Source organism: Ranitomeya imitator, chromosome 1 (assembly GCF_032444005.1).
Source record: "Ranitomeya imitator isolate aRanImi1 chromosome 1, aRanImi1.pri, whole genome shotgun sequence".
Lineage (NCBI taxonomy): Eukaryota > Metazoa > Chordata > Amphibia > Anura > Dendrobatidae > Ranitomeya > Ranitomeya imitator.
In genome coordinates, this window is record NC_091282.1 from 122337766 (window position 1) to 122409854 (window position 72089).

The 72089-nt window shown below is 44.0% G+C and overlaps 1 protein-coding gene across 1 annotated transcript; it reads left to right on the forward strand.

Moving 5' to 3' along the window:
• The first annotated feature begins 32419 nt into the window (after window positions 1–32419).
• Window positions 32420–50444, forward strand: ENC1 (ectodermal-neural cortex 1). Its single transcript, XM_069750457.1, has 3 exons — window positions 32420–32948; window positions 40820–42619; window positions 47670–50444. The coding sequence occupies exon 2, from the start codon at window positions 40831–40833 to the stop codon at window positions 42598–42600; it is 1770 nt and encodes a 589-aa protein (XP_069606558.1). The 5' UTR covers window positions 32420–32948; window positions 40820–40830; the 3' UTR covers window positions 42601–42619; window positions 47670–50444.
• Window positions 50445–72089: the final 21645 nt, after the last annotated feature.

Here is a 72089-nt window from a genome sequence, read left to right on the forward strand (position 1 = left end):
ACGGATAAGAAATAAGCCAGGGGCTGATTGAGCAAACTGGCTTAAAACTACTTCAAATGTCTCAATATGTTGTGATTTTGTTTATATGTGTGAGGTGGCCACAGTGGTAGTCATGGCGAGGGGCTGTTGTGTTCCCACACCCTGGCACCCCACAAAGAAAACATAATGTTCTGTCTGATGTGTGGTGTAGGAGTATTGCACAAAACTTGCGTTTGCTGATCCTGCTGATCCCATAGTCCTGTCTCCGGACGATATCTGTTGTGAATTCTGTGGCTGAGTTCACTTCTGTGGTCACAAGTGGTATTGCAGTCTCTGGGCTTCCTCCCTCAGGTGTTTTGGTGAGCTCGTTGGCTGCCTTGCTATTTAGCTCCACCTGAGTCTGTCTTCCTTGCTCCTTGTCAATGTTCCTGTGTTGGATCTGAGCTACTGCATCTTTCCTTGGGCCTGCTGCTCTGCTAGATAAGTGCTTCTAGTTTGTTTTCTGTTTTTTCTGTCCAGCTTGCTATTAACTTTTGCTGGAAGCTCTGAGAAGCAAAGGGGTGTCCGCCGTGCTGTTAGTTCGGCACGGTGGGTCTTTTTGCCCCTTTGCGTGGTTTTCGTTTTAGGGTTTTTTGGTAGACTGCATAGTTCTCTTTGCTATCCTCGCTCTGTCTAGAATATCGGGCCTCACTTTGCTGAATCTATTTCATTCCTACGTTTGTCTTTTCATCTTGCTAACAGTCATTATATGTGGGGGGCTGCCTATTCCTTTGGGGTATTTCTCTGAGGTAAGTCAGGCTTGTATTTCTATCTTCAGGCTAGTCAGCTCCTCAGGCAGTGCCGAGTTGCATAGGTAGTGATAGGCGCAATCCACTGCTGCTTATAGTTGTGTGAGGATAGATCAGGTACTGCAGTCTACAGAGATTCCACGTCTCAGAGCTCGTCCTATTGTTTTTGGTTATTGCCAGATCTCTGTATGTGCGCTGATTACTGCACGCTGTGTTGCCTGATTGCCAGCCATAACAGTACAAGGAGCCCACCAATGATTCCCAATAGAGGGAAAAAAGAAATCCTGACATCATTTTTTTTTCTTAGCTCTGTCTTCAGTCTTTTTTTTCCCCTAGACATTAGAGTGCTTCAGGACACAGCTGTGGACATGGATATTCAGGCTCTGTGCTCCTCAATGGATAATCTCGTTGTAAATGTACAAAAGATTCAAGATACTATTGATCAGAAATCGATGCTAGAACCAAGAATTCCGATTCCTGATTTGTTTTTTGGTGACAGAACTAAGTTCCTGAGCTTCAGAAATAATTGTAAGCTATTTTTGGCCTTGAAACCTCATTCTTCTGGTAATCCTATTCAACAGGTTTTGATTATTATTTCTTTTTTGCGCGGCGACCCACAGGACTGGGCGTTTTCTCTTGCACCAGGAGATTCTGCATTGAGTAATGTTGATGCATTTTTCCAGGCGCTGGGATTGCTTTACGATGAGCCTAATTCAGTGGATCAGGCTGAGAAAAATCTGCTGGCTTTATGCCAGGGTCAGGATGATGTAGAAGTATATTGTCAGAAATTTAGGAAGTGGTCAGTACTCACTCTGTGGAATGAATCTGCACTAGCGGCTTTGTTCAGAAAGGGTCTCTCTGAAGCTCTTAAGGATGTAATGGTGGGATTTCCTATGCCTGCTGGTTTGAATGAGTCTATGTCCTTGGCCATTCAGATCGGTCGTCGCTTGCGCGAGCGTAAATCTGTGCACCATCTGGCGGTATTGTCTGAGAGTAAACCTGAGCCTATGCAGTGCGACAGGACTATGACTAAAGTAGAACGGCAAGAACACAGACGTCTGAACAGACTGTGTTTCTATTGTGGTGATTCTACTCATGCTATTTCTAATTGTCCTAAACGCACTAGGCGGTTCGATAGCTCTGCCGTTATTGGTACTGTACAGTCCAAATTCCTTTTGTCCATTACCTTAAGGTGCTCTTTGTCATCGTATTCTGTCATGGCGTTTGTGGATTCAGGCGCTGCCCTGAATCTGATGGATTTGGATTATGCTAAACGTTGTGGATTTTTCTTGGAGCCTTTGCGGTGTCCTATTCCGTTGAGAGGAATTGATGCTACACCTTTGGCCAAGAATAAGCCTCAGTACTGGGCCCAGCTGACCATGTGCATGGCTCCTGCACATCAGGAAGTTATTCGCTTTCTGGTACTGCATAATTTGCATGATGTGGTCGTGTTGGGGTTGCCATGGCTACAAACCCATAATCCAGTATTGGATTGGAACTCTATGTCGGTAACCAGCTGGGGTTGTCAGGGAGTACATGGTGATGTTCCATTTTTGTCTATTTCGTCATCCATTCCTTCTGACATCCCAGAGTTCTTGTCGGACTTTCAGGATGTATTTGAAGAGTCCAAGTCTGATGCCCTACCTCCGCATAGGAATTGTGATTGTGCTATCGATTTGATTCCTGGTAGTAAATTCCCTAAGGGTCGTTTATTTAATTTGTCCGTACCTGAACACACCGCTATGCGCAGTTATGTGAAGGAGTCCCTGGAGAAGGGACATATTCGCCCATCGTCGTCACCACTGGGAGCAGGGTTCTTTTTTGTAGCCAAGAAGGATGGTTCGCTAAGACCGTGTATTGATTACCGCCTTCTTAATAAGATCACTGTTAAGTTTCAGTATCCCTTGCCATTGATTTCTGACTTGTTTGCTCGGATTAAGGGGGCTAGTTGGTTTACTAAGATTGATCTTCGTGGCGCGTATAATCTGGTGAGAATCAGGCAGGGAGATGAATGGAAAACGGCATTTAATACGCCCGAGGGTCATTTTGAGTATCTGGTGATGCCGTTCGGACTTGCCAATGCTCCATCTGTTTTTCAGTCTTTTATGCATGACATTTTCCGTGAGTATCTGGATAAATTCTTGATTGTTTACTTGGATGACATTTTGATCTTCTCAGATGATTGGGAGTCTCATGTGAAGCAAGTCAGAATGGTTTTCCAGGTACTGCGTGCTAATTCCTTGTTCGTGAAGGGATCAAAGTGTCTCTTCGGTGTGCAGAAAGTTTCATTTTTGGGGTTCATCTTTTCCCCTTCTACTATCGAGATGGATCCGGTTAAGGTTCAGGCCATCCAGGATTGGACTCAGCCGACATCTCTAAAAAGTCTGCAGAAATTCCTGGGCTTTGCTAATTTTTATCGTCGCTTCATCTGTAATTTTTCTAGCATTGCCAGACCATTGACCGATTTGACCAAGAAGGGTGCTGATTTGGTTAATTGGTCTTCTGCTGCCGTGGAAGCTTTTCAGGAGTTGAAGCGTCGTTTTTGCTGTGCCCCTGTGTTGTGTCAACCTGATGTTTCTCTTCCGTTCCAGGTCGAGGTTGATGCTTCTGAGATTGGTGCAGGGGCGGTTTTGTCACAGAGAGGTTCTGGTTGCTCAGTGTTCAAACCATGTGCTTTCTTTTCCAGGAAATTTTCTGCTGCTGAGCGTAATTATGATGTGGGCAACCGAGAGTTGCTGGCCATGAAGTGGGCATTCGAGGAGTGGCGTCATTGGCTTGAGGGTGCTAAGCATCGCGTGGTGGTTTTGACTGATCATAAGAACCTTACTTATCTTGAGTCTGCCAAGCGCTTGAATCCTAGACAGGCCCGTTGGTCGTTATTTTTTGCTCGTTTTGATTTTGTGATTTCATACCTTCCGGGCTCTAAAAATGTGAAGGCGGATGCTCTGTCTAGGAGTTTTGTGCCCGACTCTCCGGGGTTATCTGAGCCGGCGAGTATCCTCAAGGAAGGAGTCATTGTGTCTGCCATCTCCCCTGATTTGCGGAGAGTGTTGCAGAAATTTCAGGCTAATAAACCTGATCGTTGTCCGGCCGAGAAACTGTTCGTCCCTGATAGGTGGACTAGTAAAGTTATCTCTGAACTTCATTGTTCGGTGCTGGCCGGTCATCCAGGAATCTTTGGTACCAGGGAGTTGGTTGCTAGATCCTTCTGGTGGCCGTCTCTGTCACGGGATGTGCGTGCTTTTGTGCAGTCCTGTGGAATTTGTGCTAGGGCTAAGCCCTGCTGTTCACGTGCCAGTGGGTTGCTTTTGCCCTTGCCGGTCCCGAAGAGGCCTTGGACACATATTTCGATGGATTTCATTTCTGACCTTCCCGTTTCTCAAAAAATGTCGGTCATTTGGGTGGTCTGTGATCGCTTTTCTAAAATGGTCCATCTGGTGCCCTTGGTTAAATTGCCTTCCTCCTCTGATTTGGTGCCTTTGTTCTTCCAGCATGTGGTTCATTTACATGGCATTCCTGAGAATATTGTTTCTGACAGAGGTTCCCAGTTTGTCTCGAGGTTCTGGCGAGCCTTTTGTGGTAGGATGGGCATTGACCTATCTTTCTCCTCGGCCTTCCACCCTCAGACTAATGGCCAGACCGAACGAACCAATCAGACCTTGGAAACATATCTGAGATGTTTTGTTTCCGCTGACCAGGATGATTGGGTGTCATTTTTGCCGTTGGCTGAGTTCGCCCTTAATAATCGGGCCAGCTCGGCTACCTTGGTCTCTCCATTTTTCTGCAATTCTGGGTTCCATCCTCGTTTCTCTTCAGGACAGGTTGAGTCTTCGGACTGTCCTGGTGTGGATTCTGTGGTGGACAGGTTGCAGCAGATCTGGACTCAGGTAGTGGACAATTTGACCTTGTCCCAGGAGAAGGCTCAGCTTTTCGCTAATCGCAGACGCCGTGTGGGACCCCGACTTCGTGTTGGGGATCTGGTTTGGTTATCTTCTCGTCATATTCCTATGAAGGTTTCCTCTCCTAAATTTAAACCTCGTTTTATTGGTCCGTATAGGATTTCTGAGATTCTCAATCCGGTGTCTTTTCGTCTGACCCTCCCAGACTCCTTTTCCATACATAATGTATTCCATAGGTCGTTGTTGAGGAGATACGTGGCACCTATGGTTCCATCTGTGGAGCCTCCTGCCCCTGTTTTGGTGGAGGGGGAATTGGAGTATATTGTGGAGAAGATTTTGGATTCTCGTGTCTCTAGACGGAAACTCCAGTATCTGGTCAAATGGAAGGGTTATGCTCAGGAAGATAATTCCTGGGTTTTTGCCTCTGATGTCCATGCCCCAGATCTTGTTCGTGCCTTTCATGTGGCTCATCCTGGTCGGCCTGGGGGTTCTGGTGAGGGTTCGGTGACCCCTCCTCAAGGGGGGGGTACTGTTGTGAATTCTGTGGCTGAGTTCACTTCTGTGGTCACAAGTGGTATTGCAGTCTCTGGGCCTCCTCCCTCAGGTGTTTTGGTGAGCTCGTTGGCTGCCTTGCTATTTAGCTCCACCTGAGTCTGTCTTCCTTGCTCCTTGTCAATGTTCCTGTGTTGGATCTGAGCTACTGCATCTTTCCTTGGGCCTGCTGCTCTGCTAGATAAGTGCTTCTAGTTTGTTTTCTGTTTTTTCTGTCCAGCTTGCTATTAACTTTTGCTGGAAGCTCTGAGAAGCAAAGGGGTGCACCGCCGTGCTGTTAGTTCGGCACGGTGGGTCTTTTTGCCCCTTTGCGTGGTTTTCGTTTTAGGGTTTTTTGGTAGACTGCATAGTTCTCTTTGCTATCCTCGCTCTGTCTAGAATATCGGGCCTCACTTTGCTGAATCTATTTCATTCCTACGTTTGTCTTTTCATCTTGCTAACAGTCATTATATGTGGGGGGCTGCCTATTCCTTTGGGGTATTTCTCTGAGGTAAGTCAGGCTTGTATTTCTATCTTCAGGCTAGTCAGCTCCTCAGGCAGTGCCGAGTTGCATAGGTAGTGATAGGCGCAATCCACTGCTGCTTATAGTTGTGTGAGGATAGATCAGGTACTGCAGTCTACAGAGATTCCACGTCTCAGAGCTCGTCCTATTGTTTTTGGTTATTGCCAGATCTTTGTATGTGCGCTGATTACTGCACGCTGTGTTGCCTGATTGCCAGCCATAACAGATATCACACACTCAGGAACAGACACCATTTTCCGCTTTAACAATGTAACTTTACTTGATAACAAACAGTCCATGGCAGTTTCAGTACAGCACAAGTTCATGTTTTCAGCCAGAGCTTTCCCTCTCAATGCTGGCTCCTCTAGCCTCTGAGATGCTCTTCCTGGCTCTGTGATTCCATATTCAGCCTGAGCTTTCCTTCTCAATGCTGGCACCACTAGCTTCTGAGATGCTAGTCCTGTGGCGTTGGGGGCCACCATATTCCTGCGCCCACTTTCCCATACTGGTTCCCACTCCGGCTCCCCTTCACTGGGAAATGAAAAAGGTTCCTTAGTCCTGATTCGAGCCATAGGCCCCAGATTCTCTAAGGGATACATCGCACTAAGTGGCGGCCGACCGCATTCTGCTTTTCCCAAGCATTCTGTGCCTTTCCGTACTGTGTGGTCTTCTGGCCTGTTCTGCCTTCTCCTTAATTACTCTCCAGCACTTTCTTAATGCTACAACTATAATACACTACTGTACATTGCTCCCACTGACTGACTTAGAATCAGGAAGTGTCCCACTGACAAACTCACTCACTCACTCACTCACTCACTCCTACCTCTCCCAACTTGGAAATCCCCAATTTCCTTAATTATTCCATATGCAAATTGCCTCTTCTGAGAAAAAGAGGACTTAAACTCTATAGCGCCACCTGTTGGAAGTAGCGATCCTACAAGTCACAATCAACCCTTTAACGAGTCGTGCAATATGACTTAGGATAAAAGCCAAATCAGTATCTCAATTCGCAGACACGGTGTTTCGGGCTGTTGGAAGCGTGAGAAACGATACCCCTTAGACCTTAATTATTCCTATACTGGCATCCTAGTTTTCGTGACTCTATTGTGTCCCACTATACTAAACCCAATCCTATCCCCTGTTATAGCTATCCTCTTATCTTATCCTTTACATCTTTCCCTAATCATTATGCATAAATTACATTTAATCACTATATAATAACATTAAGCGAATACAATAATGTTCATAAAATTCTATGCAGCAGCACATAATATATCAGTGACTGTCAGCCCACATTTAATATCGACACTGTTTAGAGATGGAGAGGCACATGACAGCCTCTGTCACACACCCTTACATATGTCTGTGCCAGCAATTTTTGAAAAACGGGAGGAGTTTAGAGGGAGTGCCGTGACCTTGTTCCTATAATTTATACCACAAAAGTGGATGAGAAAAACGGACTATTGAATGACGCCTTTTCCTGTAGTTTTTCTTAGAAAGCAAAATATTTATAGAGCATGTTTTTTTTTATCTACTTTTTGCTGTCACTTTTTTTTCTAATTATTAGCTTTTCTAGTTATGTAGCCTTTTCACTTTCCAGGGTGTTAAGTCTGTCACTTCTATTACAATCAACACATGTATCTGGTAATAAAATAGTAACACAATGAAAAAATAGTGAAGCCACACAGGACATAGAGGCAAAAAATAGAGCCGAACAGAAAGTAAGGTTTTATTTTTTAATATATTATACAATTTACTACTGTAGATGGGTTAAAAGGGAGTGTAACGGCTTATGGTAGTTTATGATGACTTGGTGTTTGTGGGAAGAGATATACCGGTAATTTGAATAACACCATTCCACATAATATATAATATCCATACCACATATATATCCAAACGATAATATATATATATGGTATGGATATGCCATATCCATACCATAATATACTGTATATATTCTTACCCCATAATATACTGAAAAATGAAATAAGATTCCGAGTGGGATGGAATTTAAAAAAGAACAGCAATTCTGTCGTTGATATGGTAATTTTAGATTTACAGAGGTTTTTTTGCTACATAAAAAGCTTGGGAAAAACAGCAACTTGGTTTTACAAACCAAATTCTGAAGGCCATTATTTTTTTTAGGTCAATAGAGTAGTTTAAAGTTTTATTTGAACTCTTTTTATTCCATTTTTTGTAAGGGGACATATTTAAAACACAGCGATTCATCTATTTTAATTGTTCTTCCACTTCAGCATTCATCATAAGAGATAAATATTTTTTTGATTTTATTAGATTGAACAATTTCACTCTGTAACAGTAGTGGCGTACATAGAAATCACGGGAAAAAAAGTCCTAATTCGGCCACCCACCTCTACACGCCCCAGCCCCCCAAAAATGTCAGAGTAAAGGAAGTCATACCTCCTATCTTTTAAAATCAGGGAGAGGGACACGTATTACATCATGTACACAGTAATTATGCGAATAATGAAGCCCCTTAGTGTTGTTACCCACTTTTATACTCCTTTCACGGCCCTTATAGAGTATAATGCCGTAAAAATGACCCCCATACAGCATGATACTCCAACAGTGAATTCCCTCACAGTCTCCCCTCATGCACATTATGATAATGCCACAGTGCTTCCAACAAAGTATGATACCACCACAGTAACACCAACACAGTATAATCCCTCCCACAACATGATGCACCTAAATGCCCCCACAGCGCCCCTACATATAGCATGGAGGCCCACCAGCCCCCTATACACGGTATGATGATCCCCACAACCCCAAACACAGTATGAGTGCTGCCACACACAATATGATATCCCCAACAGATCCCACAGTCGGTGTGAGGGCCGTACTTGTTACACATATTGCATATATACTAATGGGCAGGGAACACTTAGCCCACACATTGTTACTTAGCGTGCATATGTTATGCCCCTGGAAACCTAATGCATCGGGAGGCATGCAGGGCTAGTCTAGGGCATGTTCACATTGGGGTGAGCTGTGGATTGCTCTTGTAAAGGTGGGAGTTATCATAGCTTAGAGCCATATACTGTCATTTAGGGCACAATAAGGCCAGGTCTGGACTCTGCCAGATGGTGGTTCACGGGATGGTAGAAACACTATATGGTCATACAGACCGGATTCTGTGTTAGTTGATCGCCCCGTCAGGGCAGCGGGGTACTCGGTACCGGGTCCTTCGGTTCACAGGGGGATGTCACGGTGGCTGACCCGGTCTGTGGCCGTGGGACGTCCATGTAAAAGGGAAAGGTCTTTAAAGGGATAAAGTTTGTGTTCATGACACCACCTGTGGTATTTGGTCAGAGTGACCGACGCTGCTTTAAGGGGTCTGCCGGGGTGATGTTATGGCAGCTAGATGGTATACCTTCCCACAGGTGAAGTGTATCCCCAGGGCTTCCCGGTGTGTAGATGGTGGATGGTGAGAGGCGCAGAGAAGAACGAGGACACAAGGTTGCAGTCTCTTTACCTTTACTGAAGACTTCAGCATCCACAGTCCAGGGCAACAGATCACAGGGCAGGCAGAGTCCGGCCGGTTTGGAGGCAAGTCCAGAGTCACCTTGTCCAGGTGGAAATCATTAGCCTTCCCTTGCGCTGCAGTGTTGTAGTTCCTTACTGCCTAAGGCTTCACATAAGGTCCTCACAGATGTAATGTCTCTCTCTCTGTCCCCCATATAGGATAGAACAAACCCATATGACTGGTGGCTTGAGGTAGTTTATAGGGACTCTATCATGTCCCAGCCACTAAGGGGTGCCACCATGCCTCCTGGGTGTAGGGTGGACAGGAAACGTGAAATTAGCTGTCCTGCCGGTCTCTGGAGCAAGGCATAAAGGTCATTACTCCCTCGGTGTTCCGGCTACCGGGATTCTGCGCCTCAGAAGGAGGCAGCCTGTGTAGGGCTGGTCCTCTTCTGATATCCACTCCTTTGCTTTGACTTCTTTGCATGCTCGCTGCAATACAGTTCTGCCTTTGATGTCTCTTTCTAGGAGCTGCAGCTCTGAGGGCATGCACAGCTCCGTGTCCTTCTCCTTTGCTCTCTGACAGGATCCAATCCCTGCCACGGACCAACTAACTGAGCGGAGCTCAGCCAGCAACTGACCAACTTTCCCTACAGGCGACCAGTTTTACCAATGTGGGGAGTGACCTAATAAATAGGAGCAAGAGCTCCCCCTGGTGGCCTGGAGTGTGAAATGTGTTGCATGTTTGTGATACCTGGATACAGTTATCCTTCTTTGCCACGTAGCATCACTCTCCCCGAGAGGAAAGCAATACCACTGAGATGACCAGGACCCTGGGGCGCCGCACTCTCCCCCCGTTAAATCCAGTACTCCCTGTTGTGAATTCTGTGGCAGAGCTCCCTCCTGTGGTCACAAGTGGTACTGCGGCTTCTGAGTTTCCTTCCTTAGGTGATGTGGTGAAGTCGTTAGGTGCTGCTCTATTTAACTCCACCTAGTGCTTTGCTCCTGGCCTCCAGTCAATGTTCTAGTATTGGTCTTGCTTCCTCCTGGATCGTTCCTGTGGCCGTCTGCTCTGCATAAGCTAAGTTTTTGCTTGTGTTATTTTTGTTTTGCTATTTTTTCTGTCCAGCTTGCTTAATTGGGTTTTCTTGCTTGCTGGAATCTCTGGGACGCAGAGGGAGCACCTCCGTACCGTTAGTCGGTGCGGAGGGTCTTTTTGCCCCTCTGCGTGGTTGTTTGTAGGATTTTGTGTTGACCGCAAAGCTCTCTTTCCTATCCTCAGTCTATTCAGTAAGTCGGGCCTCACTTTGCTCAATCTATTTCATCTCTGCGTTTGTATTTTCATCTCTACTCACAGTCATTATATGTGGGGGGCTGCCTTTTCCTTTGGGGAATTTCTCTGAGGCAAGGTAGGCTTATTTTTCTATCTTCAGGGCTAGCTAGTTTCTCAGGCTGTGCCCGAGGCGCCTAGGTCTGGTCAGGAGCGCTCCACGGCTACCTCTAGTGTGGTATGATAGGATTAGGGATTGCGGTCAGCAGAGTTCCCACGTCTCAGAGCTTGTCCTATGTCTTTTGGTTATTGTCAGGTCACTTTGTGTGCTCTGAACTTCAAGGTCCATTGTGGTTCTGAATTACCTAATCATAACAGCACTGGAGGCCCAAAGTACTAATGCTTCTCAATAGAGGGAAAAAAGAAGTTCTGAGACCATTTTTTTTTCTTTGCACTGTGTTTTGCCTTTTTTTTCCCCTAGACATTTGGGTAGTTCAGGACACAGGTGTAGTGATGGACATTAAAGGTCTGTCTTCTTGTGTGGATAATCTCACTGCAAGAGTACAAAGTATTCAGGACATTATGGTTCAGAAATCTATGTTAGAACCTAGAATTCCTATTCCTGATTTGTTTTCTGGAGATAGAACTAAGTTTCTCAATTTCAAAAATAATTGCAAACTGTTTCTGGCTTTGAAACCTCGCTCCTCTGGTGACCCAGTTCAACAAGTTAGGATTATTATTTCTTCATTACGTGGCGACCCTCAAGACTGGGCATTTTCCCTTGCGCCAGGAGATCCTGCATTATGTAATATTGATGCGTTTTTCCTGACGCTCGGATTGCTGTACGATGAACCTAATTCGGTGGATCAGGCAGAGAAAAATTTGCTGGCTCTGTGTCAGGGTCAGGATGAGGTAGAGATTTATTGTCAGAAGTTTAGAAAGTGGTCCGTGCTCACTCAATGGAATGAAGGAGCGCTGGCAGCTATTTTCAGAAAGGGTCTCTCTGAAGCCCTTAACCCCTTACCGGCATCGGACGTACTATACCGTCCGATGCCGGCTCCCCTGCTTTGATGCAGGGCTCCGCGGTGAGCCCGCACCAAAGCCGGGACATGTCAGCTGTTTTGAACAGCTGACATGTGCCCGTAATAGGCGCGGGCAGAATCGCGATCTGCCCGCACCTATTAACTAGTTAAATGCCGCTGTCAAACGCAGACAGCGGCATTTAACTACCGCTTCCAGCCGGGTGGCCGGAAATGACGTCATCGCCGACCCCCGTCACATGTCCGGGGGTCGGTGATGCGTCTCCATTGTAGCCATAGAGGTCCTTGAGACCTCTATGGTTACTGATTGCCCGTCGCTGTGAGCGCCACCCTGTGGTCGGCGCTCACAGCACACATGCAATTCTGCTACATAGCAGCGATCAGCAGATCGCTGCTATGTAGCAGAGCCGATCGTGCTGTGCCTGCTTCTAGCCTCCCATGGAGGCTATTGAAGCATGGCAAAAGTTAAAAAAAAAAGTTTAAAAAAATGTGAAAAAAATTAAAAAAACATAAAAGTTTAAATCACCCCCCTTTCGCCCCAATCAAAATAAATCAATAAAAAAAATATCAAATCTACGCATATTTGGTATCGCCGCGCTCAGAATTGCCCGATCTATCAAATAAAAAAAAATATTAACCTGATCGCTAAACAGCGTAGCGGGAAAAAAACTCGAAACGCCAGAAATACGTTTTTTTGGTCGCCGCGACATTGCATTAAAATGCAATAATGGGCGATCAAAAGAACGTATCTGCACCGAAATGCTATCATTAAAAACGTCATCTCGGCACGCAAAAAATAAGCCTTCAACCGACCCCAGATGATGAAAAATGGAGATGCTACGAGTATCGGAAAATGGCACAATTTTTTTTTTTTTTTTTTTAGCAAAGTTTGGAATTTTGTTTCACCACTTAGATAAAAAATAACCTAGTCATGTTTGGTGTCTATGAACTCGTAATGACCTGGAGAATCATAATGGCAGGTCATTTTTAGCATTTAGTGAACCTAGCAAAAAAGCCAAACAAAAAACCAAAGTGGGATTGCACTTTTTTTGCAATTTCACCGCACTTGGAATTTTTTTCCCGTTTTCTAGTACACGACATGCTAAAACCAATTATGTCGTTCAAAAGTACAACTCGTCCCGCAAAAAATAAGCCCTCACATGGCCAAATTGACGGAAAAATAAAAAGTTATGGCTCTGGGAAGGAGGGGAGCGAAAAACGAACACGGAAAAATGAAAAATCCCCCGGTCATGAAGGGGTTAAGGATGTCATGGTGGGATTTCCCATGCCTGCTGGTCTGAATGAGTCTATGTCTTTGGCCATTCAGATCGGTCGACGCTTGCGTGAGCGTAAATCTGTGCACCATTTGGCGGTATTATCCGAGCATAAACCTGAGCCTATGCAGTGCGATAGGACTTTGACCAGAGTTGAACGGCAAGAACACAGACGTCAGAATGGGCTGTGTTTCTACTGTGGTGATTCCACTCATGCTATCTCCGATTGTCCTAAGCGCACTAAGCAGTTCGCTAGGTCTGCCACCATTGGTACGGTACAGTCAAAATTTCTTTAGTCTGTTACTTTGATCTGCTCTTTGTCATCTTATTCTGTCTTGGCATTTGTGGATTCAGGCGCTGCCCTGAATTTGATGGACTTAGAGTATGCTAGGCGTTGTGGGTTTTTCTTGGAGCCCTTGCAGTGTCCTATTCCATTGAGAGGAATTGATGCTACGCCTTTGGCCAAGAATAAGCCTCAGTACTGGACCCAGCTGACCATGTGCATGGCTCCTGCACATCAGGAGGATATTCGCTTTCTGGTGTTGCATAATCTGCATGATGTGGTCGTGTTGGGGTTGCCATGGCTACAAGTCCATAATCCAGTATTAGATTGGAAATCAATGTCTGTGTCCAGCTGGGGTTGTCAGGGGGTACATGGTGATGTCCCATTTCTGTCTATTTCGTCATCCACCCCTTCTGAGGTCCCAGAGTTCTTGTCTGATTACCGGGATGTATTTGATGAGCCCAAGTCTAATGCCCTACCTCCGCATAGGGATTGTGATTGTGCTATCGATTTGATTCCTGGTAGTAAGTTTCCTAAAGGTCGACTGTTTAATTTATCTATGCCTGAGCACGCCGCTATGCGGAGTTACGTGGAGGAGTCCTTGGAGAAGGGTCATATTCGCCCGTCATCGTCGCCATTGGGAGCGGGGTTCTTTTTTGTGGCCAAGAAGGATGGTTCGCTGAGACCTTGTATAGATTACCGCCTTCTCAATAAAATCACGGTCAAATTTCAGTACCCCTTGCCGCTGTTATCTGATTTGTTTGCTCGGATCAAGGGGGCTAGTTGGTTCACCAAGATAGATCTTCGTGGTGCGTATAATCTTGTGCGTATTAAGCGGGGCGATGAATGGAAAACTGCATTTAATACGCCCGAGGGCCATTTTGAGTACCTAGTTATGCCATTCGGACTTGCCAATGCTCCATCGGTGTTTCAGTCCTTTATGCATGACATCTTCCGAGAGTACCTAGATAAATTCCTGATTGTATACTTGGATGATATTTTGGTCTTCTCGGATGATTGGGAGTCTCATGTGAAGCAGGTCAGAATGGTGTTCCAGGTCCTGCGTGCTAATTCTTTGTTTGTGAAGGGATCAAAGTGTCTCTTTGGTGTTCAGAAGGTTTCATTTTTGGGGTTCATTTTTTCCCCTTCTACTATCGAGATGGACCCTGTTAAGGTCCAGGCCATCTATGATTGGACTCAGCCGACATCTCTGAAGAGTCTGCAAAAGTTCCTGGGATTTGCTAATTTTTATCGTCGTTTCATCTGTAATTTTTCTAGTATTGCTAAACCATTGACCGATTTGACCAAGAAGGGTGCTGATGTGGTCAATTGGTCTTCTGCTGCTGTGGAAGCTTTTCAAGAGTTAAAGCGTCGTTTTTTTTCTGCCCCTGTGTTGTGTCAACCAGATGTTTTGCTTCCGTTCCAGGTCGAGGTTGATGCTTCTGAAATTGGAGCGGGGGCTGTTTTGTCGCAAAGAGGTTCTGATTGCTCGGTGATGAAACCATGCGCCTTCTTTTCCAGGAAGTTTTCGCCTGCTGAGCGTAATTATGATGTTGGCAATCGAGAGTTGCTGGCCATGAAGTGGGCATTCGAGGAGTGGCGTCATTGGCTTGAAGGAGCTAAGCATCGCGTGGTGGTCTTGACTGATCACAAGAATTTAACTTATCTCGAGTCTGCCAAACGGTTGAATCCTAGACAGGCTCGTTGGTCGCTGTTTTTCTCCCATTTTGACTTTGTGGTTTCGTACCTTCCGGGCTCTAAAAATGTGAAGGCGGATGCCCTGTCTAGGAGTTTTGTGGCCGACTCTCCGGGTTTGTCTGAGCCGGCGGGTATTCTCAAAGAGGGAGTAATTTTGTCTGCCATCTCCCCTGATTTGCGGCGGGTGCTGCAAAAATTTCAGGCTAATAAACCTGATCGTTGCCCAGCGGAGAAACTGTTTGTCCCTGATAGGTGGACGAATAAAGTTATCTCTGAGGTTCATTGTTCGGTGTTGGCTGGTCATCCTGGAATCTTTGGTACCAGAGAGTTAGTGGCTAGATCCTTTTGGTGGCCATCTCTGTCGCGGGATGTGCGTTCTTTTGTGCAGTCCTGTGGGATTTGTGCTCGGGCTAAGCCCTGCTGTTCTCGTGCCAGTGGGTTGCTTTTGCCCTTGCCGGTCCCGAAGAGGCCTTGGACACATATCTCTATGGATTTTATTTCGGATCTCCCCGTTTCTCAAAAAATGTCGGTCATTTGGGTGGTTTGTGATCGCTTCTCTAAGATGGTCCATTTGGTACCCTTGTCTAAATTACCTTCCTCCTCTGATTTGGTGCCATTGTTCTTCCAGCATGTGGTTCGTTTGCATGGCATTCCAGAGAACATTGTTTCTGACAGAGGTTCCCAGTTTGTTTCGAGGTTTTGGCGAGCCTTTTGTGCTAGGATGGGCATTGATTTGTCTTTTTCCTCGGCTTTCCATCCTCAGACAAATGGCCAGACCGAACGAACCAATCAGACCTTGGAAACATATCTGAGATGCTTTGTTTCTGCTGATCAGGATGATTGGGTGTCCTTCTTGCCTTTGGCGGAGTTCGCCCTTAATAATCGGGCCAGCTCGGCTACCTTGGTTTCGCCATTTTCTGCAACTCTGGGTTCCATCCTCGTTTCTCTTCAGGGCAGGTTGAGTCTTCGGACTGTCCTGGTGTGGATACTGTGGTGGACAGGTTACAGCAGATTTGGACTCATGTAGTGGACAATTTGACCTTGTCCCAGGAGAAGGCTCAACGTTTCACTAATCGCAGACGCTGTGTGGGTCCCCGACTTCGTGTTAGGGATTTGGTTTGGTTGTCATCTCGTCATATTCCTATGAAGGTTTCCTCTCCTAAGTTTAAGCCTCGTTTCATTGGTCCTTATAGGATTTCTGAGGTTCTTAATCCTGTGTCTTTTCGTTTGACCCTTCCAGATTCTTTTTCCATCCATAACGTATTCCATAGGTCATTGTTGCGGAGATACGTGGCACCTATGGTTCCATCTGTTGATCCTCCTGCCCCGGTTTTGGTGGAGGGGGAGTTGGAGTATATTGTAGAGAAGATTTTGGATTCTCGTGTTTCGAGACGGAAACTCCAGTATCTGGTTAAGTGGAAGGGTTATGGTCAGGAGGATAATTCCTGGGTCTTTGCCTCTGATGTTCATGCTGCCGATCTTGTTTGTGCCTTTCATATGGCTCATCCTGGTCGGCCTGGGGGCTCTGATGAGGGTTCGGTGACCCCTCCTCAAGGGGGGGGTACTGTTGTGAATTCTGTGGCAGAGCTCCCTCCTGTGGTCACAAGTGGTACTGCGGCTTCTGAGTTTCCTTCCTCAGGTGATGTGGTGAAGTCGTTAGGTGCTGCTCTATTTAACTCCACCTAGTGCTTTGCTCCTGGCCTCCAGTCAATGTTCTAGTATTGGTCTTGCTTCCTTCTGGATCGTTCCTGTGGCCGTCTGCTCTGCATAAGCTAAGTTTTTGCTTGTGTTATTTTTGTTTTGCTATTTTTTCGGTCCAGCTTGCTTAATTGGGTTTGGTTTTCTTGCTTGCTGGAATCTCTGGGACGCAGAGGGAGCACCTCCGTACCGTTAGTCGGTGCGGAGGGTCTTTTTGCCCCTCTGCGTTGTTGTTTGTAGGATTTTGTGTTGACCGCAAAGCTCTCTTTCCTATCCTCGGTCTATTCAGTAAGTCGGGCCTCACTTTGCTCAATCTATTTCATCTCTGCGTTTGTATTTTCATCTCTACTCACAGTCATTATATGTGGGGGGCTGCCTTTTCCTTTGGGGAATTTCTCTGAGGCAAGGTCGGCTTATTTTTCTATCTTCAGGGCTAGCTAGTTTCTCAGGCTGTGCCCGAGGCGCCTAGGTCTGGTCAGGAGCGCTCCACGGCTACCTCTAGTGTGGTATGATAGGATTAGGGATTGCGGTCAGCAGAGTTCCCACTTCTCAGAGCTTGTCCTATGTCTTTTGGTTATTGTCAGGTCACTTTGTGTGCTCTGAACTTCAAGGTCCATTGTGGTTCTGAATTACCTAATCATAACAACTCCCGGACTGGGAAAAGAAAACAACAGTTACAGGTTAGCAAAAAGACATACAAATTTTTGAAATGCTGTAAAACAAGTCAATATAAACTAATGCTTCCCTTTATGGGAGGTGAGGACTCTTGAACGTTGCATAACAAAAACATATTTACATTGTGGATCCGCTTTTAGACAAGAATGGAGAACAGTTATTAACTATGAAATACGATGACCCTTACAGGTATACTATCTTCAAACTTTAAAGTGCAAATCAAACATTTTTCTTTATTCAGGTGCAGAACAGTCTATCAACCCCTGGAGGATTTCTCCCTCCTGCTTAGCGGTCTCGGGGAACCCCATGAGGTTGGGTCCAGGGTTGACTCAGCGGTACACTGTCTTTTCCGCATACAGTTCACCCGGCAAGGTGGTAGGTTCTATGGGGGCCTTCATAACGCTCTCCATCCCCGTGACCTGGTCCCAAGGTTCAAGATTTTGGAGCCGGCTGGACCCGCAGGGAGGTGGCGCTGCTACGGGGCCTACCAACAGTTCTTCGGTCACCGGGGCAGGGTCGGTGTTCTTACCTGCCACAGCGGTGTCTCTGGTGCTGGTCGGTCCTGTCAGTGGCGGAGTCTGAAGCGGTGCTGGTAGCAGTGCTGGTGGGTCTTCCGCGGGTGCCGCCCGACACATGGCCTTGGCACCCAGCTGCATCTGCAGGAGCTGATCTATGAGCTACTCCACTCCAGCCTGCAGGAAGTCAGGGCCTACGGGTGATGCCTGGCCGTGGTGTCTTTCCAGGTGGCTGGGGGAGTCCTCCGCTTCCACCCCACGCTCTGGTTCCAGGCAGCTGGCCATGGCGTCCTCCTTATGGCTTGCTCTATCCTGGTCTCTTTCTCGCTCTCTCCTCCAGGGGCGGTTTCTTTTTCTTTGTCTCCTCCCGCCATTTAGGATCAGGAGAGGGATTTCGTCTGCTAACGGACACTTCCTCAAGGTACAGAAGTATTTGGACTGGGCGGCCATTATTTTTCGTGCTTCTTAGTTAGTTCACGCCCACACTGGCACACCCTTCTTCTTCTCCGGCACTCCTCGTGGTGCTGTAATGGCGGCGGTTTTGGCGGGAATTTTTGGCGGCAAATCACGGTTCATTAGTCACACAGTCTTTTAGCATAAATCACGGTTAGGCACATGTTACGTGTTACGGAACCACTCAGCACCCAGAATATGTTGTGCAGTTATATGTATGTATAATAGGTTCCATGTGAGATGCATGTCCCTAATGCATCAGCCCAGAGGCTGCACCCCTGGGCAGAAGGGACACGATATTCCCATTTGTCCACCCCCCACCTTTGTAATTCCCACAAGAAAATATCGGCAGGCTACGGCCACCTTCGGCTATTGTAATGTATGTCTAGCCTGCCGCTTTTCTATTGGCCTGCCGTCTGTATCTGTGTGATATATTCTGTGTCCTGTGAGTAAAGTGGGGTCAGACTGGAAATACGTGGAGAAGCAGTGATCTTTTATATGCGCCCATGTAACCAAGCAATTCCAGCCAGCGTCCTTCATTCAGACTCCAGCCAAAGCAGAGCGGACCTCCTGAAACACGGGGTGGTACTGAAAGAGGTACCCCAGCTTGGAAGACCCTGTTACAGCACAGTTCTGGCACAGTCTCTAGGCACACATGACCCAATTTTTCAGGCTTTAGTAGATCCTGTTCGTGACACCAAAATGGATCGCCCCATCAAGCAGCGGTGTACTCGGTACCGGGTCCCTCAGTTCACAGAGGGATGTCATGGTGGCTGACCTGGTCCGTGGCCCTGGGACGTCCATGTAAAAGAGAAAGGTCTTTAAAGGGATAAAGTTTGTGTTCGTGACGCCACCTGTGGTATTCGGTCAGAGTGACTGATGCTGCTTTAAGGGGTCCGCTGGGGTGATGTTATGGCAGCTAGATGGTATACATTCCCACAGGTGAAGTGTATCCCCAGGGCTTCCTGGTGTGTAGATGGTGGATAGTGAGAGGCGCAGAGAAGAATGAGGACACAAGGTTGCAGTCTCTTTACCTTTACTGAAGACTTCAGCATCCACAGTCCAGTGCACCAGAACACAGGGCAGGCAGAGTCTGGCCGGTTTGGAGGCAAGTCCAGAGTCACCTTGTCCAGGTGGAAATCAGTAGCCTTCCCTTGCGCTGCAGTGTTGTAGTTCCTTACTGCCTAAGGCTTCACATAGCGTCCTCACAGATGTAATGTCTCTCTCTCTGTCCCATATAGGATAGGACAAACCCGTATGACTGGTGGCTTGAGGCGGTTTATAGGGACTCTATCATGCCCCAGCCTCTAAGGGGTGCCACCGTGCCTCCTGGGTGTAGGGCGGACAAGTAACGTGAAATTAGCTGTCCTGCCGGTCTCTGGAGCAAGGCATAAAGGTCATTACTCCCTCGGTGTTCTGGCTACCGGGATTCTGCGCCTCAGAAGGAGGCAGCCTTTGTAGGGCTGGTCCCCTTCTGATATCCACTCCTTTGCTACGACTTCTTTGCACGCTCGCTGCAATACAGTTCTGCCTTCGATGTCTCTTTCTAGGAGCTGCAGCTCTGAGGGCATGCACAGCTCCGTGTTCTTTTCCTTTGCTCTCTGACAGGATCCCACCCCTTCCAGGGACCAACTAACTGAGCGGAGCTCAGCCAGCAACTGACCAACTTTCCCTACAGGCGACTAGTTTTACCAATGTGGGGAGTGACCTAATAAATAGGAGCAAGAGCTCTCCCTGGTGGCCTGGAGTGTGAAATGTGTTGCATGTTTGTGATACCTGGATGCAGTTATCCTTCTTTGCCTCCAAACGTAGCATCACTCTCCCAGAGAGGAAAGCAATACCACTGCGACGACCAGGACCCTGGGGCGCTGCATTAGCAGCACCTATCTATTATTATGACCACTGTAATATTAGACTTCTGGTATTGAATTATTTGATAGTCTATTGATACGTTTTGTTCACCATTGTGTTCCCTTTAGAATCAAACAGGTAAATCAGGAACTATTAATGTTTTTTTGATGCATGTGTAACTTTGATTAATGTAAATCAATACTTATTAAAAGTTAAGTATTATTATTGCTGTTACAATACTGACTAAGTGACATATCTGGGAGCTATAAACTGACTTGAGGGCCGGGTGCCTTCATCTGTTGGTGTCCTTCTGCCATTTATTTTTGGCCCTACAAACAGTATAATCTCACAAACAACCCCCCACAAAGTATGACGACCCTCCCATACAACATGATGTCCCCTACAGCCCCAACCTCAGTATGAGGGCCCCCACAAACCTTTACATAGTATGAGGTTCCCTACACACAATATGATGTCCCCCACAGATCTTAAAGGCGGCACTGTGAGGGCCCCAACACATATAATGTCACCCACAGCCCTCACACTAAGTATGAGGGCCCCCACAGCCCAACACACAATATAATGTCCTCTACAGTGCCAACATGAAGTTTAAGTCATCGCACCTGATGTGCTGATGGCCTACTCCTGCCCTATTCTGTTCAAAAATATCTGCATCCCGTGGAAATTGTGACAGCAGGAAGGAGGAGTTAGAAATGGCGGTGCCTCTCGTCTCCGCCCCCCTAGCTCATGGGCCCTGTAGCGGCCTTGTGGTCTGCCGCTATGGTACGCCCTTCGGTGACTCCAATTATTTCTAATTTATTTTATTTTTAGATTTAGCTGTTTTGCATTACAAGAAAAGAGAGTTGATTTAAGCTGTTATATATTTTTTTTCCATATTTCTAAATGTTTCGTTTGTGTTTTATTAGTCCTCTTAGGGAGCTTTACCTGCAATGGCTTGGTCTCCTATATTATACTCTACAGTTGTGTAGATACAGCCTGTGCTTCATAGGAGTAGTAACATGGCAGACATGAGGGCCTTCAGTAGGATTAAGGAAGGGACACTGTTTTCATTGTGAAGCTCAATCTGCCCAGCTTTTACAGACACCTGCATGAAAATGTAGAGCTATGGGATAAATAACTTTCAAAAAATTCTGAGTTAATTAAAGAATATCTTCCATTGAGGACCCTCATCTATCAACCAGAGTTCGGTGAAACTAGTGAGTGTCTCGTGACCTGGAGACCCTGACATTATATGAACAACCCATTACTTTTAATTTGATTCTTGTAATGCTTCATTTACTCTGTGGTGAAGTTGCAGGTAGGATCAAATAAGTACTCAACCATTCTGCAGCTCTCCCATAGATGATTGAAGGAGTTTAAAGCAGCCAACCCCTTTAATGTGGCTGTAGGACACGTTTTTCCATAAGTCAGCAGTTGACTAGATATCCGTTTTTCCACCTTTTACAGAATTAAATACATCATTTTTAAGTTCTTGTATTTACTGATATTTTTTTTCATTTTAGGGAAATGCGAATGTTGATGTTGGGACCTATGATGTTTTTGTAGCAGCCCCCAGAACATTCTTCATGCATTCCCCCCAGTGTCACCCTTACAGACCTTTATGCAGAGCAGGTATGTGTTTTGGACTATTCCCATGTCTGGACCAGCTGGCTTTGTGCGATATGAATAGGTGTTGAACTGCCGGAGACTCGCACTGACTATTCCTATATTAAGCAATAAATGGAATGCAGAATTCCAGGGCAAACGTTAGACATGGACTGGCATCTCTGCCAAGCAGTAATTTGGGTAAATAAGGAACTGGGTTGACTGGATTGCCAATTTTCTCTTAAAATAAGAAGTTTCTTTGTGCTGAGCTCGGCCTTATGCTCAATATTAATGCGATAAAGATGTTCATAAATCACATGTGCGTGAGGCAAGAATGCGTAGACACACAGAGCTATGGAGCAATGGGCTCATTCATAGCCGGGCTCCAGTCTAGTGATAATCCCTTCATTATGCTTCTGTCATTTTATTGTTGATTGAACTTTTTACAAAAATGCAAAACATCCAACATTAAATAGCTGAGAGAATGCCACATAGCCCCAGGTAAATACCAATGGGTAAGAGCCGTCACTCAGGCCTGTTTGCTTTTCATAAATCTTTTCCGGTTACATAAGTAAAAGTTATCGTAGTGTTCTCCTGGTTCGCTTGTCACCATGAACACATTGCTCAATGAGGACGATAGGTGGGAACCTATTGACCTGAGCATTAATATTAGCGGGTTCTCCAAGTGTAGACATTCACCTCCGCTGGCATGACCCAACCCTACAGATATGCATTGTCTGTTATATGGCACGGGTGACATTTACAGCTAGAAGATGCTGAGAGCCGTATGTCTGCATTGTGCTCTGGTATGCAGAATAGCTCGGTCATATTTGATTAGTAACCATCCCTCCTTTCTGTGCAAACATTTATTCCTCTGCTTGAACTTGTTGCGCTCACTTGAGGTTCATGCTGCCCAAACCACTGGAGGCGTGAAGAGCCTGGCTGCACCATTCAAAGACAATATAGTGAAGGCCGAGTGCCCACCATGAGGTTTTGGTGAGTTTTCAATGGTGCGTATTTTCGCTATGTCAAAATCGCAGAGTCTTATAGTTCCAGCAAACTGAGCTGCGGTGCGCTTTTCTAATCCACATGTCAATGTCTCTTTCGGGTACGCAAAGATTTCTGTGCAGATTTTCGCCATAGACTTGCAATAGATGTTCCAGAAGTGGAAAAGCATCAAAACCGCATGTACTCTGACAAAACTTTATTGATGCAGTCATTTGCAAAGTTAAAAACCAGGAAGTATAAAAAAACAAAACAGCTTTATTTAAAATATGACACTCCAACAAAAGACAAAAACCGTGGCGTCAAAAACGAGATAAAAACGCAATGAAAAAACTGCTAGTAGTATCCTAAATTACCTAAGGCTACGTTCCAATGATAAGCTTTTGGTGAGTTTTTGATGTTTCAGATTTTCTGCATCATTTCTGCACATTAGGCCATGGTTACACATTTAGTATTTGGTGAGTTTTTTACCTCAGTATTTGTAAGCCATAATCAGGAGTGGGTGATAAATACAGAAATGGCCACATGTTTCTTTTAGGCTATGTGCACATGTTGAGTAAATGGATTCAGAAACTTCTACATCTCTTAACAGGAAAAATGCCCAAAATGGGTGTTTTTGATGCGTTTTTGCCTGATTTGAGTGAGGCAGGGGGAAAACACACAAAGAATTGACATTCTGCAGATTATTATCTGCACCAAATCTGCAAGTCAAAAATTCTCAATGTGTGCATGACACGTCAGGTTTCTCATTCACTTTGCTGACATCAGGATAGCGTCAGGTTTTACTAACAAATCTACATGGCAAAAACGCACCAAATCTGCAACGTGTGCACAAGCCATTATACATTTCCTGTGGTTGTTCCTCTCCTGGTTTTGGCTTACAAATACTGAGGTAAAAAACTGAACATCTGAACAAGGCCTAAAGGGTGTAGAAATGTTGCATAAAATCTACAACATCAAAAACTCATTGTCGGAACATAGATTTAAAGATCCGGCAAGGAGAGATGAAAATAATCCAATGCGGCTTCCCCTCCCCCTTCCCTTGCAGGTGATTGATGACAAGTCTCTCCCACGTGTGTACAAAAGGAGAGGTTTATTAGTTGCCTGGAGCGTCCTGGGGAGAAGCCACATTGGATTCACTGTCTCTTTTGTCAGATCTTTAAACTATATTTTCTCTGAAAGCTGCAAGAATAACATAAGATTTCTGCAATCGCACTCCCAGGCTCTGATTCCTGCTGCTGGTGGTTTGGGCAGCATGAATCAAGTGACAGGTTCCTTTTAATAAAGTCTTCAATTCACACTTGGAGTTTTAAGACATATCTGACCACTAGAGGGAGCATTGTAGTTAATTCTGGACTCAGTTTGTGGCGGTGGATATTTGGGGAATTCAATAGTCTTGTATCTGAAAGGCTGTAACGAGAAAAACAACAGCAAAAGAGCTTTTTTTTTAATATAGTGTGAACCGGCCTTGGAGGATGCTCATTCAGTTGTTTAATTTTGTAGAAAAAAAACAGATCACAGACATGGCACAAAACTAAAGTCATTTCAAATGGCAACTTTCTGGCTTTAAGAAACACTAAAAGAAATCAAGAACAAAAAATGTGGTAGTCAGTAATGGTTACTTTTTTAACCAAGCATAGGGAAAAAATTATGGAATCACTTTATGCTGAGGAAAAAATATGGAATCATGAAAAACAAACAAACAAAACCTCCAAAACATCACTAGTATATTGTTGCACCACCTCTGGCTTTTATAACAGCTTGCAGTCCTTGTTTGTTTCTTTGTTCTTTGTTAAGTCTCCATTATGGAGATATTGCCTCCTGTTCCCTGTACATGAATATAAATTTAGTCTTTTTAGCCAACTGGGCACAGATAACAACCACATAGAGAACATTGACCACACCCACTTGACTAACAAGACTAGATTTACAAATGGGAAAGAGGGGGTCACATCTCTGGAATGGAAAGGCTATGTGGACACTTTGCGGGTCAGCCTCTGGAATTTTTTGTGCGGATTCTGCATCTCTTGGCAGAAAACGCAAGTGCGAATTTGATGCGTTTTTGGTGCGAATTTGATGCGGATTTTGTGCGGATTTACTGCGTTTTTACCCCTGCGGATTTCTATAATGGAATGGGTACAAAAACGCTGCAGATCCGCAAAAAAGAAGTGACATGCTACTTCTTTTAATCCGCAGTGTTTCCGCACAGAATTTTCCGCACCATTAGCACAGCATTTTTTTTCATTGATTTACATTGTACTGTAAATCACTTGCGGATCTGCAGCGTTTCTGCACCGTAAAAAACACTGCGGATCCGCAGAGAATCCGCAACGTGTGCACATAGCCAAAGATGTTTAACAGAACAAAAACAGCGACATTTACACCTGGTAAAAATGTGTCATATTTATGGCGAGTGACAGATCCTCTAACAAGTGGCGCACAATACAATTTAATAGGATTGTCCTGTGATGGCCATAAAATGGCGCTGTCAATTGTCCCGTTTGCTGTTGGGTGACGGCAAATAACACCAGCAATACTGCAGACTAGTGATCTTAGGCATCAGCACCATAAACACTAATAAAGCCCAACGGCTGATATGTTTGGAGCCTAGCCTTAATAAACCAGCTGGAGAAGAACTACATATCCCAGAGTGTTAGGTGACTGGCATGTTAGGACATGTAATTCTATGGCTTTGTCAGTATTGGGAGATGCTGTTGAGCAGCCACTAGATGGCGACAAACTGCTGTCATCAGCCTTGTGTATACTAAGCTATAGCTATAATACACAGAGGTGAGTGGCGCTGACTGCGGGTAAGGGCACCACTACATGGGCACCGATTACCTGCGTGTAGCTCTGTAAATGGATTGCTCTCAGTGGGAAAAAAAACATAATAATCTTGTAGTTTTGATCTCTTTTAATGGCTAGCAAAAAGCTTTCAAGACTACTTAGGTCACTTCATCAGGCACGGTAGAATAAAGTATCTGAAAGGTTCTGTAAATGAACACAAATAAGAACACAGTAGAAATCTCCCATGAGGTTATATATTTGCAAATTAATAAGTTATATGTGGCATACAGATCTGCACAGATACTATGGATTGTTCCTAGGTGCTTGTTATGAAATAATATTATATGCCAATACTTCTAAAATGAGATGACTTCTATGCCTTCCCCTCCGCCAGCAGGGGTTAATAGCACATGCCGGAGATAGCCCCCAGGAGACTATAATTTGTGAATCAATAGGAGGTCATTGGTACTAAATAGTCTTCATCAGGAGAATGTGCGTCAATGATCTGCTCCTTTCAGGTGTCTTGTCTCCAGGTTATTCACCCTCTGGGAGATACTGGTCGTCCCATACACCGCTGTGTGCATAGGTCTGTCGCTATGATTAGGAAATGGAGAGCACAGCAGTCCAGGCCAATACCTGCTCTATAATTTATATATATATTTATATATATTTATATAATTTACTTACACCTTATAGTGGCACACTTGCCTAATGTCCATATAAATAAATGATGGTAACACGGGGGTGAGGGGTGTAGTTGTAGTAGATGTGGAGGTAGCAGTCCCCCTGCTGCCTAAGGGGGCTCCCTGATCCTTCTGCCACATAAGTGATCAATATTATAAATGACACATGCCAGGTTGGGGGTCCTGTTACTGATTTTGCATTGAAACCGGGGGCTTTAAGTTTTGTCTCTGATAGCCTAGATTCCGATCTACACAAACAGAGGATTTTGAGACCTTCACGCTCATTTATAGGGACCTGATACCGGTGCCTGAAATATGCACATTACAAGCTGTCACTTGTCTTATCAGTAAAGTTAAATAAAAATTGTCACCAGGTTTTAGACACCTAATGTGAGTACAGCACACTGTAGAAAAATTGGGTATCACTTAATTGGCTGTTTGATAAAATCACTGTTTTATCAGCAGGTAGTGTAACCACACCCCACCACTGATTGGTAGCTTTCTGCCTATGCACAGTGTACACAGAAAGCTACTAATCAGTGGTGGAGTCAGGGTAAGGGCATGTTTCCACGGTCAGGAAATGCTGCGGATTGTACGCTGCATACAGCTGCTGCGTCCAATCCGCAGCTGCCAGTTGTTACAGCATAGCGGAGGGGATTTTATGAAATCCCATCTCTACTATGCGTTCAAAGACACAGGTGGCAGACCTGCGTATACGCACATGCGGCGCGTCTTTCTAGACCGCAGCATGTCTATCTTGCGGAGACTGAGCGTCTCAGTTACACAGTTTATGCATAGGATGTGGTGATTCCACATGTGTTCAATGAAAACAGGCAGAATCACCGCATCCACAAAAGCCGGCAGCGCTTAGGACGGAGCTGCTTCCAAAGAGTTACATATACGAAATGTGGAAACATACCCTTATTATACAGAGCTCAGCATTCAGAGAACTGGTAGATTTGCAGCAGATCCCTTAAGGCCGGTTTCACACGTCAGTGGCTCCGGTATGTGAGGTGACAGTTTCCTCACGTACCGGAGCCACTGACACACGTACACACATTAAAATTAATGCATCTGTGCAGATGTCATTGATTTTTTGCGGACCGTGTCTCCGTGTGCCAAACACGGAGACATGTCAGTGTTTGTGGGAGCGCACGGATTACACGGACCCGTTAAAGTCAATGGGTCCGTGTAAAACACGTACCGCACACGGACATTGTCCGTGTGCAGTCCGTGTGCCATGCAGGAGACAGCGCTATATTAAGCGCTGTCCCCCCCACTGGTGCTGAATCCGCCATTCATATCTTCCCTGCAGCAGCGTTTGCTGTAGAGAAGATATGAATAATAGTGTGTAAAATCCAGATCCAGGTCCCCCCCCCCCCCCGCTGTGATTAAAATACTCACCCAGCTCCCGGCTCCCTCGCTGCTTCCTGTCCTGGCCGCACCTTGCACTGTATGAGCGGTCACGTGGGGCCGCTCATTTACACTAATGAATATGCGGCTTCACCTCCCATAGGGGTGGAGCCGCATATTCATTACTGTAAATGAGCGGCCCCACGTGACCGCTCATACAGTACAAAGTGCGGCCAGGACAGGACGCTGCGAGGGAGCCGGGAGCTGGGTGAGTATTTTAATCACAGCGGGGGGGGGGGGGGGGAGGGGGGGGTTGCACAGGGGGTTGGAGGGGGGTGGGGAACTGGATCTGGATTTTACACACTATTATTCATATCTTCTCTACAGCAAACGCTGCTGCAGGGAAGATATGAATGGGGCTTCAGCACGATGCAGGGGACAGCGCTAAACTTTAGCGCTGTCTCCGGCACGGTGCGTGTGCCACACTGATGTGCCACAGAAACGCACCGGCACACGGACACAGATAATTCGTGTGAGACTGCCCTAAGGTGCAGTGCAAGATTGCAGCCATTAAACAACCACTGATCGGCTACAGTTATGTAGGTCGTTTAGTTAGGCCAACCACACTTTCATTCTGTACACATAGGATATCATGGTTTTCAGCAGCACGTCACATGGTTACACAGGCGAGATGCTGCAGAGAACGATGATTTTTAAGTGAACTTTATATCACCCGACAAACAGACGTTTTGCTCATTTATCTGGGGTATATGGGGTATCTAGATAGAGGTAGCACCTCTGGTGGAGTGCTTGCCGTGTCCTTTTTTGGACAGCTCTTCCATCTTTGGTCCTCATCTGATGCTCAACTCTCACCTGTACTTCCAAGTAGCTGCTAGCATGCGGCAGTGGGTACACCCCGGAACACCGCCTCAGCAGGCGGGCCAAACCAGGTGAGGGTAGCTGTTGGGTTTCTTTGAGACCTACAGAGATTTTCAAGGGTTTGCCTACCCTTGCATGTGAAGACTGGATATGGCAGACTGTGCGGAAGAAACCAAGATTCAACGGACAGACAAGCAATTTCCAGCACAGTGTTGTGGATCGCTGAGAGGGCGCAGCAAGGCACATATAGGACACTGCTGGCCATCCACTGCACCCTGACCTATCTCCAGTTGTCTCACCTAGTTCTTGCCACTGGGGCTCGATAGGTACGGGCGAGAGAGTGAGGTTGACGACTGCGCAACTCCTCCTCACTTTAATCCAAGTCAAGCGCAAGTCATGACTTCAACCACTGCGTACAACATCATCATGCTCATTTATCGGGTGATGGGGGGCTGCCTGTTCAGACAGGACAAGTATCAGGAGACCAAGACAAAATTCTCAGCAGCATTCCCTTTCCCAGTAATCATCCACTTTAGGCCGGAGTCACACATGCGAGAAACACGTCCGTGTCTCGCATGTGAAAAGGAAGCTCTGGCGCCGGCACTTCCGCAGCGTGAAGTACTGCAGTGCGCAGGTGCTGGGCCTCTCTGACCTTTTCTGGCGCCTGCGCATTGCAGTACTTTACTCTGCCCTCAACAGGGCAGAGAATTACTCCTGTGCAGGAGCGCGATGCCGGGAGCCACGACGCAACAGGAGGGCGGCATCGCAAGAAAATGGGAGGCGCTGGACCCGGACCAATGACACGCATCGGACCGGACCGGACCACCCCTCCGGGTGAGTATAATCTAACTTATTTTTCTTCACTTGCAGGTGGGACCGGGGGCTTATCTCCAGCATTATGCTAACATCACACTAGCAGTATTTGGTCAGTATTTTACATCAGTATTTGTAAGCCAAAACCAGGAGTGCAACAAATAGAGGAAAACTATAACAGAAACATATGCACCACTTCTGCATTTATACATCTTTATTACACATACAAAAACAAGCAAAAACCGCGCAAAAAATGCATAAAAAACGCACTTGCGTTTTCTGCCAAGAGCTGCGGATTTAGTGCAGAAAAATTTGCAGGCAAATCTGCAACATGTGCACATTTGGTGCAGAAAATAATCTGCAAAATGTCAATTCTCTGTGTTTTCCCCCCTGCGTTTTTGATCTTTGACCTCACTCAAATCAGGCAAAAACGCATCAAAAACACCCATTTTTGGAGCTGCATTTTTCCTGCTAAGAGATGCAGAAATTTCTGAATCCATTTACTCAACATGTGCACATAACCTAATAGAAACATGTGGCCATTTCTGTATTTATCACCCACTCCTGATTTTGGCTTACAAATACTGAGGTAAAATACTGACCAAATACTGCTAGTGTGACGGCAGCCTTAGGCCAGTCTCACACGTCCAGATAATTCCAGTACCGGAAAAATCGGTACCGGAATTATCCGTGTCCGTGAGCTCATGTAGGCCACCTGTGTGGCACACGTGTGCCGCCCGTGTGCCGACTGGGTACCACACGGAGCGTGCAGGAGACAGCGCTAGAGATAAGCGCTGTCCCCTGCATCTGGTGCTGAAGCCGCCATTCATATCTTCTCTCCAGCAGCATTTGCTGTAGAGAAGATATGAAAAATCCTTTTTTTTTTCTTTGTTCGTGTTTAAAATAAAGATCCTTGTCCCCAACCCCCTCCCACCCCCTGTGCGCCCGCCCGCTGTTAATAAAATACTCACCCGGCTCCCTCGCAGTGTCCTGTCCTCGCCGCAGCTTCTCCTGTATGAGCGGTCACGTGGGGCCGCCCATTACAGTAATGAATATGCGGCTCCACCCCATTGTGCAAAATTTGGGCTGTCTAGCTATTAAATTAAAGGGTTAAATCGTGGAAAAAATTGGCGTGGGCTCCAGCGCAATTTTCTCCACCAGAATGGTAAAGCCAGTGACTGAGGGCAGATATTAATAGCCTGGAGAGGGTCCATGGTTATCGGCCCCCCTGGCTAAAAATATCTGCCCCCAGCCACCCCAGAAAAGGCACATCTGGAAGATGCGCCTATTCGGGCACTTGGCCACTCTCTTTCCACTCCCCTGTAGCGGTGGGATATGGGATAATGAAGGGTTAATGTCATCTTGCTATTGTAAGGAGACATTAAGCCAGATTAATAATGGAGAGGCGTCAATTATGACACCTATCCATTATTAATCCAATAGTATGAAATGGTTAAAAAAACACACATTATTACAAGGTATTTTAATTAAATAAATACACAGGTTGTTGTAATATTTTATTATACTTGTAATCCACCTGAAGACCCTCGTTCTGTAAAAAAGGAAAAATAAAAAAACAATATCCCATACCTTCCGTCGTTCTGTCACGTCCCACGATGTAAATCCATCTGAAGGGGTTAACTAATTTTACAAGCAGAAGCCTGCTAATGCAGCTGTGCTCCTGCCTGTAAAACCCTGCAAATGAATGGAATGTAGGTGAATGACCTGTAGTTACCTTGAGTTGCGGTGATGCGCCCTCTGCTGGATGTCCTCATATGAACTCGAGCCTGGGAACTTTTCAGAATATTTTCCCACGCTTGAGTTTATATATGAGGTAAAAATACCTCATATGACCTCGAGGCTGGGAAAATATTCAGAAAAGTTCCCAAGCTCGAGGTCATATGAGGACATCCAGCAGAGGGCGCATCACCGCGAATGAAGGTAACTACAGGTCATTGACCTACATTCCATTCATTCCCCGAGGTTTATCAGGCACAAGCACAGCTGCATTATAGCAGAGCTCCTGCCTGTAAAATAATTTAACCCCTTCAGATGGATTTACATCGTGGGAAATATCGACGGAAGGTATGAGATATTGTTGGTTTATTATTTTTAATTTGTTACAGGTCGAGGGTCTTCAGGTGGGTTGAGAGTGGAATAAAATATTACAACAACCTGTGTGTTTATTTCATTAAAATACTTTGCAATATTGTGTGTGTGTTTTTTTTAACCATTTCATGCTATTGGATTAATAATGGATAGGTGTCATAATTGAAGCCTCTCCATTATTAATCTGGCTTAATGTCACCTTACAATAGCAAGGTGGCATTAACCCTTCATTACCCCATATCCCACCGCTACACGGGAATGGGAAGAGAGTGGCCAAGTGCCAGAATAGGCACATCTTCCAGATGTGCCTTTTCTGGGGTGGCTGGGGGCAGATGTTTTTAGCCAGGGGGGTCCTATAACCATGGACCCTCTCCAGGCTATTAATATCTGCCCTCAGTCACTTGCTTTACTACTCTGGCGGAGAAAATTGCGCGGGAGCCCACGCCAATTTCTTCTGCCATTTAACCCTTTAATTTAATAGCTAGACAGCCCAAACTTTGCACATACACACTACTAACATTAGTAGTGTGGAATATGCAAAAAAAATGATATGAGATGGTTTACTGTATGTAAACCATGTCTCATATCATGTCGGGTTTAGGAAGGAGATAGCAAAAGCCGGCAATTGAATTACTGGCTTTCAAGCTATCTAGTGCTGTATGATATATTAATATATATATATATATATATATATATATATATATATATATGTGTCTCACTGACATATATATATATATATATATATATATTTATATATATATATATATATATATACCTATTCTATGTGTACACATTTATTCTACCTATTCTATTGTAAGCTGTCAGTGTGATTTTACTGTACACCGCACTGAATTGCCGCCTTTTCTCTCTAACACCGCTGCGTATTTCTCGCAAGTCACACTATTGGTCCGCGTGTAATCTGTATTTTTCTCGCCCCCATAGACTTTCATTGGAGTATTTTTTGCGCAATACGGTGACAAACGCAGCATGCTGTGATTTTCTACGACCGTAGAAGACCGTATAATACGGATCAGTAAAATACGGCTGATAGGAGCTGGGGCATAGAGAAGCATTGTACCGTATGCAATCCGTATTTTCAGCACCTCTCTTACGTCCGTAAAACACGGTAGTGTGACGCCGGCCTCAGTCTGAACAGCCCTATTGAATAACATGGGTCAGCGTGCTGTCTGATTATAAGTTGGATAGCACTCGTCCGATGTATACACTCGTCCCATGTATACACTCGTCTTCATGAGCCCTACACAGGGATGAGAGTGTCAGGGCTGCTCCTCAGTCACTGTTAGCTATTGGCAATGCCTTTGTCCTCATTCAGGAAGAGTTTTGGGTGTATTAGCATAGCCCCAGCCCCTACTGCAGGAGCATTGAGCACTGTGGGTGTGCTCATCCGCCTTCTCTCCTCCTTGTGCCTCTAAACACCTCTGTGAATGAAGCCAGGCTGCAGTGAGCCACAAGCGCTCAGACACAGTGCAGGCTGCTCCTTGCTCCCCTTGTGTGGCATAGCCTCCCCACCTCAGCCTGCTCCTTGCTCCCCTTGTGTGGCATAGCCTCCCCACCTCAGCCTGCTGCCCATGTGTCCTCCAAGAAGCCTAGTGCATCTCATCTGTGAGCCCGGGATAACTGGGCGACTGCTGGGAGAGACTTGGTAACATCTGGGAGAGACTGGAACAAGAAAACAATTGTCCCAACTGCTACATCACGACCAGCAGAGCGCAGAGTGACATGAGCTGAGGGTAAGTGGATGTGGGGTTGGGTGCTTAGGGCTGCGCTTACCATATTGGTAAACTAGTCGTGTGCATTGGGGGTAACTTTTGGGATATTCTGGAAAGACACTATTTGGCTATGTGCACACGTTGCGGATTAGGCTTAGGAATTTCTGGTGCGGATTCTGCTTCTCCTGACAGAAAAACGCACCTGTCGCATTTTTTGTGCGGTTCCTCAGCGTTTTTTGAGCGTTTTTGCTGCGGTTTTCTTGCGGATTTGCTGCGGTTTTCACCCCTGCGGTTTTCTATAATGGAATGGGCACAAAAACGCTGCAGAGTCACAAAAAAGAAGTGACATGCTACTTATTTTAAACCGCAGCGTTTTCGCAACGGATTTTCCGCAAAGTGTGCACGGCTTTGTTTTTTCTCATTGATTTACATTGTACTGTAAATCAAATGCGGATCTGCAGCGTTTCTGCACCGCAAAAAACCCTGCGGATCCGCAGAGAATCCGCAACGTGTGCACATACCCTAAATGTGGTCATCAGGAATGAAAATGATGTTGATACTAGCGATCCGGATGATGATGAAGGGTAATGTTATCAGGCGAAATCAGTAATGTATTGTGTTTTCATAGCACCAAGTGTACGTACTGCAGTGGTTTTCCATAGGGCTTCTTATATAGCACCAACATATTCCGTAGCACTTTACAATTCAGACATAGTAACACAATGAGCCCTGCTCACAAGAGCTTACACTCTAGGAAGATAGAGGTGACCCAAGAGATAATAAGTGCTTGCAATATACAATGGTCCAGATATCTGTTTATAAAAAAACATGGTAGCCCCCACGGAGTGGCATGTGAAGAAGTCATACATTGGGCTTGTCTACATTGTGTGTTTTGGGATTCGGTCTCCCCGTGGATGTAGCAGTGTGATGGGTCCGAAGCTCTGGTTTTGGGATTGTTATGGTAACGGCGATGCCTTTTGCTGTGGGTTTCTGATCCAGGGAGGAGCGATATTTGAATGAATGCTTGTTATGTTCCCAGCTTTCCAGTATGTCTGAGCTCCTAGACAGCATGGCCAGGGAGCAAGCTGCTGCTGCACAGGAAATGCTTCCTAAATCCCCCCCCTGCCCTTTTATATGAGCACCGCCTTACCCTAAACCACCTCTTGCATGATTGCATTTTTGCAAAAAACCAGTGCTGATAAATATTAAGAATCAGAAGCGATACCAGGCAGACATGTTTATGTGGAGCGTTTGCTGGTCTACATTACATTGTTTCCCTTTTGTTATATATTTCTATAGTAATTTTTGACAATAAAACATGTACGGCAACATGTATTGTTTAGTGTCAATCTGATCTATGCAGAACATTGCAACATATAAAGATGGGCAGACATGGGGGCTGGATAATAGTTTGCATTCCGTGTGGCTCTATGACATCCGCTATTGGAAATGAATGACTATTTTGTCCAGGAAATACTTGGCAGTGTGCGGACCTGCGAGCTCTCGGGTTCAGCATTAAATAATTTCCTAGACACGGCTTTGGATGCACCTAATGCTCCTTACACGTGCTGCGTATTCAGCTGTCATGTTCGGTTAGGCTAAAAGCGTGTTTCCACCCTGAGCTGAGGCTCCGAGGAGTGCTGGTTACAGATGCACATTGGCTATGCGGAGTACGCGATACATCCACATGTGCGCTGGAGAATGGCGCTTTGTTTGCACAATCGCATGTTAACGTATTATAGAAATTGATGAAATATGTGAACGTGGTGGAAGGGCGGCCATGGTTTGAACAGCAATCTAGAGGCATTTAATTGGGCTTGGTCGCTTGCCAGTATGTGCTTAGCACTGCTGATGGATGGCACTTGACTTGTAGTCATATTGTATTGTGTCAGTGTAGGGATATGTTGTGTGGATCCTTGGAAGACTTGAGGACTGTCACGTTGTGTTCCCTTTGTATGGATGAGTGCTACGAGATGCTTGTTCCTATTAGATCAAGACAGACTTGTCAAAGCTGTGAGGACTAATGTCCCATGTTATACAAGCAGATGTAGTGGAAATGAATTATTGCTAGGGAGTTAACAATATGCTATGTTCTGTCTGTTTTATCCTCATTACTAGGGCCATAACAATCCCGTATGTCATGTCTAAGGGCTATCAAGATGCTGTTGGGTGGTGCATTATTTGCAATGATGTTTTTCATGGCCGGATATCACTATGTCCTATATATATGAAAGTCTGGAAAGCTAAACAAGGGTTGTGTGTGTGTGTGTGTAACATATATATACTGTATATCTTAAGGTTGCCTAGAAAAAGGGCATGAACATGGTGCGTCTAAACATGTGCCTGGTTTGTAAGGCTGGTTTCACTCCTCAACAATTCATGAACTGTCTATGGACCATGCTGCCCAAACTGGCCGTTTGTCTCCTGACTTTAGGGGTTCGTTTACACGGACTGACCGATGGCACAATACAACTGCCAACCATTAAACCTTAATCGAAGAGTAAACCTTAATTGATTAGTGATCACGTACTCTGTTTACACAGGCAGACCACAGTAAATGGGGTGCACTGAGCGATCTGTATTGGATCGCTCAGGGTGTATAGGAGGCCATTGTTCTCAGCAGTGCTTTATCTTGTCTACATAGGATGATGGACCACTGAGAATGGTGATCTTGGACTACACAGAAGATCATTTTGCTTATTCATTGGGTGGTCACAAGCCTGTTTCAATCGCGCTCATTCACAAGTATTTTTCAGTGAAAATGCAGCTTAAGTCAACCTGAGATTAGCCCCATACACATTTCCGCTAAATCCACCAATATCAACAGGTTCAGCCTACAGTCTAATCTGTATGTGACAGCACCCCAGCCATATGATGTCAGGCGAGGTAAGGATCTGCCTTGTCTGATTTCAGTCTGTCCTTACTTTTGTTCTCTAGAGATACAGATAAGTGACTGCTCCTGTGTATGAAGGAGTGCGTGAGATAGTTGCCAGAACAACGATCATTGATTTTGCCAACTGGTATCTAATGTGTATAGGGAGCTTAAGGCCACGTTCACACGTTCAGTATTTTACCTCAGTATTTGGTCAGTATTTTACCTCAGTATTTGTAAGCCAAAACCAGGAGTGGGTGATAAATACAGAAGTGGTGAAATGTCTCTATTATACTTTCCCTCTGATTGTTCCACTCCTGGTTTTGACTTACAAATACTGAGGTAAAAAAAACTCAACATGTGAGCGTGGCCTAAGGGCTGGTATATGTAAAAGAAATTGCGTTCAACCAAGATGTACAAAATCATGACTGTGATATGGCCCCTTGTCACATAAACTGCATCAACCTAGTGCAATCTGTTAGACATCATTAATAAATGTGGGCCATTATATCACTATACAAGTCTCACCCGGGTCAAGGAAAGCCTTTCATCATTGATTACAGAATATGTAGTCACTCCATTTCTCTTTTCTAAGTTCTTTTTAACACGGACGAGGTGACTGATTCTTGTACTTCACAGGTTTGATTGGTCTTGACAACCTTTCAAAGGAAGCCTTGAAGTCAGATACACATGTACATTCCTTCCAGCCTGCGAGGGTTATGAATTCCTTTAGGTTACTGTATAAGTGAGATACTCAATTTTGTTTTTTCTTGTGATGAGATCATCTTTATATACAGACACCCACTGATTTCTTCTTCATTGATTTCAGTACTGAATGACAGGTTAGCATCTGATCTTCCACACACGTTACGTTTTAGAATTGCCGTCTGGCTATAAAGTGCAATGGAAAAAATGTGTAGTGAGGAATCTGAATAAATGATAGACGTTGCATTTGTTCCTTTAAGGAGCTGAGATAACGCTTGTACACATTCCCTTTTCCTGAGATCTGTATGTCTATCACTGCCTGGTTCAGACAGCTGTGTGTGGTGTCAGTTTTAGGGGTGGAGGCACCATGAATGAAGCATATCTCTAAATGGTCTACCCGTATTGTATATTTATGGCATATTCTGTTGATGTGCCAGAAAAACATCATAGGTATGTCTCCATCATCTAGGGACCCCACCTAATTGGGAGAAATAGAAATAAGGATGCTTAAGTGTTAATGGAGAAGAGGTTATGTCTGTACTCGACTCTCTACATTGATTTGGAAATAACCGAACATACATCTTGTGGAAATGTCATCTCTAGGAACGATGTAGCCCTTTTTTTGTTTTTTTGATAAGTCCTGTTGTTTCCCAACTGAACATGTAACATTTCATCACTATGGCTACGTTCACATTTGCGTTGTTGAGCGCAGCGTCGGCGACGCAACCAACAACGCATGTACACAACGCAGCGTTTTGCGACGCATGCGTTGTCATAAGATCCTACAGATCAGGAATTTCGGAGCAGGGAAGTAGCGTCCTCTGCGCCCTGTCTTGTGCGTCTATATGACTCATGCGTCATAAAACGCAGTATAACGCATACCGGCGCATGTCCATGCGCCCCCAATGTTAAAGATAGGGGCGCATGACGCATGCGTCGGTATGCGTCGCCGACGCTGCGCCCAACAACCCAAATGTGAACGTAGCCTATGGTGAAGGCAAGCTGGTGCATACAAAACTCCAATACACCCTGAAAATCACAAGTTTATTCTTCTACATAGACAAAGTGGTGTAGAGATCCAATTCATTGTAGCGTCCAGTCCAGATGTCAATTGGTCCATCAATAAAACCATTCATCCACATGTATAGAAACCAACAAATTTGCCACTAGCAATTATTTCATATTGCAATTTTTTTTACTCCAGCACTGTAATAATGTTGTATAAAATCTAGAAGAAACTTCTGCATGTTCAAAACTCTTGATCAGACTAGTCCACTAGATTACAAGAGGCATGTTCACAAATCATTTTTTTTTAAATTGCTTTTACATAGATTTGGGAGCATGAAATCCACTTAGGTGTTAAACATATAGACAAGTTCTTTCCAAAGAGGTATTTAAAACCTTGTTTCAAGAAAAAAAAAGTCATTTCTTTGATGTTGAGACCCCATGGGATCTGCCCCAAATTTGACACTGAAGTTAAAAGGCTGACAAAAGTGTGGGGAAAAAAATAACATCAAAACTCTTCAAAACCACACCTAAGGGTATGTTCACCCATCATGTTTTTACCATGAGGGCAGCACGGTGGCTCAGTGGATAGCACTGCAGCCTTGCAGCGCTGGGGTCCTGGGTTCTAATCCCACCCAGGATAACATCTGCAAAGAGTTTGTATGTTCTCTCTGTGTTTGCGTGGGTTTCCTCCGGGCACTCCGGTTTCCTCCCACATTCCAAAGACATACTGATAGGGATTCTAGATTGTAAGCCCCATTGGGGACAGTGATGATAATGTGTGCAAACTGTAAAGCGCTGCGGAATATGTTAGCGCTATATAAAAATAAAGATTATTATTATTGTGAAAAATGCAGCAGAATCTGCTCCAAACTTGGCACTGTCAAGTCACAAGGTTGTAAAATAAAATGGAAAAATATGCTTCAAAATTTTCATTAAAAAAACACATGGATTCCTGACTTGGATTTCTTTAGAAAAACCATGTTTGATTTTTTTTCCAGCTCAAAAGACTCCATGTTATGAGATTTGATTAGGACCCTAAGGTCCAGCAGAAGACCCCACCTCCCCATTTGTAGCTGACTTTGGAGTTACTAGTTTATTTCCATTGGGGTGATTCCCAATTAGCCTATTAGACCTTTTTGATGACACATCCTATGTGTGAAATGAGAACAATTAAAAGTGGACATGAATAAAGTCTGTATAAATGGAGGGTGGGCCCTCAGAATATTTCATGTGGTGGGCGCAATGCACACTAAAAAATGTACAAGGAGGGCTTGGATATTTTTCTTGAAAAATGTAAAATTACAGGTTGAGTGCTAGCCATATTATAGAGCTGGGACATTAATCCATGGAATTGGTTTGATTGCTATATATGAAGTCAGAAGAATCTTGTCCCCTAATATGTGGCAAATAGAATCTGCTACATGTGGTTTTTGCCTTCTTCAGGATCAACATATCAGGTTATAGGTTGACCTCTATGATCTACCTTCAACCCTAAAACTTTAAAACTATGAATAGTCCTTGTCCTGAGTTGCACTGACCTAGGCTTCTGTTCATATGTCGAATTCAGGAAGTTCTGCACGGAGGATGTTTAATTAGTTAGGGCCAGTAAACTTAAGATCACAAAGGTATTTCCTGCCTAATGTTTTGTGCAGCTGTTGACCTGTCACATTTTGTTGCTTGGTCTTTCTCAACATGTTGCATCCCACAGTAGTCTCCACTAATTTACACTGAGCAGTTCTGTGCTCAATGCTGTCATGTTTCAACACATGTAAGTGTCTAGATTGCCTGCTCCTCTTACCCTATGTATCAGCACTATCTGATATGTTTTTCTGTTATGATTGTGCTATTTGTATGCTGACATGTGTAAAGTGACTCGAATGAATGTCACAGATGGAGGTGTGAGAAGGGGGAAAGCAGGGCACGTTCTCTGGTGAACACGGGTCTTCTGTATATCTTAAAGATGCCGAATAACTGGTTTTACAAGACTGGTGAGAAGGCGGAAATGGTTTGTTTAAATATGTCACCCTTATACCACTTTAGCGAAAGTATGAAGTATATCATAAGAACAGATAAATGTCATAATTGTAAAATTCACTACTATTTATGCCTCTAAGTGTATTCTTGTTTTACAAGAAAAAACTTGGAGAAAGTGGATTGTTAACATCAAGATGTGAGCTGTTAGCTTGGGAAACGTAGATGTTAAACATACTAACACTTAAAGGGGACTCCAACTTTGGAGTTCTACATCAATATGCTGATCATAGGGTGTCATAATGGTGGTAACCCCATCAATTGGCTGTAATCTGTGGTTGAGTTTAGCAAAAAGTGCTTAACTTTCTTGCATTACCACCATACAGCAAATAAAACATTACACAGTGCCAATTAAAATAAGAGGGCTGTCCAGATAATGCATGGACATACTGCCTGTTCTAGAGGGAGATATGTTCTTCCTAGATACTCTTTGCCTTGGCTTGTAGATGATGGTCCTACAGCTGGCCATACACATTGGATGGCTCTTGGCCAAGCAATGCTTCGGCCGATGGTTCGTCTGACAGTCATCTTGGCTGACTCTACACAGGAGCACTCGTTCGGCCGAGCGCTCCTGTTTTCCTGTTTGAGAAATCTGCCGTTTCACCAGTTGACCGATTACTTATATTTGGTAGAACAATACAGTCGACAGACTGAAATCAGACATGCAAGGTAGACATCTTTCCCGACCATCAATCAGTCGATGCCCCCATACACATAAGACCGTCGGCCAAACCCATCGATATCAACAGATTAAGCTGACATTAGTTTGATATGTATGGGGCCTTAAGATTAGGACTCTTCATACTTAATTTAGAATTCACTATTTGAAGAAGAGTTTATTAAACCGAAGAACTCTTGTTATCTATTATTGCCTGTAAGCAGGCAGAACAGAAGAGAAATTACTGGTTTTCAACATGAAGTTCAGAAACATGTCAGATTCCGTTATCTCTACTTTTATATTATTTTATTTGTTTTGTACATTTAAGGTTAGTGTTTCTTTGTGGTTTTTATGCGGTTCATGTGGTCATTTCATAAGTTAATCTGTTTTTAAAAGTATTTTAGTTGTTGTGACAAGTAGTATTAGTGGAGGCTTGGATGGTATGAATCCCTTCTAAATGAATTGACTGCATTTGTGGAAGCTTTGGTCCAGCCCAGTAAGAGGGTAGTGGAATCCTACTATAATAAGGACTAGGAAGCTGGGAAAGTGAGGCTGGATAATTTGCCGTTTCCCCTGTCTGAATGAGTAATTGTACATCTGTTGTTTTGTCTCTTACAGAAGTGAAGAAAATGTCGGTCAGCATACATGAGAACCGCAAGTCCAGAGCCAGCACTGGTTCTATGAACATCTACCTATTCCACAAGTCTTCATATGCTGACAATGTGCTAACTCATCTTAATCTTTTAAGACAGCAGTGCCTCTTCACGGATGTCTTATTACTGGCGGGAAACAGGTCTTTTCCCTGCCATCGTGCTGTCCTTGCTGCTTGCAGTCGCTACTTCGAAGCAATGTTTAGTGGAGGTCTTAAAGAAAGCCAGGCCAATGAGGTGAACTTTCACAATGCTATCCACCCTGAAGTTTTAGAACTTCTTTTGGATTATGCATATTCCTCCAGAGTCATAATAAATGAAGAAAATGCAGAATCCCTTTTGGAAGCTGGAGATATGTTAGAGTTTGAGGACATCCGAGATGCATGTGCTGAGTTCCTAGAGAAGAACCTTCATCCAACCAATTGTTTAGGCATGCTTCTCCTCTCTGATGCCCACCAATGTACTAAGCTGTACGAACTAGCTTGGAGAATGTGCCTTACCAACTTCCAAACCATCTGCAAAACGGAAGACTTTCTTCAGTTACCCAAAGAGTTTGTTGTCCAACTCTTGGCACATGAAGAACTGGAAACTGAAGATGAGAGGATGGTATATGAATCTGCGATGAATTGGATTAACTATGACCTAAATAAACGTTACTGTTACTTACCTGAGCTGCTCCAGACTGTACGACTAGCTTTGTTACCAGCCATATATCTCATGGAGAATGTGGCCATGGAGGAGCTAATCATTAAGCAGAAAAAAAGCAAAGAGCTTGTAGAAGAAGCGATTAGGTGCAAGTTAAAAATATTGCAAAATGATGGAGTGGTGACAAGTATGTGTGCAAAACCTCGCAAAACCGGCCATGCTTTATTTCTCCTGGGCGGACAGACTTTCATGTGTGATAAATTATACCTTGTTGACCAGAAGGCAAAAGAAATTATACCCAAGGCAGACATTCCAAGTCCTCGCAAAGAATTCAGTGCATGTGCCATTGGCTGCAAAGTCTATATCACTGGTGGAAGGGGTTCAGAGAATGGTGTGTCAAAGGATGTGTGGGTCTATGACACCCTTCATGAAGAGTGGTCAAAGGCTGCACCCATGCTGGTGGCACGATTTGGTCATGGATCTGCTGAACTTAAACACAGTTTGTATGTAGTAGGGGGGCACACAGCAGCAACTGGCTCTCTCCCAGCATCTCCATCAGTGTCCTTAAAACAAGTAGAACAGTATGACCCAGCTACCAACAAGTGGACCATGGTAGCGCCTCTCCGTGAAGGTGTTAGCAATGCTGCTGTGGTTAGTGCAAAGCTTAAATTATTTGCCTTTGGCGGCACTAGTGTTAGCCACGATAAGTTACCCAAAGTTCAGTGCTATGATCCTTCTGAGAACAGGTGGAGCGTACCAGCCACTTGTCCACAGCCATGGCGATATACAGCTGCAGCTGTTCTGGGAACCCAGATCTTTATCATGGGAGGGGACACTGAATTCTCTGCCTGTTCAGCTTATAAATTCAACAGTGAAACGTATCAATGGACTAAAGCTGGAGATGTGACGGCCAAAAGAATGAGCTGTCATGCCGTAGCATCTGGCAATAAACTGTTTGTAGTTGGAGGCTACTTTGGAATTCAGAGGTGCAAAACATTGGACTGTTATGACCCAACTATTGATGCATGGAACAGCATAACGACCGTACCTTACTCCCTTATCCCCACGGCATTTGTCAGCACATGGAAACATCTGCCCTCTTAAAGCACTGTGGATTGGCGTGGTAAGTTTCATGCGATAAGACACATTTCTAAAGAAATGTTTCTTACATTATGTTTGTGGAAACAGTGGAGCATTTTGATCTGCGTGAATATGTGACATTATTTAAAGTACTTGTGTGCTGTTAAAGGGTCATGCTGCCCAAATTACGAGCGTCATAAAGGGGTATGCCCATCTCCAAGGTCCTATCCTAATATGTAGTTGATGTAATAATAGTAGCAAATGCCCCCAATTTAATATGTAGTATATAGTTAATCAGATGAACTACTATGTCCTTGCCATATGTGCAGGGCACTGCAGTAGCTTAGATATCCATGATTATGGCCACTCACATAATGACTGTTACACTGCGTGAGTAGCTGTTACCATGGAAACCTAAGGTACTGCAATGTCCTGCACATGGGTAAGAGACATAGCTAATCAGAAGAACTATGCTACATTTCTAATTGGAGGTATTTGCTAATATTATTATTACCCCTATTCCACATTGGAATATGATCTTTAACAGCGTAGAGCAGTGTTCCCCAACTCCAGTCCTCAAGAACCACCAACAGGTCATGTTTTCAGGATTTCCTTAGTATTTCACAGGTGATGGAATTCCGGCCTGTGCAGGTGATGCAATTATCTCCTGGGCAATACTAAGGAAATCCTGAAAACATGACCTGTTGGTGGCTCTTGAGGAGCGGAGTTGGGGAACACTGGTGTAGAGAATGCAGTGTTTTTGTTGTGCTTTTCTTTTGATGACTGTAGGGGATTGTAGTTACAAGACCTGGGAGACATTCTGCTAAATAATGGTTTATTAGTGGGTGACGGGGGGTAAATGATGCCCCCTGAATTACCATAGTTATATATGATTATTTTTTTTTGCTTTCTTAGCATGTTTTCTGCACTACACGTACAATTAGTAGTAAGAATCTTTGTTATTTGGGTGCCTTCAGCATCAACAGACCTACATGGTCAAGGTCATATAGAGAGCGCTCCCAGGCTGGGCGTGGGACCGTGTTTGCCCTCCTCCCCGCCATTGCTTATACAGTACATAACTTTTGAGAGGTAGCACTGACGTACATTACCCCTCTTCATGCCCTGTTGTTTCAGCAAATATCTTTTCTCATAAGTACGTGAAGTGTTTTCAAGCAGCCGCACACATTTCCGACTGGTCGTAGATGTGTAAATAAAACAATAAGATTCCTCATGCTCTCCGCGCCAGTAATGGTTAAGTCTGTGAAGGCCGGGCCTTTCTGTTATTCCTTTCTGTGTGTTTTGTCTCATTCTTTAGAAGCTTGAAAGATGATTAATCTTCTCCTGGGGAAATGTTACATGAAACTTTTCTTCTTTTTTTCCTCCTATTTGACCTCCTGGGGCAGGTGTGGCTTCTTGGTTAAAATGTTAAAGACCAGCCGACCTGAAATCCCAGTTCTTTTAAGACTGCGTAACTGTATAAAGCAAGGTCAGGGCAGGTAACCTCGTTCCAATGTAATCCAGCTGGCTTGGTGCTGAATAAAATTATGATTATGGCTTACATGCTGCTACTTTTGGGATGAATTTACCACGCTGAGTCCATATGCGCCATGGCTCATTAGAAAAATGTGTGCATTGAATACTAAAATTCTACGTGGAATAGGAATAATGTATAATTTATGGATGTTGAGGTTTTCCCATCTTAAAAAGATATACTGTAGTATGCCATAATATTCAGGTTGGTGGTGGTCCAATAGCAGATTGCCCCTCAATCATGAGAGCCAGGTGCAGCTTGGTTGCAGTACCTACACATGGACAGGAGTGGTAGGGAATAACTCAGATTTGTTTAGGGTAGTATGCGGGGTTAATTTCTTTGTACGAAGGAGTTTGGTATTTTAGTAAAACTAAACTTCAGAGAACATATGGTTCCTCATATAAAATGAGCAAATAATGCACAGTATAGTATCTTCAAAGCCTAAAAGACTTTAAGGGTAATTCCCAAAATAGCAAGTTATTGTTTATACTTTGGATCGGTGATGATTTCTGGCACTCCGACTGTTTGTACCATTTAGAACTTCCAAAAATGGGGCTCTCTTGAATGGAGAGAGTACAAATGCTCAGGTTGTGCTGAATTAAAGGGAACCTGTCAGTGGCGTAACTACAAAGTTAGGGGCCCCGGTGCGAACTTCCAAATGGGGCCCCCCCCTGCAGCCCTGCCATACAACTCAATGTAACCCCCATAGAATAATGGCCACACATGATGCTCAATACTGTATAACGGCCACCACACATGATGCTGCATACTGTATAATGGCCACACATGATGCTGCATACTGTATAATGGCCACACATGATGCTCCATAGTGTATAATGGCCACACATGATGCTCCATAGTGTATAATGGCCACACATGATGCTCCATAGTGTATAATGGCCACACATTGCTCCATACTGTATAATGGCCAGACAGTGCTCCATACTGTATAATGACCACCCACACATAGTGCTCCATAGTGTATAACGGCCACACAGTTCTCCATACTGTATAATGATCCCACATAATGCTCAATACTGTATAATGACCACAAATGATGCTCCATACTGTATAACGGCCACACATGATGCTCAATACTGTATAATGACCCCCCTCCTGTATGCATGGCTCATCTCCCTCCTATCCCATATACATAGCTCATATTACCCCTCCTGCATGCATGACTCATATCTCCCCATGTATGCATGGCTCATATTCCCCCCCTGTATGCATGGCTCATATTCCGCCCCTGTATGCATGGCTTATATTCCCCCCTGTATGCATGGCTCATATTCCCCCCCCCCTGTATGCATGGCTTATATTCCCCCCTGCATGGCTTATATTCCCCCCTGCATGGCTCATATTCCCCCCTGCATGGCTCATATTCCCCCCTGCATGGCTCATATTCCCCCCTGCATGGCTCATATTCCCCCCTTCATGGCTCATATCCCCCCCTGCATGGCTTATATTCCCCCCTGCATGGCTCATATCCCCCCCTGCATGGCTTATATTCCCCCCTGCATGGCTTATATTCCCCCCTGTATGCAGGCTTATCTCTCCGCTCCTGCTCGGCGCGCCGGCTTATGTCCTCCTTCATCCCCCGTCCCCCCGGCCCTCATACTCACCTGTCTTCCCACTGCACGGCCGTGCCGACATCCCTCGCGCTCTGTCCCGACTCCAGGCGGCGGCGCCGGCGCAGCACCTTTTTCCTGCTTGAGCGGTCATGTGACACCGTTCATTAAGATCATGAATATGCGCATATTCATGATCTTAATGAGCGGTGTCACGTGACCGCTCAAGCAGGAACGAGCTGCAGTGCAGACGCCGAGACCATCGCTGGAGCAGGGTGAGTATTCAAGGCAGCGGCAGCGGCGGCGGCGGGGGGGGGCCTGGAGCGGGGGGAGGCACTGCCAGTCCGAGCCTGCCTGCCGGTCCCGGGCCCCTGACCTGCCAGGCCCGGTCGCACTGGCGACCGCTGCGACCGCAGTAGTTACGCCACTGGAACCTGTCACCCCCAAAATCGAAGATGAGCCAAGCCCACCAGCATCAGGGGCTTATCTACAGCATTCTGTATTGCTGTAGATAAGCCCCCGATGTATCCTGAAAGATGAGAAAAAGAGGTTAGATTATACTCAACCTGGGCGGGCGGTTCGATCCGATGGGCGTCGCGGTCCGGGGCCTCCCATCTTCTTACGATGATGTCCTCTTCCTGTATTCACGCTGCAGCTCCGGCGCAGGCGTACTTTGTCTGCCCTGTTGAGGGCAGAGCAAAGTGCTGCAGTTCGCAGGCGCCGGGAAAGGTCAGAGAGGCCTGGTGCCTGCGCACTGCAGTACTTTGCTCTGCCCTCAACAGGGCAGACAAAGTACGCCTGCGCCGAAGCCGCAGCGAGAAGGCAAGAAGAGGACGTCTTCCTATGAAGATAGGAGGCCCCGGACCGGACCGCGACACCCATCGGACCCAGACCGCAGTGGGACCGCCCCTGGGTGAGTATAATCTAACCTCTTTTTCTCCTCTTTCAGGTGACATCGGGGGGCTTATCTACAGCATTCCAGAATGCTGTAGATAAGCTCCTGATGCTGGTGGGCTTAGCTCATCTTCGATTTTGGGGGTGACAGGTTCCCTTTTAATTGTCTACGGAACTGGAGAAATCCAAGGACAATGGCAGCCCCGGTTTCATCTGGAAAGGAGAGAACTCGCTATATTTGGAATAACCCTTAAAAAGTGGTTGTCCAGTCAAAAAATATTTCTAGATTGGTCTTTGTAACTTACTAATATATTTCCATTTTAATACGCTGGTTGCCTCAAAATGTCTAATATCCGCTCTAGTTGTCACATCAGGTTCTCTGTTTGACCCAGGAGAGTGTTTCCTCTTTCGACACATGATCGGTCCAGTATGTGATGGAGGCTGACTTGGTTCCTTTTATCAATAGCTATCCATTGGCTGTGACAGACAAGGGGTCTGGCTTAGCTATTGAAATGAGCCAGCCCCCCTTACAACATACTGATTGTGTGCCAACATAAGAAACTCTTTCCTGTGTTGAGCACAAGCCAGAAGTAGAGCTGCAGTCACCAAGATTGGAGAGGACACCTGATTATGGGGGACACCTTGGATAGTGAAACTATATTTGTTTCCTATACAATTTACTTTATAAGCTCATTTTATATATATATATTTTTGACTGGAAAACTCCTTTAATAGGAAATAAATTTCAGATGGCATGGGATCTATATTCTGGGTAATCTTTTCATGTGAGGCACACCTTTCTGAGACGTTTCGTAACCATTCCTCTAGCCTTACATCTGTCTCCTCCAGAGAATTGGTTTCCGTTTTATTCAAGAATTGCTCCAAGCAAACGCTACACATTAATTACCCCCGAGTTACTGCGGGACCCCTATGGTGCGAGGTGACTAATCTTATTTAGGATTTAGTTATATGATTATGGTGTCATTTTGTGGCTATTATCTGGGTGATGCACCATTTGGTGTATGTTCTGTACATCTGCCTGTATTATTGGAGATGAGACTAATGGCCGTCCTCTGTCTTTCTTTTGTCCACCACAGAGGACCTCAGCTGTGAAGATTCGGGGGCCAGCTCTTAGAAGAACATGACAAAAGAACTTTTGATCTTTAAAAGAAGACATTTGCCAATCTCACATTCTCCCTCCTGCAGCTGGGAATTCTGGCGTCTCGGCTGCAGAAACGGTTCTTTCAGACCTCAGTATTAACTCCTTCTAATCAGAATCCAATCAATTCCAGAAATTGTTGTTTTTTTTAATTTTGGCTTTGTATTTGCAACCCCCAGGAGAGTATTTAATATGTCTGAATCCGTCTGGACGCTTTTCTCTGTGGACGAGTTTATCATCTGATTCCATCGGAGATAGAAATGTCAGCACCAGCTGTGGGGGAAGCCGGCGGGTTCCAAGTAGCAAAGATGTCAAGTTGCACACAGTTCGAGCTGCGCATATCCCGACATAAGACTACACAAGTGGGCCATGCCATTGGCATTTTTCTAAACTCGCGGTTTAACGCATTCTCAACACTAACAAAGCAGAAAACCACAACTGTAACCTAGCCAGAAGGAAAAACTGTGAACAAATATTGGATGTACCCAGAATCCATTACCATTTCATTTGCCTATTTATATATGACTTTATTACATTCCCAGTTGTCTATTTATTGTCCCGTGCTGTCTGCATGCTGATACAATACTTGTGGTTGTATTGACATGTTAAAGGCCTGATTAAATGTATATTTCAAGACCTTTACAACATTTCAAGACAGGGTATTGGGATACCTGCATGCAGCATTGCAAACAGTATAAAAATGGCGGCGAATGACCAGATCTGAGAATGTGTCAGCATTACTCTGTCAGTCCAGTGACTGCGCAAACCAAGCACGGATGCCCTGTGTACCCTTGACGTGGCCAAAAGTTTCAGTCCACTTTCAAACCACTTATTACTCTTTTTTGGTTGATGGCTCTGGCATTGCAAGAGCCAGAGAAGGACAGAGATGGCCAAAAAAAAACAAGTAGGTGGGAAGGTACACTGAATTGTTGGCAACACCTGTGCTTGGTTTGTTCAGTCTTTATTATTATTTATGTGTTGCTTACATAGTGCTCATCACTATAGGCTCACAATCTAAATTCCAAGCAGAGCTGAATTTATCATTTAATTTATTTCATTGTCCAAATACAACAAACCCTATAAGTCAGTGCACAATCCCTTTTGAAATAGACCTATTAATTGACTAACCACTTTCCTCAACCACCTGAATCATTAGTGGTTAGACCGTCTAAGCGCAGGTGATTGGCTGATTATGGGACAGCTCTTAGTGGTCAGGTCCACGCTTTTTAGCTGATCGCTGCTGCTGCCACTTTCCAAGAACTTGCCTGTAAAATTACAATATTTCCTTAAACACAGTCCTTACATTCTGAAAGTAAATGATCCCATTAAAGGAGTATCCTTTTTTCCATTTTTTTTTTTTTTTTACTATGGCTCTAAGAATTAACAGACTAACTACCTGCCAGTTCTGCCCGTCACCGATCTCTGATGGCTCACAACAGTTCCTGACCTCGATTCTGGGGCTCCCTTTGACATCACGTCGTCAGAGCAGTTGCTTTTCTTCCACTCTGTTCTGTTGACGGGGCATGACTAGCGATGTCATTCTAATAGGCAGTGGGAATCCGGCTGTCAATCAGCTTGAAGTTAGGAGTCACGCCCCGTCAACAGAGCAGCCCAGAAGAGGAATAGCTGCTCTGTTGGCATGAAGCAGCAGAATCGCTGGCAGGAGCGGTACGTGAACTTTCTGAGCTGGCGCTGGTAGAACAGGCAGGTAGTGAGCAGCTACCTGCCTGTTAGTTCTTAGGTCTGTAGTAAAATAATAAAAGTCCTGGAAATCCCCTTTAAGCTTTGCTCGACAGATGCAGAGCCCTGGTCATCTTGTGAAGACCTGCGTTTGTTTTCTGAATATTCAATCGCCAACGTGGTATAAATTTGATATGAGTGTCCCACTCATATTAAGGCTGAGGAATGCCTGGCTGGAGCTCGTCCTCATAGCTATACCAAATGTGACTAATTCACAGATATGTACCACAGCTGCTGTCTCAAATCTGCCTCTCAAGGCATAACCATTATCAGCCGGCCTGATGAAGGACCATCAGTAATGAATATTAAGTGGCCAGTAAGTGGCTTTCACAAAGCATTACCTCAAGATTACTGGTTGGTAATCCTCACACATCTCTGCCGTATCTGTCCTATTTTTGCTGTATGTAGGAATGCCTGGGGTTCTCATAAACTCAATTTGCAATGCTGCAAAAGGTAAAAATACAACTGTAATGGAATCGGTGTAAAGGTCAAGGAAGACAAGAAAGGAGGCCACGGCCTCTTCACAGGAAGCTGCCGGTGTAACAAGAACTGACCTTTAATTACACACAGTGGTAAAATAAGAAGCCATGGAGGTCACTTTCTCAGGCCATTCACCCCCACATCCCAACCCAGGTCACACATTGTCCTTTCTCCTTTGTACAAACTTGTTGGCACCTAGTGTCTGTACAGTGTTATTCTGCTCTTACCTGGAACTACCACCCCCAATTTCTCATCCTATCTTCTTGTTAAATGCTTTGTCGTCTTTTGTATAACTGTTAATTGTCTGCTTGTCGGATCGGTATTGACATCATCCAAAGTTATTTATTTATTTATTAATGGGAATTTCTTTTTTTAACATTTTTTTGCCAAAGGCGTTCGTTTTGTACGTGTTCTCTGGTTCCGCTATGTACTTGTTGCATTTTCTTTTCAAGTGAATTTGTGGTAAGAAAATAATAAAATTGCACTGTTTAAATATTTGTGTCCTTTTATATATTGTGTTTTCTTAGCAGATACAACAAAGCTTTTATGCCTCACAGTTGTATACTTTTGGATAGATTCTCTATTGTTGCGGATTTGAAGTGTAATGGATTCAAGTTGACTTCAAAGCTTGCGTTCTTTATTATTATAACCTCCTTCTTGGACGGCATTACCAGAAACACCACGGGACAAGATTAACATCTGCGTCAGTCTAGCCCTACATTTTATCATTTGAAAGTAGAGCTCAAGGTTCACTCGGGATTCAACATATGGATTACTTGGGAAGAGAGCGGTGAGGGGGAACATAATATTGTAACATAGTATTACAGATGCAAGTACAACTGATCCATACTTAGATCTCATGGAAGCTTTTTAACTGGAAAGACCACAAAACCCAAATCTAGTTGGCCTCGATTCAGACTGAATTAGCAAATCGAAGATACCCTACCCTCTATTTAAAGCTAATAAATTGGACTTAAATCCTCATCGAATTCACATTGAGCAAAAAGATTTCTAAAATGATGTATTCTTGTTAATCATATTTTTAAGAACTTGAGCTAACCTTCAGAAGCCAATACCAAGAGTAGAACAGTCAGAGGGAAAGTGTAATACAAACAAGTGCACTATTTCTGCACTTTTCACCCATTCCTGGTTTTGGTAAAATACCAAATACTCAATGTCTGAACATGGCTTTAGATTTTAACATCCACTCATGTTCTCGGGGGAGATAATGTCCACCAGAGGTGTCGGGCAGCTACTTACCTTTTACCCCACTGAAAACCTATGGACATTTGTCCAACAGTTATTGGGGTGCCAAGATTGTCTAACAAACATACATTTTATTTCTAGTAGGCCCAAGAAACCCTACTTAGAAATCATATCTCAACACAATCTATTGGGATGGGACATATTCTGCATGGGATTATAAGGGCTATACTCTATCATTACTTAACCTAAATAAATAAGGGCCACAACGCTATGACTTTGGGAAAACAGACTGTACTGCTTTATTAAGGGATTATTAACAAATATATCTTGGACCAATGTAATAATAGACCAATCAGTAAACAGTGGCTCAGTCCTTAATTCACTTGAGCTGCACTAACAATCATTTAAATTTAACAAACCCCTCCGGGCCGGAGAGCTGGCTGTAACCTCCCTCAAATAAAGCAAGCGGCAAATTCATATGATAAAGTAAGAAAAACTTGGAGATGGTGGGCCGCAGATCTTCAATCTAAAAGGTTAGGAATGCTTAGTCGCTGCCCATCAGGAGTGTTAACTAGATCAATCCTCCGCCGCCTTCCAGCTGATCCACCAATCCTGCAATTCCTGGATTTCGGCGGGAAAACGTCAAGGGATTCCACATCTAACCAGCAATGCCACATATGCCCAGCATCGATGTAAACCCCACCAAGGACAACATCTGCAAAGAGTTTGTATGTTCTCTCCGTGCTTGCGTGGGTTTCCTCCGGGCACTCCGGTTTCCTCCCACATTCCAAAGACATACTGATAGGGAATTTAGATTGTGAGCCCCATCGGGGACAGTGATGATAATGTGTGTAACCTGTAAAGCGCTGCGGAATATGTTAAGCGCTATATAAAAATAAAAGATTATTATTAGCCCGCCAAAAATGCTGCAAGATTTACCCTTGAGAACCTTATATATACACAGTACTAGCAAAGGGCCAATATTCAACCTTTTAATCATATCCTGGCCTTAAAATCCCATGTGCCCCCTTAGTCTACTACACGGGGACTTCAAGGGAACCTGTCACCTGAATTTGGCGGGACTGGTTTTGGGTCATATGGGTGGAGTTTTCAGGTGTTTGATTCACCCTTTCCTTACCCACTGGCTGCATGCTGGCTGCAATATTGGATTGAAGTTCATTCTCTGTCCTCGGTAGTACACGCCTGTGTAAGGCAAGGGTGAATCAAACACCTGAAAACTCCGCCCATATGACCCAAAACCAGTCCCGCCAAATTCAGGTGACAGGTTCCCTTTAACATTCTTCATATAGAAAAGCAATAGTTTAAATAAAAAAAAAATATATATATATATATATATATATATATATATATATGTTTTTATTAAAAACCTCTTCACTAGAGGTTTTTTTTTTTAAAATGGAGTCTGTCATAAAATGACTATTCAAACCAAGCTCAGGCAGTCGTCACACCCTTGGTGCACACTTGTTTTGCAACTATCTCCACTTCCACTTTGTTGTCACCCTTCTATTGTCAGGTGACATCAAGCCCAAGACTTAGTAATGGAGAGGCATCTATAAGAAATATGAACCCCATTTGTCAGCGCCATAGGGCAAGCGGGAAGAGCTGGGCACAGCGCCAGAATTGGCGCATCTAATAGATGTGCCTTTTCTGGGCAGCTATTGGCTGCTAGTTTTAGCCTGGGGGAGGCAATATCCATGGCCCCTTATGAGACTGAGAATACCAGCTGTCTGCTTTGGCTTGGCTGGTTGTCAAAAAAGGGAGACCCCATGCCGTTTTTTAAAATTATTTATTTAAGTAATTTAAAAAACGATGTGGGGACCCCTCCATTCTTGATAACCAGCCTTGCCAAAGCTGAGAGTTGTAGGCCGTAGTTGTCAGTTTTCATTGGCTGGTTATCAAGAATACAGGGGAACCCATGCTGTTTTTTTTTAATTTATTTAGAGTGCTGGCGCCAGCTGATGAACACTTTCATCAGCCGCCCATGCTCTCGCTGTTATTAGCAGCAGGAGGTGTAGTCTGATGGGAGTAGTAGTCCCATCAGCCAACCCCAGTGACCGGAGGTAAACTTTTTAACTCAGATTGAAGATACGTACTTACGTCATCATTTGACAGCATGGGAACATCAGCTGTCTGACCGGCGGTAATGATTTTACCACCGATCGGAGGCAGGGTTTGCTGCGTTTTCATGCACATGACAGTGTGGCAAACTCTAGATGTTCGGGATCCCTATTTTTTTACTGTTCGGTTGGACCCAAACATGCAGGGGTCTGGATGCCCATCTCTTCTATGGATTTGTCCTTTCTAGTTAGTAGTTAGATCTCTGGCTTCTATCTCTATACTTCAAGCATTGGACCAACTACTTAAGTCATCTGAAAAACTTCCTGGCACGGACTGCGGTTGAAGTGCAGAGAGGCTTTAATCATCGGTCTTGGATGGATGACTAACTTCTAAAGATCTGAAACTGTGGTCTTTGCATTGAACGCATGGCTCATACAGATTTTGAAACTTTTCCATCATATTTTTAGTTAGTTATATTCTCATGTTACAATATTGGAATAAAAGAATAAAGGAAACATTTGTGGTTGTCTTTTTCTGCTCCTTACATCCAGTGTAGTGAGACAGCGGTCTGATCCATTGCCTCTATTAATTCCGATATGTAGACTGTGGAGTAGATGAAGTCCGGGTGGGCCTCTCGGCTCCATGGGGAACATTCTGGACTCATGCTTCTTTCATTGATGTGGGAATTTAGACTTATTGCTCAACCGCTGTAGAGGGGAGCGAAAACAAAAAAAGCTACAAAAACGTCCCACACGCTGAAGTGATTCATAGCACCGTGCACACAAAACCTTGGCAGAAGACGTGGAGGTTCCTCCTTTACTCTGCGCCAGTTGCTGTAGAAACAGTTAACAATGGGCAGCCTTCCACTATACGTCTGATTGTTTAGGCTCCATTCAGCCGAACTGACACCTGTCTGAGGACAGAGTGACTAGAAGTGAAAAATGTTTCTGACCATTAGATATGTGACCTGAGTTAGCAGAAAAAAATCTAAAGATATGTATATCATAAGCATTTGTATAATATTTAAATGAGCTGCAGCATCTTTCCCTGTATCAGGGGCAATGATACTCCAATACAATTCATGGGAGATGAGGTTGCTGGCAACCATTGCAAAAACACATACATTAAGGTCGCATTGTTGTAATACCTTGATTTTTATATTTAGACAATTCACTCAAGCAGAAATATCACCCTGTTATCTTAAGGGTAAGTTCACACTAGGTGTTTTCAGGGGTTTTTCTGCAGCAAAACCCGATCTCTTGGCAGGAAAGCATCCCCAGAAAAACGCAGGTTTTGTGCTGGGTTTTTGTTGTGTTTTGGCATGCTAGATTTGTGTCCTGTGCATGCTGATAAAGATTAGTGCAAAAAAAAGTCATATTCCACAGAGTCAGGTTTTGGCACAAAATACCTGTGTTTTTGCTGCGGATTTTCAAAGTTTTTTCACCACCCTTTCATGTCCATGGGTGAAAAACACTGAAAAACCATGAAAGAAGTTACATGCTCTATTGTGCAAAAAAAAAAAAAAGGCATCGCACAGAATAGTGATGACAAAAAAAGCAAGGTGTGTGCATAAGATTTCTGAAATCTCAGACATAGCTGGTACTGTAAAACGTAGTTTAAAATTTGCATAAAAAACGCCTTACCCTTAAAGCATCATTCAGATATCCATTATTCATGTATGTTTTCTATCTGTGAAAATAGAACATCTGCCCACTATAGTCTATGGTGCTGTTCACATGTTCCTGTTTCTGTGCCCTGCCAAAATCACAGAAATGTACATTTTTTTTACCAGCATCACAGGTGAAAAATACCAATACAAGTCTATAGGTCCGTGAAAATCACAGACTACGGATGGCATCAGTGTACAGTCCATGTGCTATCCATGATTAACGTCCATGCAATGTATGGGACAAGCTTTGTCCTTGCTGATTAACCCCTTAACCCCTGGAGCTTTTTTCATTTTCGTTTTTCGCTCCCCTTCTTTCCAGAGCCATAACTTTTTTTAATTTTTCTGTCAATATGGCCATGTGAGGGCTTGTTTTTTGCGAGATGAGTTGTACTTTTGAATGATACCATTGGTTTTACCATGTCTTGTAACAGAAATCTGGAAAAAAAATTCCAAGTGCGATGAAATTGCAAAAAAAGTGCAATCCCACACTGGTTTTTTGTTTGGCTTTTTTGCTAGGCTCACTAAATGCTATAACTGACCTGCCATTATGATTCTCCAGGTCATTACGAGTTCATAGACACCAATCTATCTAGGTTCTCTTTTATCTAAGTGGTAAAAAAAATTCCAAAGTTTTCTGAAAAAAAAAATTGCGCAATTTTCCATCTAACATTTTTCGTGATCTCGGGTTGGGTGAGGGCTTATTTTTTGTGTGCCGAGCTGACGTTTTTAATTATACCACGTTTGTGCAAATACGTTCTTTTGATCGCCTGTTATTGCATTTTAATGCAATGTTGCAGCAACCAAAAAAACGTAATTTTGGCTTTTTGATTTTTTTCTTGCTACGCCGTATAGCGATCAGGTTAACCCTTTTTTCATTGATAGATCGGGCGATTCGGAACGCGGCAATCCCAAATATGTGTAGGTTTGATTTTTTTTATTGTTTTATTTTGATTGGGGCGAAAGGGGAGTGATTTGAACTTTTATATTTTTCTTATTTTTTAAATATTTTTAAACACTTTTTTTATTTTGGCATGCTTCAATAGCTAGAAGCATACACTACTCGATCACCTCTGCTACATAGAGGTGATGCACAGATCACCTCTATGTAGGTGAATTACAGCATTGCTATGAGCGCCGACCACTGGGTCATCAACAACCATAGAGGTTTTCAGGAGACCTCTGGATATGATGGTAACGCACCGATGACCCTCGATCACGTGACGGGGGTCAGTGGTGCGCCTACTTCCGGCTGCGCGGCCGGCAGCGCTTGTTAAAAGCCGCTGTCAGAGTTTGACAGTAGCATTTAACTAGTTAATGGGCACAAGCGGATCACGATTCCGCTCTCGCCCATTGCGGGCACATGTCAGCTGTTGAAAACTCCCGCCGGAGCCCACCTCAAAGTGGGGGATACTGCCAGCTGACGTACTATTCCATCAGCTGGCAGAAAGGGGTTAAACACTGATGGTAAAAACTGTCCAAACACTAATGAAACAAGGATTCAAAACACTGATGACCTTGTACCGTTTCTTTTTTTAGGCCGGGATCACAATGCGTGCGGCCGCATAGCAACACATGGAGCCGCACGCTCCGCTCTGGAGTGCCAGCGCCAGAGCTTGGATTTCACATGCGAGACATGGACGTGTTTCTCGCATGTGTGATCCCGGCCTTACATGAAAACACTGATGTCTGAATGAAGTCTTAGGGGCATGTATAGTCAACTGATCCTGTTATCACCTTTTGGTTGTATGGCATATGTGGAATGGATTATGGATTGGCAGTAAGTGTGTACATTCGATCCTTTAATCTTTCAACACATTTAAACTTTAACTACATTTTAAAGGAGCACTGCCATTAAAGTTTTTTTCCTCTTAATATTTTGCAGGCATCATATAACAGCGGCATGTAAAAGTTTGCGCACCCCTGGTCAATATTACTGTTATTGTGAACAGTTGAGCAAGTTGAAGATGAAATAATCTCTAAAAGGCCTGAGGTTAAAGATGACACATTTCCTTTGTATTTTAGGCAAAATAAATTGTCATTTCTTTTTTTCATTTTAAAAAATACAAAAAGGAAAATGGGCTGATGCAAACGTTTGTGCACCCTTGGAGATTTGTGTTCTCAGATAACTTTGACCAATGTTTCAGACCTAAATTAGACTGTTAGGCCGGGATCACACATGCGAGAAATACGGGCGAGTCTCGCATGTTAATACCCGCCATTGCTGCTGTCACTCAGGAGTGAAGCGTGCAGCTGCATGTATTGCTATGCGGACGCACGCTCCGCTCCTGAATGACGGCGGCAATGCCAGGTATTAGCATGCGAGACTCGGCCGTATTTCTCGCATGTGTGATCCCGGCCTTCAGGTTATGGCTTATTCACTTCCATCATTAGGAAAGATCAGGTGTTGCAAGATTCCCAGCTTTATAAAAACCCAGCCTCCTCTAACCTTGTGCCAAATGGGTTCTTTTAATCAGCCATGAGTTCTTATAAGCAGTTGCCTAGCACTCTGAAAATTAAAATGGTGGAGGCCCGCAAAGCAGGAGAAAGTTAAAAGAAGATAGAAAAGCGTTTTCAAGTTTCCATTTGTTCAGTTCGAAATGTAATTAAGAAATGGCAGTTATCAGAAACAGTGCAGATCAAAATAAGATCTGGAAGACCAAGCAAAATTTCAGCAAGAGCTGCTCTTAGGATTGCTAGAGAGTCAAATCAGAATTCTGCTTGACTGCAAAAGACCTTCATAAAGATTTAGCAGACACTGGAGTTGTGGTACATTGTTCTACTGTTCAGAGACACCTGCACAAATATGACCTTCATGGGGGAGTCATCAGAAGAAAACCTTTTCTGCATCCTCACCATAAAAATCAGTGTCAGAAGTACGCAAAAGAACATCTAAGGCCGGGTTCACATTAGCATTTCTTTGTGCAGCACATGATCCGCATACATCTGCATGTGCCAGGTGTACATATCTTTAACATTGTGTACGCAGGGACCAGCTTTTGCATGCGTATGCATGCGTCTTTTCGCAGTGTGCGGCGGTCTCCAGCAAACGCAACATGTTGCACTTTTTGAGGCGTCAAATATTGCCCAATCATCCGCATGTGGACGATTGCGGATGATTTAGTCAAAAAAATGCATTACTGTCTATGGGAACGCATTGGTACGAAAGGACATGCATACTTTAGACTGCGCATGTCAAGGAAATTATATCACTGCCCCCACCATGCACATTAAAAATGCAAACGCATGCCAAAATGCATTTAAACGCATGCACACACAGCGTTTTTGTTTGCATCATGCGCAAGATGATGCGCAGGTGTAAGCATGCTTTTGCATGCATTTTGGCATGCGTTTGCACATGCAGACAATACGCTGTGGACACATACACAAATGTGAACTTAGCCTAAGCACAGGCTTGCTTAGGCTAAGTTCATGCATTTTGGGAACAAGTCCTGTGGACCAATGAGGTTAAAATAGAACTCTTTGGCCACAATGATCAAAGTTATGTGTGAAGAAAAAAAGCACAAAATTTCAGGAAAACAACATCTCACCAACCATTAATCATGGGGATGGATCAATTATGCTTTGGGGTTGTGTTGCAGCCAATGGCACGGGGAACATTTCACGAGTAGAGGGAAGAATGGATTCAATGAAATTTCAACAAATTCTTGATACAAACATAAAACCATCTGTAAATACAGCTGAAGTTGAAAATAGGATGGCTTCAACAAAAGGATAATCATCCTAAACACACGTCAAAATCCACAATAGACTACCTCAAAAGGTGCAAGCTGAAGGTTTTACAATGGCCATCATAGTCCCCTGATCTGAACATCATTGAAAATCTGTGGCTAGACTTCAAAACAGCAGTGCATGCAAGACGACCCAGGAATCTCACAGAACTGGAGGAATTTTCCAAGGAAGAATTGATGAAAATCCCTCAAAAACAAGAATTGAAAGACTCTTGGCTGGCTACAAAAAGCATTTACAAGCTGTGATGCTTTCAAAAGGGGGTGCTATTCGGTAATAACCTTACTGGGTTCCCAAACTTTTGGATTTGCTCATTTTCTTTTTTGTAACTTTAAAATGTAAAATGTATATTTTTTTTCCTAAATTACAAAGGAAATGTGTCACGCAAGGTTGGCTCAGTGGTTAGCACTGCAGCCTTGCAGCACTGGGGTCCTGGGTTCAAATCATACCAAGGACAACATCTGCAAGGAGTTTGTATGTTCTCCCTGTGTTTGCGTTGGGTTTCCTCCAGGTTCCTCCAAAGACATACAGTTAAGGAATTTAGATTGTGAGCCCCAATGGGGACAGTAATGATAATGTGTGTAAAGTGCTGTGGAATTAATGGTGCTATATAAGTGAGTAAAATAAATAAATAAAATAAAATAGTTTAGACTTTTCACCTTTTTTTTCACCGTGCTTCACAATAACATTAATTTTGTCCAGGGTTGCCCAAACTTTTACATCCACTGTATATTGCCAAGGCTGTCACTAGGAATTTCGGGGCCCCATACTGGCAAAATTTTCGGGGCCCCCTTGAGACTCCACCCAGGCTCCACCCCAGCCCCGCCTCCACCCCTCAAACTGTCCACAGTCAAAAGATTTTTAAAGCCGCCACCACGACAAGGTCAGGCCCTACACTACTCAAACCTATTAAACATTTGTTAAAATATTCAACACAATTTAGGTATATTTTTATTTATTTTTCAATTTTTAAAATGACCAATACCACATAAAGGAGACAAATACCATCGCACCATGACCAGAAACCATATTACCACCACATAGTGACCAAATAATAGCACATACAAGGAACAAATACCACCATACCATGTCCAGACCACATATTACCAATATATGATCACCAATAATATCACATACAGGGAACAAATACCACCACATAGTGACCAAATAATAGCACATACAAGGAACAAATACTGCCACACCATGGCCGGACAACATATTATCACCATATGATCACCAATAATACCACATATAGGGAACAAATACCACCACACCATGACCAGACCACATATTACCACCACATAGTGACCAAATAATAGCACATACAAGGAACAAATACCACCACACCATGACCGGAAAACATATTACCACCACATAGTGACTGAATACTACAATACTGATCAGTAATAAAAAAAACCACAATACTAATATCACCATAAGTGCCAGTATTCACAGGAGATCTGTTCTTAGTATGCAGTGTCTGTGTACAGGTAATACAGTGATCACCAATGATATTATACATAGGAGCTCTGTATATAGTGTGTAATGTAAAGGTAATACAGTGATCACTGGTGACATTGTACACAGGACCACTGTATATAGTATATATATATAGCATCAGTGTACAGGTAATACACTGACTCACCAGGGACGTCTCTAGGTGAAGTCCTTCATCTTTGCTTTTAATCTTCATCCAGCACACACCGCTGTCACTTCATCCAGCCAGGGATCGTTTCTGCAGGAAATAACAGTTATTAAGAGCACCACTTGCAGAACACATTACTTATTTTTTCCAAAATTTTAAACTACAACAGATGAAGAAAAAAAGCGACAGTGTCGCTCTGCACAGTAACAGGACCGCCCCCCCATTTAACACAGTACCCTCAAAAAATAAAATAAATACATCATCGCAGTAATAATATCCCTTAATTAGCCCCTATTGTAATAATATCCTCCATCATGGCCCCCATGTGTCTCATTCCTGACCCCAGCCATATGTTCTCCTATTCTGTCCCCATGTGATATCCCATCCTGCCCCATATGATCTCCCCATCCTGCCCCATGATCCTGCCCCATCTGTCCCATGATCCTTCCCCATCTGTTCCATGATCCTGCCTCATCTGTCTCCATCCTACCCCATGATCCTGCCCCATCTGTCTCCATCCTGCCCCATCTGTCCCATGATCCTGCCCCATCTGTCTCCATCCTGCTCCATGTCTCTATCCTGCACCCCGTGTCTCCAATCCTGCACCCCGTGTCTCCCATCTGCCCCTTGTCTCCTTTCTGCCCCTTGTCTCCATTCTGCCCCTGTCTCCATTCTGCCCCTTGTCTCCATTCTGCCCCCATGTCTCCATTCTGCCCCTTGTCTCCATTCTGACCCCATGTCTCCATTCTGCCCCCTGCCTCCATTCTGCCCCGTGTCTCCATTCTGCCTCTTGTCTCCATTCTGCCCCTTGTCTCCATTCTGCCCCATGTCTCCATACTGCCCCTTGTCTCCAATCTGCTCCTTGTCTCCAATCTGCCTGGGCCCGATGAGCAGAAGAGACGGGGCCCGATGCGGGCCCCCTCTGCCCACCGGGCCCCATACGCCAGTCAGGGCAGTAATGCCCTGATGGTTGCCCTGTATATAGCACTGTGTACTTACAGTTGTTCATTTTGCCTTTCTACCAAGCTAATTCTTCTCTTGTCTCTGCTCTATGTAGAGCGTGTATCATTCCCCTCTTCAACTCCTGATCCAGCCACTCCCTCCTCCCTCTGCCAGGAACCTTTGCAGTGACTGATGAGTCATATGAGTTTTTTGCCGTCAGGCTGAATCCGGCTAATTTTGGAAAAAACGGATCCGTCAGAAATTGTGAAAAACTGATGCGATGGATCCGTTTTTTCACTGGACCTGATCCGGGGGGGGAGGGGGAGAGAGAGAGAAAGAGAGAGAGACCAGAATGGAAAATGCGAAAATCAGTGCATGCTCAGTTTAAAGAAACGGAATCTGTTGCCGGATTCTATCATATGACAGATCCGGCACCATAGGCATCCATTCTAGCAAAAGCCGGATGGCGCCGAATCCATCGCTGTCCGTTTTTTTGACAGACACAAAAAACATTGCTACGGTATGTCTGTTTTCTCCGGCCGCCAGAAAAGAAATTTTTGACGGATCCAGCAAAAAACGGATGAAATGTGAGGCCATCCGTCACAATCCATCACTAATACAAGTCTATGAGAAAAAAACGGATCCGGCGGCAACTTTGGCAGGATCGTTTTTTTTCACAATTCGCCGGATTGTGCCTGACGGCAAAAAACTGATGTGTCAAAGCAGCTTTAGAAGGATTCTGCTGATTAGTTTTTAATCATGTGATGTCATAGACCTAATGGAAAAAGAGAAGAATTCACTGGACAGAAGGGGAAAATGAGCAATTGTAATTGAACAGTGCTATATAATATGACGATTGCCGTATACTGTATTAAGAGGATGAAAACTTTGATGGGAGTGCTTCTTTAATTCCGAGCATTTATTTTGTGCCATCCATTGTATGTTTCAAATAAAGAAAATATTAGCAATAAATTTAAGTAATGGGGGCTTTATACAGCCAAGATCCACATAGCACATAAAATGTACTTGTATTTTTTTAGGAAGACTGTAATTCAAGTCTCTTTTTTTTACAGCAGATGCAAACTAGGAACACACAGCGAACTCTGGACAGAACATACAAATACTTTACACCTACTTATGCCAAACACTATTACTTATTTCTGTAGCTCATAGCACCAACATATTCTGCAGCGCTACACAGAGATTGTAGCCTTTCACATCAGTCCTTGTTTCCAAAGTGGCTGAAATACTCACTATGGCCAATTCCGTAGAAATCCAATTTACCTGTCTGTATGTTTATTGGAGTGCGGTTGGAAATCAGAGAATCCAGAAGAAAAACAAGCAAATATGGGAAGTATATACAAACTCTATGCAGATGTTATATAGCGTGTGAAAGAACATAGTAGTCATAGACGATAAACCATGTTTTGTCTAGGAACGATAGAGAATAGTTTGTCTTTTTAGAACATTTTCTGTTAACATAGCTTCATTTCTGCGTGAATATATTTCTTTAAAGAACTTCAGAACCCTGACTATGTCCTTAAAAATTACATTTGGATCTATCCCTTTATCAGCTGAGCCCTGATAGGGGAAGGATCACATACATAGCTCTGGCCATTGAGAGACCGCTGCAAAATGTTCAGTTTGTCTGATTTTTCTCTTTATAGGTCTATTTTTGAGTAAAATGTAAATTGTTCTTTTATTCTATAAACTACTGACATGCCTCCGAATTTTCAAGCAATACATTTTGTATTTTTTTTCTGAAAAGGAGAAATGGTCAAAATTACAAAAAAAACCCAAATCTTTCAGACCTCAAATAATGCAAAGAAAACAAGTTCATAATCATTTAGAAACAACAATACTAATGTTTTAACTCAGGAAGAGTTCAGAAATCAATATTTTGTGGAATAACCATGATTTTTAATCACAGCTTTCATGCGTCTTGCCATGCTTTCCACCAGTCTTTCACACTGCTTCTGGTACATAAATGTAAGCAGTTCTTCTTTCTTTGATGGCTTGTGACTATCCATCATCCTCTTGATTACATTCCAGAGGTTTTCAATGGGGTTCAGGTCTGGAGATTGTGCTGCCCCTGACAGGGTTTTGATGTGGTGGCTCTTAATTTTTGTCAGAGCTGCATAATCAGGATAGATACCTCTTCATAATGCCTTGGCACTAAAAGAGTCCCATTTCCAAATTTCATGACTGCTTCCCCCCCCCCCCCCAGAAATAATGCCACCATTGTCTATATGCTTTACCAAGCATGTTTAGTTGAGCTGCAGTACCTGACACAGCCCATGGATAGAAATGGCGCTGTTTCTAAATAGCACAAAAAATACACAATAGATTCAAAGAAGTTGTATGAGACTAAGGCCCCTTTCACACATCAGTTTTTTGCTATCAGTCGCAATCCGTCGCATTTTGAAAAAAACAAATCTGGCGACTGATACCACTGGATCCGTTTTTTTCTTATAGACTTGTATTAGCGACGGATTGCTATGGATGGCCTCACGTTTCATTCGTTGTTCGCCGGATCTGTCGAAAATTGTTTGTCCGGCGGCTAGAGACGATGGACAAAGTAATTTTTTGGTGTACGTTGAAAAATCGGAGAGCGACGGATCCATCGCCGTCCTTCGTTTGCTCATATGGAAGCCTATGGGCGCCGGACCCGTCAAATGATGGGTAAGGAATAGGCTAAATGACTTGCAACAAAGAGACATCATAAATGGTACCTTCTGTAAATGGGATATATTCAGCAGTGGGTACCACAGGGATCTGTGCTAGGACCAATTCTTTTTAACCTCTTTATCAATGACATTTTGGATGGGATTGAAAGTAAAGTGTCCGACTTTGCTGACAACACCAAACTATGTAGGATATTAAAATCTGGCCTTGACATTACAATTTTGCAAAGCGATCTGGATAAGATGACTGAATGGGCAAAGACATGACAAATGAGGGTTAATGTAGATAAATGTATAATAATGCACCTGGCACAGAGTAATCCTATAGCTGCATATACATTAAATGGGACCATACTCGGAACTACAGGACAGGAGAAGGACTTGGTTATTCTGGTTACAAGTAAGCTGAGCAGCAGTACTCAATGTCAGGCAGCAGCTGCAAACAAGATTTTAGGGTGTATAAAAAGAGAAATAAAATCCCGTGATTCCAACGTATTATTACCCCCTTATAAATCACTGGTGAGGCCACATCTAGAATATGGGATCCAGTTTTGGGCTCCACATTTAAAAAAGGATAATCAGAAGTTAGCATCAGTTCAAAGGTGGCAACTAGATTATTACAAGGGATGGGAGCCTCTCGTATGATGAGAGGTTGGACAAGTTGGGCTTGTTTAGCTTAGAAAAAAGATGCCTCAGAGGGGTTCTCATTTACATGTATAAATATATGTGTGGACCATACTAAGGAACAGGGGGCACTCATTACGGGTGGAAGAAAGGCGACTCCGGCAGCTAAATAGGAAAGGATTCTTTACAGTTAGAGCAGTCAGACTGTGGAGTGCCGACCACAAGAGGTAGTAATGGCAGATACTGTAACAGCTGTTAAAAAAGGGCTGGATAATTTAGTGACAAAATGTACAATTGGTGGAGAACGGTTGAACTTGATGGATCTAGGTCTTTTTTCAACCTATGTAACAATGTAACTAAATGTATCACAGTTGATTTTGGATAAGTTGAAGGACTAATATGTAAAGTATCATTCCTCCCTTGCCTTGGTTTCATGTTCCGAAGGAAATTCTCAGTATTCATACTTGATTGAATGCTTCCTGTTGTGCATATTTTGTTGGTGGATAATACGAGGAAAGGATTATTTTCTATTGTTAATTTGTGGTTACAATAATCTGCTGCCATGAAGAATTACATTGATATGACAAACCCACATAATTGTCCTGATTCGCACATCAGACAACATCAGCTATTGTGGGGAAGAAATACAAAGAATATGAATGATGCCATATACCAACTTATATAAACTGGCCGCGCAGCCTCCTATTAGACGGTAAGAACACGACCTAATCCCCTGAGCTCCTCTAAGATCCTTCCTTCGTGCACACACGGCATATGCCGCCACTTTAAACATTGATTGGATTTGAAAGTACGTAGAAGAAAACAATGCTTGTCAATCTCTGGCACTGTGGAGCATGGAGGGATGGCGGCGCTGGCAGCTGTCTCCCTCCATCTACTTATTTGTGCGAAATTACCACTACAACTGCCATTTCTGTCAGTGCCACCAGACTGTTACAATCAAAGGCAAATGGGATCACAGGGATATTAGTATTTATGGAATAGCCCCAAAATGTACCATATGGAGATCAGTAACTTATATCTGGGAAATTCAGCATTTTAGATGGCCTAGGTATACAATAAAATTCCTTTATTTTTATACAGAAATCAATTCTTCTTGTGCAATGGCAAATTATCATTTTTTACCACGATCATTTTTTCTGCCAAGACATTTTTATATATTTTTTTTTAGACTATATCGTGTTTGGGACCTTTTTAATGAGCTGTAAATAATTGTTTTGCATCATGTTGGGATACATATAAAGTATCATGCAATAATATGATAATATGGATTTGACAGTTTGTATCCAAACTCTTGATCATTTTGTTTTCATCCCCGAATAGTAATAACATCAACATGCGCATATACAGTATATCAGAATGGAATCAACATACCTAGTAGTATAGAAGGGGTAAACGCAATGTCCCGCGGGAGATTGCATGTACCCCTTCTATACTACGAGGTATGTTGATTCCATTCCGATATATATGCACATGTTGATGGTACTACTATTCGGGGATCTGCATGCTTGTGTCTATTGAGCATTTGGGGATATCATGCTGTCTATTGCCGCCTCTATATATGCGGCAGTGTCTGTCCCCTTTTAGCCATGTTCCTTGTCAGTTGACATTTAGTATTAATAAATGTAATTTTGCAATATACATCTATGATTTGCTTTGAATTATTCCACTTAACTTTCTTGTGGTGGTTTTCGTATTGACTTCAGTAGGTCTTTATTGGTCTAATATTTCAGCTATGGAATATACGTTTATATATATATATATATATATATATATATATATATATACATTTTCTAACATCCTATATTGATTATGTTGTACTCTAGTAGCTGTATGTGTTTATCTGCTTGCTAGTTATAGAGGTCAGATGTTTACTGTAATAATTGACCAAGTTTGAACACACTGCTGCAGGGATTTTGGCCCACTCCTTCATACAGATCTTTTCCAGATTTTTCAGGTTTCAGGGCTGTCGCAGGGCAACATTGAGTTTCCTCTCCCTCCAAAGATTTGCTTGGCCACTTCAGGAAATGCTTCTTACGGAGCCACTCCTTAGTTGCCCTGGCTGTGTGTTTCAGGTCATCGTCATGCTGGGACACCCAACAATGACTCATGTTCAATGCTCTAAGGTAACGTTCACATTAGCGTTATGCTAGTTTGCGTCGGGTTTGCGTCGGGCGACGCAGCGGCGACGCATGCGTCATGCGCCCCTATATTTAACATGGGGGACGCATGCGTTTTTGTTTGTTGCGTTGTGCGACGCATGCGTCTTTTTTGCCGCAAGTGTCGGACCAAGAAAACGCAACAAGTTGCATTTTTCTTGCGTCCAAATTTCTGCAAAAAACGACGCATGCGTCGCAAAACGCAGCGTTTTTGCATGCGTTTTGGCGCGTTTTTGCGTGCGTTGTGCGTTGCGTCGCCGACGCAGCGGCGCACAACGCTAATGTGAACATAGCCTTACTGAGAGAAGGAGGGTGTTGGCCAAAATCTTGCGATGCATGACCCCATCCAGCCTCCGTTAAATGCGGTGCAGTATCCTGTCCCCTTTGCAGAAAAGCACCCCCGAAGGTATGATGTTTCCCCCATCATGCTTCACAGTTGGGACAGTGTTCTTGAGGTTGTACTCATTATTTTTCGTCCTCCAAACACGGCGAGTGGAGTTGATACTAAAAAGTTATAGTTTAGTCTCATCTGACCACACGACTTTCTCCCATGCCTCCTCTGAATCATCCAGATTGTCATTGGCGAACGTCAGACGGGTCAGGACATGTGCTGGCGTGAGCAGGGGGACCTTGCGTGCCTCGCAGGATTCCCATACTGTCAAAAGACAGTGTGAGCGCTCAGCTGTGATCGAAGGTATAAAGTTTACCTTCGGTCACTTGTGTCAGCTGATGGGATTACAGCTCCCATCATCCGAGACCTGCTGTCGCTAATAATAGCGAGTGCAGGAACGGCTGATGGGTGTATTCATTAGCCGGCTCCTGTGCTGTAAATAAATAATTAAAAAAACCCTGAGTGGGTTCCCCTGTATTTTTGATAACCAGCCAGGCAAAACTCACAGCTGGGGACTGCAACCCTCAGCTGTCAGCTTCAGCAGGGCTGGTTATCAAGAATAAAGGGGTCCCCAAGCTGTTTTTTTAATTATTTGAATAAATAATCTAAAAACAGCATGGGGTCTCCCCCATTTTTGACAACCAGGCTTGCTAAAGCAGACAGCTGGGGGCTGGTATTCTCAGGCTGGTAAGGGGACATGGATATTGACCCCCAGCCTAAAAATAGCAGGCCCCAGCTGCCCAGAAAAGGCACATCTATCAGATGCACCAATTCTGGCGCTTTGCCTGGCTCTTCCCACTTAGCGGTGGCAAGTGGGGTTAATATTTGTGGGGTTGATGTCACCTTTGCTTTGTCAGGTGACATCAAGCCCATAGATTAGTAATGGAGAGGCAACTGTAAGACACCTATCCATTACTAATCCTATAGTATATATCAAACTACTCAGCTCTCATTGCTTTTTAACATGGTGCTTGCAGATTGGGCAGCATTTTATGATGATAGGTAAAACCAGACAAAGAACTATGAGTACAATGTGTCTCAATTGGCCATTACTGTAATGGTAATTCCCACCTTTCCCTCTGCAGTTTACTTCATCATGTGCTCCTATATGGTTGTACATGTCAGTGCCATTTAGCAATACTACATTGTAACTGAAAAAAAAAAAGTTTATTGGACTTTGTGTAGAAACAGAGCAGTAGCAGACTAATATATTCTGAATTTTGTACATTTGTACCTGTCTTGGTCTGCGGATTTCCAGTAATAACAGCTAGTGCTGCAATTCTTTTAATGATTTTTTTTTTCATAAAAATCCTATCAATGAGTCTGAAACCTTTTCTTTGTCGGTAATGACATTGATTGTGATAACTGAGCAACTTTGCATCTTAGGCCGGCGTCACACTGGCGTTTAAAACGGCTGAGTGCAATGCAATAAAAAATCGCATTGCACTCGGACCAATATTAAGTTATGGGGCCGCTCCCAGCAGCCGACTTTTTGTCGGCCGTTTTTCTCGGTCCGAGACAATCGCAGCATGCTGCGATTGTCTCGGACCGAGGAAAACTCGCGGCTCACTCGCACCCATATAAGCCTATGGGTGCGAGTGAGACAGCGCACACCACTCGGATATCATCCGAGTGATGTGCGCTATAAGCGGACACCAGCAATGGAGGAGATGGAGAAAGTCATTTCTCCGCCTCCTCCGCAGCTGTGCTCTGATCCTCCCTGTGCGAGAGAATCGGAGCACAGACGGATAACACTCGGCTCCTGCTCTGCTACGGGCAGGAGCCGAGGGTCATTAGCATATCGCATCCGATGCTCTCGCATCGGATGCAATACGCTAGTGTGACGCCGGCCTTATGAAAACAAACGACTTCACATGTGAAATGTAATGAAGAGAGATCAATGTTCCCGCAGTAGCAGAATCTCCCATGATGATCAGTAGCATTGTGCTAGACGGAAGGAAGGTGAATCCAGTAAGATCATAATCAGGTCTGTGCAGCGGGTCTGACCCAAGAGGATCTCCGGGAGAGTTTAGATACCAAATTAGACAAAAGTTTCCTTTTTGCTTCCAGTTGCCATGGCAACAGTAATCCGTATGTGCGCAGAGATGAGGGCATGCGAGGGAGGAAGCGAGACAGGCATTTCTCAGGCCCGCTTGGTAATCCTTCCCCATGTCACCATTAGATCTCCTCTTAATGCCGGGATTTTCCTTCACGCTCTTCTGTGGGAACAACGAAGATGTTTCTTCTAAGGACAGGAGTTTCTTGTTTCTTCGTCAAGCAAAACTCATTACGACAAGGAGCCATATATTACGACGTGACTGATCTCCAAAGCTTCTTATTGTTTTCCCTGCTGACAATGTGTTTTGTACAAAATACGATACTATAATATTTTTAACTTTTATTGGAACTGTTTTTTATCTTCACACAATTTATATAGTGTAACTTTTAATGTTAATTCCCCAAGCAGTTGCCTATAGGAATTACCCATCCCCCAATGTTTCTAAGGTTGGACCCTGTTACAAGGCCCAGAAATGACAAGGCATGCTCTATGTATAGCAATCACCACTTGACACAGGGGTTTATAACTTTTTAGGGTCATGTAAGAAGTGACCTCTTACACTTTATTGTTCATTTGGCCCCTGTGTTGAGTGAAATGCTGCTAGATCTGGATGGGTGCAGAGTAGGCCCTTAGAATAATTTCCAATGGTGGGTGTCCCCTGTTCAGCAGAACCCTGTATAAGCCTAAATGGAAAGAGCTAGGCTTGTGGATTGTATGTGCAAGCGAATCTGTCAAGCTTTTGCTGGGCTACTTGCTGTAGTTTTGATTAAAAAAAAACACTTTTATTATCAAACGATTATCACTAGAGGACTAGTAAACCTTCTGCCATGTAGTCCTCCATATTCATGAGCTGTGTATAACCCCCCCCCACCACCACTGATTGGTGGCTTTCTGCCTATGCACAATTTTCAAAACCAACAGAGGGAAAGCCAGCAACTGGAGGCAGATGTTTATAGCCTAGGAAGGGGGTAATAGCCTTGGAGCTTCCCAGGCTTTTAATATCAGCTCACAACTGTATACTTAGCCTTTACTGGCTATTAAAATGGGGGACCCCCCAAAAAAATTATTAATAACCAGCAAAGGCTATGTAGACAGCTGCGGGCTGATATTTAATAGCCTTAGGAAGGGGCCATGGATACTGGCCCACCTGGCTAAAAACATCAGCTCTCATCCATCCCAGAAAAGGCGCATCTCAAAGATGCACCAATTCTGGCACTTAGCCACGCTCTTCCCACTTGCCCTGTAGTGGTGGCAAGTAGGGTAATAGTTGGGGGGGTTGATGTCACTGTCAGGTGACATCAAGCCCATGGCTTAGTAATGGAGAAGCGTCTATAAGACACCTATTCTTTACTAATCCTATATTTGCATGGTAAATAAAGACACAGACAGAATAAAGTCCTTTATTTGAAAGAAACACACAGAGTCCTTTATTATTCTTAATTAAACAATACTTACAACCTCACCTAATTCCTGCAAACCCCTGGATCTCCAGTTATAAAAGTAAAATAAAAAAGCAACAATATACCATACCTGTCCGTCGTTGTGTCCCAAGCAGTAATTCATGTCTGGGGGATAATTAGTTTTCAACCTGGACGGTGGCAAAATGCGACCATCCCGGCTGAAAACCCCTGGTGAATGAGATGCAGTGAATGCAGCGTCAGTGACTAGCGGTGACGTCACTGATGCGGCGCTCCCTGAATTTGAACGGTCAGCTTAGTGTGAGCTGAGTCTTTCAGAAAAGAGAATTGTAGCACAGGTGAGGAGAAGATGAAGAACAAAATTTCTCCATCTTCTCCATTCTGTGAGTCTGTGGCAATCAGACTGCACTCAGATGTCATTCGAGTGCAGCACAATGATTTTCACCCATCCAGAGAATAGGTGAGTGCAATCCGATTATCTGATGCACATGCAGCACGGCTTTTTTTCATGTGGCATCAGTATGAGAAAAAAGTCGCAGATCTGCACTGCCCCAAGTGTTATCTGATAAAACATCAGATAGCACTCCTGGGAGCAAGACCTTTAGCCAAGGATCTGGTAGTAAAATATATATGCAAATCCTGAAATCTGACACATGTGAACATAGCCTTAAAGTGCAGACTTCCTAAAGACATGTTGGTAAGCTGTGGTTTTTCATCACATATATAACCTGTAGGATCATTGTAGGCTGATTACAAGACACTTCTTATTCTCTCTCAAGATAAGAGTTTTGACAAGTTTGACTAACAAAGGTCAGGTGCTCATAAAGGAGCATCCAGGCTGTTTTGTTCCATCCGGCATAAATATATTAGTAAGTGTGCCGTCATTGTGGTCATGTGAAATGTTTAGAGAGAGAGCAATTGAATGCGACTTGGCATGTTCAAAGTAAACACGCTGGATCCTCGGCCTGATAAACCCATCTAATGATACTACAAAGGCTCTTTGAGGATTCAACTTTTGGATGGTTAAAAGGAGTTGAGAGGAAACAGAACCTCTGACATACTGTATGATCAAGGCCAGAATCATAGAATGGACATGTTAAAACTAATACTGAATGAAAGGAGTGCGGCATGACACAGCCTTCCACACAAAACCACATGCTGATGCCAGCAAATCCTTCCATTCTGCCTGTCCCGATAATGCGCTGCTAATACTTGTGTAGGGGATTCCCTTTACCTTTTAACTTTCTTATATCAGTGAGTAACCCGATTCCCATGATCATTACCATTACCTCTAAGAATGTTAGATCATCTTCAGCCTTTTCTTTCCAGGTTCTTCACTTTTGACAATCCCTATTTGTCAGATGGGCCACCCAAAAATAATCTGGTCTCGGGGTCTTCCACAGTTGGGAATAGCAGGAATCACTTGTGATCTTCGTATTACATTTATTTATCCACTTGCTCATAATGCACCGACATATTCCACAGCATCACTCTCCC

Bases quoted from the DNA above. Each gene is read 5' to 3' on its own strand.
- ENC1 (XM_069750457.1), top strand. From the start codon at position 40,831: ATGTCGGTCAGCATACATGAGAACCGCAAGTCCAGAGCCAGCACTGGT.